Raw genomic sequence first — 60,948 nt, 5'->3', positions numbered from 1 at the left:
GCGGGTTGCCGGGCACAGCATGTTTCAGTTTCCCCAGCTGTTTTTTGAACCAGGGACGTTTTTAATATGTGGCTCTTATATTTGGTGGAAAGATGCTGACTCTTGCTGTGTTTCTTTTCACCCTCTATCCTCAGGTTTTTGTGATTGCTTGGTTAAAAGAGTTGCAAGATCGTGGCACTGCAAGTGTTGAAAAGCAACAAGCTGAAAATTAAAGCCACAGAGCGCAGGTAATTATCTGGGTTTGTTGTTTGCTCTTCCTCAGTCTGTAACAAATAAGTATGCTCTGTATCCGTGCAAATGCTTGGCAGTCAATTCAATTCCTTCTGGATGGGGGTCTTTCTTGCTCCCTCTCCCTCTCTGTATCTGCCTGTATGTCTCTCGCTCTCTCTCTCTCCCTCTCCTTGCTGGCAGGAGCGTCTGTGCTGCTGGCAGGAGTGACCAGAATAAAAACAGCAACACCAGACATAGACGAGGAAATAAAGCAAAGTGATCCACTGAACCAGAGTGTTTGCCCTCTCATAATTACGTTGAGCTTTTCCCTTTTTTCACCCTCCCCCTGCTTCTTTTTTTTTCATCACTCTTTGAGACTTCGGGGCTAGTGGTAATTAGCCAGAAGAGAATAAAACCAGCTGATCGGGAGAGGGGTGGTGCATTTTGGAGCGAGATGGCTAACAGAAACATTCTGTTGCTCTTCTGTGGACTCTTCCTCTTAGCACTGATTCAACCCTCTCTTCAAGGAGGTAAGTGCATAACCGCAGGTGAATGGAGTCATAATTATTGCTGCATCAATCAAAGGTTTAGAACAGGTGCAAAGAAGTTTTGTTCCTAAACTTAAAATCCTCAGTCATCAAAATGTCTGCTGATGCTTATTAGCCACAAGGCAGCAAGAAGTACATATAAAGGCTTTATATAATAACTAAAATTGATATTGTTTGCATCGGATGTTAAACTTTTGCAAAATAAAAATGTTAATTTAAAAAGAGCTCTGCATTATATTGCTTAGTATGCTTGGTTTGCTAATTTATTGATGACTGCTGCTCATTTGATTTTTATTAATTCCCACAATACAATCTATATAGAAAAGAGTTCTTATTTTATGTTTCATGTTCGCAAAAAGTGTGCACGTACATGCTGTCTATGACTTCACACTTCTGTCCCATGCATTTAAATATTAAGTTTTAAATGCCACATATTTATCTTAATGATTGCACTCCCCTATTGCATCATTATTATTATTGTGCAATCTAAAAGTAAACCATAACAAGACGCCCCTCAAGTCTCCGAACTCGCTTCACATGCATGTGTTTTAGTGCATTTCAAACACTTGAACTGGCTCCTGTGTGCACACCTATCCATATGCGTGCTTATGTTTATATGGCTGCAGATCCAATCCAAAAAATGTAAGAGGAGGCTCCAGCTGGCTCTTCTTTCTACTCAGGAAAAAACACATACTTCTGAGTCACTCCTGATGAACTCCTGCGTTGGACAGAGTGAATGTGAGAGTGACTCTAAAAGCTTTCTGCAGCTCTTGTAGCATGTGTGTACAGAACCGAGGAGCTAGTTTCAAGTGCAGTTTGTCGTTGAGACTTATCAGTTTCAGACTGAAAGGGAGAGAGTTTGCCTCCCACTATCATTCAGCTAGTGAGTTTGCTTTCTCTCCTCTGCCTGCATTGCTTTGATTGCTTCTTAGTCTGGGATTTGGCTGAGATTCTGAGTTATTCAGTCCCCAACTGGAAAACATGTCAAGCATCTGGGACTGGGTATGCTGTAGTCCATTTGTTGTTGTATTTATTTGCTTAAAAGTTACAGCTGTTTATATTCCTTATCTCCCAGTGTCCAAGTGTACTTTTAGGTGCATTATGGCTATGCTGCTAGAGTCCTAAAATAAATATTTTGTCCATGTAAAGTCTCACTTTTTCTAGCTGTCTTCATCTGATTGTAGAATTTCTTTATCCGTTCTGCCTCATGGCACATCCATCATGTCTTTTCGGTGCCAGGCGCATTTCTATGGAGATTTTGAGATACTTTCATGAAAAATATATAGCAGGTAAAGGAGCCAGCAAATATCAATATTGGCTTAGCAGCGCAACTTTGATCTCAAGATGAGTGTTGAATCTATCCATTTCAAACATTTCTGTGGTGCTCAAACTAGTTCCATCTGTGTCTGTGCACTCTAACCTGAAAAAACCTTCTGGGCACAGTCCAAGGGTAAATTATCTGTGAGTAACACGAACCTCATTAACACCCAATCCACCCATTTAACGGTTCTGCCCAGAAAATGCCTCTTGTGCCTGACAAATTCACGCTTTGAATTATGGTGGACTGACAACCCTCTCTGAATAACTTCAGTCAACAAATGTAAATGAGAAATGGTACTGGAGGAAACATACAGTTACTATAGTTTGTTTGTTTGGATCTCCCTCATGTGATGAAAGAGGCGGACCAACTTGAAGCTTTTTAAACAATGCGTCCTATAGAACACTAGCTATGGTTTTAAGTATCTCAAGTACCTCAGTCCATATGTTGCATTCACACAGACCATAAAACAATTTAACTGGCCTGTGCCACGTTTTGAGCTTGGCTTCAAGGACAAACAAGGACAGAGTTAATGGCACAACTCTGATTGGCAGGACTTGGCTCTGAGCTCTGATAAAAAGGGGGGGGGGAAAGTAGTTTTCTTCCTTCAAAGTGTCCAAAGAATTCAGGAGTTTGGGTTTTTTTTTTTCTTTAGTGCTGCTGGAAGCCAGTTCCACTCATTTGGCATTAGTCATGATCAGCCTCGAGGAATATAATACATTAATCGGTGCCAGTCGCCTGGCTCTAGGTGAACTTAAATGCATTGCAGAGTGGACTGCCATGCAAAAGCCAAAACACCAGTGTTGACATGCAGCAGTACCTGAGAGTTACTGGTGGGTACCTAAACTCGATGCACTACTTTATTGGTAGCATGTGCTGTGAACACTTCTTTGGCTTTAATCCCTCCTCTGGTGGGGCGGGTTGCCAACCACAGTATACTGGATTAATGTGACATATAGGTGCTCCCAGCGCTCAACAGCTCTACTCTGCAATTACTGAAGCAGTCTATTTGAAGTACCGTCTGAACAAGATGCAGATTTTTTGGTGGCGGGGGGGAGATTTTTCCAACAAGGTTCTTCTTCTGCTTCTCTCTAGCTGGAGCCACACAAGCATTTTAATTTGTTGACGTTGAGCGGTTTGGTGTAATTTCCAGCAAGGTGACTTCATTCAGTACACATTTGGATAGAAGCTGTTTAGTTACAAGCACTGATTGGTTTGTTATTGTGAAAGAACTTTTATTCCATGTATACATGTCCCACTCTGGCGCATTTCCTGAGAAAGTGTTAGGGAATTGTACAATTCCATCCATGTTTTACATCAAAGAGGTTTTGCAAAGTCACTCTCTGCATCAAAGCACAAAGCAAGGAGCGATTACTAACATGTTGGCTTTCCTATCGCTCTTTCTTTTTTTTCTTTTATCATAACTACTGTTAAGAAGGTTACACAAATCGGAGCAGAGGTTAGGGATGGATGAGTTGTTTTAATACGCATTATGTAATTAGAAGAATAATGCACTGCTAATATCCAGGGAACAACCTCTTAGTTCTTGCACTTCTTTTTTTTCACTACCAGTCTTGACTTTATAAACCCAGCACACAGTTTAATGGAAACCAATTCTTTCTCTGACTCACTGCTTTGCAAACCCAATGTGTTACGATTTAAATGCCTACAGATTTTGGATAGTAGTCACTTCTCACCACTGCTACAAAAACATATCAATAATTTGTTTAGCTCTTACTCTTTGTGTGTAAATGTCAGTCTGAGCATCTTCCAGTCAGATGTTTGGTCTGCAATCGAGGAGTGCCAAGTGTTCAACAAAGAGGCACATTATCTCCGATGATTCATTCCAGCCACTATGCAAGCAGCCCTCACCAGGCTGCGAGCTGGTAGGTGCAATCTTACCGGGCCAGCAATCTGAAGTGGCTCCAGTCAGGAATTTTTTCATCTTCGGCCGCCACAGCTGATGTCCAACTTCTTCTTTTAGGTTTACAACAACCTTCTTTTAGGTTTACAACAAACACCACAACAGCACTATTTTTTATTTAAAAAGACACAAAAGAGGATGAGCTGATGAGGAAAAAATGGAAATAAACTATAATTTTAATCAAATGCATCACATGAGGTTAATCAAAATCATCAAAGTCCTCTGCGGTGAAACAATGTATCCTGTGTTGTGATTGATTTTTTTTTTTTTTTTTGGGGGGGGGGGGTAAATGTCAGCATGTCTATAAAAGCAGAAGTTTTTTCAGTTTGCTGGTCTGAAGCATTCAGGTGTGTGTGTTAACACAATGCCATCTTCCAGCATTGTGATCAGTTCCAGCAAGTTAACACCAAGGACAGCCTGTGCAATCCTCAGAGAGACTGCAACAAACCCAAGAGCAACATCTCAGACTGTACATGCCTCAGTTAGTACATTCAATGTTAAAGTTTCAGACCTGAACAGCTTAGGTTTACAGGTCTGCAAACCATAATGCATGGCGCCACGTTTGGTAAAACCCAAACACAGCTATCAGCACAAAAATCACAGTCCTGGTGGAAAGATGATGATTTTAGCTTGTGTTGCAACTACTGAGCCTGGGCACCTTGCAGTCACTGAGTCGACCATGAACTCCTCTGTACAACAAAATATTCTAGAGTCAAATGTCAGGCCGTCTGTCCGACAGCTAAAACCCATTATTTCACTAGCTGGACCCACGTCCTGATTTTAAGTTTGACAGCATTTTAGTATGTAAAGGAGAATGCTTGGACATGAATTGAGCTGCAATTTGGGGAAAGTCTCGAAGGGGACTGGCTGCTGCTCCTGGGCCTGGCAGATCCCCATGTACTAAATAGAAGTGAAGAAGTTAAAGAATTGAAAAGGTAAGGGAGGGTGGGGCACGTAAACGAGAATGAACAGCTTGTAGAACTGGGAGAACCTATATAGATGAGAACTGGAAGGAGCATGTTTGGAGGCGTGGTCCCGCTCCTGAAATTCCGATACCTAATCTCCAATTGACCATGCAACAGGACAGTGATCCCAAGCACAAAAGAATGGAAACAAAAGTGTTGCAATGAGCCAAAGTCTATGCCTAAACATGACTGAAATGCTGCGGTGGGTCCTGTGAAAACCCTCCTTTTCATTACTTTATAGGGGATTTCTTTGCAAAGCACAACACATTTTGAGAAACAAAACTTTTTCATATCTTAAACTACATTTTATAATAATAATAATAATGGATTGGATTCCTATAGCGCTTTTCAAGGCACCCAAAGCGCTTTACAATGCCACTATTCATTCACTCTCACATTCACACACTGGTGGAGGCAGCTACAGTTGTAGCTACAGCTGCCCAGTTAGTTGGTACACTTCACAGTGGTGTTATGTTCAGGTGTCCCATCAGTTAACTTGGTTTTTACCAAGTCAAAAGAAATGCAGGGGACACATTTTGGAACATTGCAAACAGTGGATAATGATTTTAGTCATTTATGGTCCTTTTAACATTTCATTTGTAACTCTGTATCAACCAGTGGAACCAACAATCACATAAATCAGATTTTGGAGGGGAGTCACAACATGAACAACTTGTTCCATTAGCTTGTAGTGATTTCACATGGTTGATGGTTATCTCCAACCACGGCCCAGTTTCCTCCGTAATGCTCACGCTTGCAATCCTCACACAGGAGAGCCCACAGCAGCTGCTCCAAACCCATGTTTGGTTTCAAAGGCATGACTTTCCTAATCTTGTAATGATACCCTGTCAGCTTCCAGTAGAAAGCTACACTAGAGCCACCAGAAGGTGAACCCTGACAGGACTGAAATCTGGTCTTGTGAGTTGTTAAAATTCTGCTCACCACATGCTTATGTTTCGCTTCAATCACTGAAACAAGATGGGAAACCGTAGAAAGGGAAGTTGAAATCATTTGGGGGTGAGACTAACATAGATTTTAACTTTGAAAATTTTCATTTTCTGAACTGCTTCTCACATTTTTCCAACATGCTTTGGAAAATAGTGCAAAAATAGTGGAATGACTGACTGATTGGCCAGCTGTCATGTGTCTGATAACAGGAGATGTAAGAGTGCCAGGAACCGCAGTGTTTGCTTCACTGCAGTGCTCCTTGGGTTGCGCTACGAGAGCTTTCCATAAAGAGAGAACCAAACCTCCTCTTCTGGGACAGCGGTTTTGGATACATGATGTGAATACAGCAAACAGCTGCTAGTTTGCCAAAACATTTTGAAATTTTATCTAAAGCGATAGAAATACAGGCGCAGAATCGTGTAAATGTGATGTAAACACTGTCCAGATCTGCCAATACTTCACAAACTATGCACTGTGAACACAATGGTAATGGCTCTGTAAGCCTTTTACAAAGGGAATGCCTTCATTAACTGTTTACGAGGTCACGTGTGTGTGTGTGTGTGTGTGTGTGTGTGTGTGTGTGTGTGTGTGTGTGTGTGTGTGTGTGTGTGTGTGTGTACTCACACACGTAAGCGTGCTTTTCATGCACAAGTCAGGCAAATTGCTCAATCAACTCCAAAGACCAATTATTAAACAGCCACAGCACAGGGTCAGGGAAATGTCACATTACTCACCCAGCTTGTTGTAAATGAAGTAAGACTAAGATCTTTCAAAGAGCAATTGTAAAAACTGCCATTAACTTGGGTGGTACTATGGAAAAAACTGTCATTGGCTTTGGTTTGATTTAGTAACAAAACAAGATCTGACTTACAATTTCCTACCTTCACTACGAGCCAGTCATTATTTTTGGGCCCAGTAACCCATATCCTCATAAAAATCAAGTGTGTAAGCCAGTGTACATTTTCCACTTAGGCTATAATATGTGATAAATTCATGAATTACAATGGAAGGCTTTGCTGCCAGTTTTGATGCTCAGGCAATACATCAAATAAATTATCTTGCCAGCTGAACAGCTGATAAACATGTCACTTTTTAATTTCCAGGCTGACACTCAAAACATGACATTAGGCAAAGCTAAACATATCTGGATGTGGGCCTTTCCACTTGTTAGCTTGTGTCTAGTGAACTACGTCATTTTAATGAAACTCAAAACAAGGGAATTAGGCAAACCCAAAACACTACGTCCACATATGTGGACGCGTGTGAAAATGATTTCTATCTAAGCCTTCAGGCTTTTCACAGATTGTCCTCTTTGTTCTCCGTAAATCCAAATGCAAATTCCCTGGAAACGAAATAATCAACTCTCGTCAGAGTTTGAATGTCAAGTGTTGACAAGATTTTCACGCTTGAAGCAACCCTCATTGCTGATACACAAATTTAGAAAGTATTATTTTCCTTGCATAATGTAAAAATATAAATAATGTGAGGTTGAGCTTTTCCACACAGCTGCAACTTGGCTGTGATTTATATAAGACTGGAAGCAAACATTTAAAATAAGTGGTGCGCCTTGAGCTACCGATAAGAAACTGTCTTATAAAACAGTGGCTATTTTAAAAAGTAATAAAAATCTGACTAATGACACTTCTGACACCTTTGTAAGAAACGTGTCCCTCTCTTAGGGAGTCTAGGAAATGTTGCCAATCACTAAAATAACAGAACACATGACAGGGTGAGGAACACTACATGTTGTAATGGGATACATAAATGCACCAACACAGTCTAGAACTGTGTGTTAAGCTACTCACAGGGGTCCCTGTAGCTGAAGTGAATAATGTTGAGCATTTTGCTGCAGTACAATGATCTGCTGGGGAATCTTAGGTCCTTGCATTGACCTGGCCTCCAAACTTCCAAATCCCTTTCCAATTGAGCATCTGTGAGAAACATCAGAAAAAGCTGGACCCAGAAAGGCCCCACACCACAATCTATATCCCAGTGTCAGGGAGCGCAGGATAGCCCTATGGATCCCCTGTCTCCCCTGTCTATGATGCTGACTGGGAGTTGTTTTGGCAGCAAGAGGGACCACTCCACAATTTGATTATCCAAAAACTTTTTTTATTAGCTGTTTTTCCCTTAGCTAGGAGTGATGAGTTAGCTGTAGCCTATTCATGCTGTCATAGGTCCAGAGGCTAGGTAACCTCAGATCAGGTCCTTTATTTGACACAGGCCTAACACAAAGACACACGCTCACTCTGACATCAACACCTACAGTACGGCCAATGTAGAATCAGCAATTAACCTAGTGAGCATTTTGTTAGACTGGCAGAGCTGCAGAGAACTCCACTCATTCATACAAGCACTTTTTTTTTTACATCTATTTGTTTTTCTAAGCTCTGGTGGATGCATCGGCGAGCAACATGAGGTTCAGTATCTTCCACAGGGATACGTTGACATGCAAACTGGAGGTCACTGCAGCCATTGTTTTTTTTCTGTGGTGAATTTTTAGATCTTTGAAGCTTTTTCCCAGTTCTCTTGTCGCTCTTTTCCCTGTTCTGGCCCCAGTGTTAGCCGAACAGCAATCAGCAGAAGCATACTCCTCCAGCGATGCACAGAGAAGCTCTTGGAGGATTGCACAGGAGTGTATGTGGGTTTGGTGAAAAATCCTCTTTTCCCCATTAGGAAAGTGACAATCCCCACTAGGGTATAAATACCTGGGACTATCCACCATTTGGTTTTAGAACTGAAGAAGCCTCTTAGCTGAGAGGTATGGAAGCCCATTTCCGCCACTAAAAAAAAAAGTATCCATAACTAGGGATGGGTATTGATAAGATTTTCACGATTCCGATTCCATTTTTGATTCTGTTTAACGATTCGATTCTTTATTGATTCTTTTTAAAAAAGGAGAACACTAAGGTCGATTAGCTTAGAACTTTGTTTTATATCTTCTCTTTGAACAAGATAGAAATTTAGGAGTAACATGGCCTTACAAACCCAGTAGTGAGATCTTAAGAGATCCAGCCTACGGCTCTTCAATGGGGTGTCACAGGGTCCCCAGGAAAAAAATTGTAAATGTAAAATAATAAAATAAATATTCTTCTGTAGCAATAACAAAGTATAACATAAATTGTTCTGTGGCAATTACACAAGAATATCCAGTAATGTCCCTGCCTACAATTAAACACATTCACTTACCGAAAATCGGGGGCATCTGCTGTGGCAAATGGGTGCAAGGCTTTTACCACAAACTTAGTCACTGCTCGGTGACATTTGTCTATCCTGGCCTGCAAGGAGACGCTAACGGTAGACTGCAGCGAGAGCTGCCAGCATCTGAGCCAGCCAGACTCTGTCTCTCTCATCATGGTCACCTAAATGCATAGTAATGGCAGGTTTTGTAATAAGGCAGATCGCGCTAACATAATATGCACTGTTAGTTGATTATTTACCTGCCGCATTAACGGGAGAGGACGTGCAAACGTTACCGCTGCTGCTGGGTTGAGATTCACGAGTCCGGAGCGGAATTAAAAACACGACATACATTTAAGGTCATCGCGTGTTTTGTGAGCAAATGCTTTTGCATATTCGTAGTGTTTCCTCCCTTAAATGAAAATATCTACTTTGCAAGTATTGCAAGTTGCCCTGTTGTCATCTGTTCTCGTAAAGTATAACCAAACTTTTGAGCGTTTGAGCCGCCATGTTTCCTGCCAGGTAAATGACGCTCCGCAACGTGGTGACATTATTCGGGGCGACTGGAATCGATAAGGGAATTGTTTGCAAAAATGGCAAACAATTCCAAGGAATTGAAACAGTGGGAACCAGTTCTCAACAAGAACCGGGTTTCGATACCCATCCCGATCCATAACTCGAAATTTCAACTTATCAACTTGAAATTTTGAGAAAATTAACTTGAAATTTCGAGTAAGCTCTGCCCATCAGTAAGCTACGTGGAATGCGCACTCGAAGCCGGATCGAGAGTACGTTTGCTGATAGTAACACCATGTGATTCAGCTAATAACACAAGGAATTCGTCATTTGTGAAGCCACACTTTGTGCATTCATGACTGGCTGTAATACTTGTACCTTAGCTGTAGCATTTGTAGCTGAGGGCTTCAGCTTCCGGGTAACAAAGAAATTACGTGATTCATGTAGATTACTGAATTTCGATTTAATAACTCGAAATTTCGAATTATTAAATCAAAATTTTGAGAAAAGTAAGTCAACATTTCAAGGTACTTTTCCAAAATTTTGAGTTAGTAAGACAAACTTTCGAGTTAATAAGTCGAAATTTCGAGTTAAGTCTATTTCTCAAAATTTCGAGTTATGGATCCTTTTTTTTCTTTGTGGTGGAAACAGGCTTCCATAAAAATTAATTAACATCCAGTCACTTTCTTTCTAAACTCCATAGACTACTATGACTTGAATGACTAAGAACCTACACAGACAGACTAAACTATGCTTGAGGTCTATCTCACACAGTAGTCCCGCTTGCGCTTTTGTTAATCAGAGGCAGCCAATCAGAAGAATGTTTGCTTAAAGTGCTAAAAAAAAAAAAACCCAGCTTATTTCAGACAGTGGATAAGCTGTGTGCACCAAAACCTCAGGATAGGAATTATTGTGTAAATGATGAAAAAAATCCTCTCGTACAGTCCAAGAATCAAATGATGGAGGTGAAAATAAGGATAATAGGCTGTGTTTTATGTTATGACTGATCAGTCTGTGTAGATTTGGATGTGAGGTTTGGATGTTTGCAATTATCCTGAGGGTTACAGACAGTACAAAAGTGACTTCTTTTCCTTCTCTGTCTTTATTTTTTGCAAAGTTAACTACTGAAGTGTAGCTCAGAGTCGCCTAGTTTACTGGCTACACCACATCAAAAACTTTCTTGACATCTCTTGACAGGTTTCATTGCTTGTCTTCAGTCCCCCTGCCTCCAAAATGTGGCGTAAGGGTGATTCATATCTGGCAGGCCCTTAGACACCATGTTAGGTGAAAGTGGCGAATTATTATGTCTTTGCCTTTGTGGTGGGTGGAGTGATTGCTCTAAATGTTGCTCCTTTATGTTTCACTCAAAAGTGATGCAGCAATAGCTATTCCTGCTGGCAGGCTTAATTATTTAATGTGGTGAACCACACTGAGGCAAGCTCCATCTTCCATTATGAAGAGAAAACTAGAATTTTGTGCTTTAATCTTAACATCGTCTTCTGTGATTAGCATGCAAAATACCACAGGAAGTCTCAGGATCTCGTCCCCAGATAATGAACTTTGTACTTTGTTGATGACTAGCTTACTGACAAACCATTGACTAAGAGTCCCACAGCTGGACCACATTCAAGTCCAAAGTGAAACTGGTGACAAGTCAAAATTGCTGCCAGGGTTCCTGTGAGTGCATGTACATCATCACCCTCTTAATATGCACAGAGCACCCTACAGAAAAAAATACAGTCTGTGCACCCTATTTAGGTTGTAACAGTCACTAACATTTAACTGATACCAAGAAAGCTTATTTCTCCCTACACAGCAGCCAGTAATTTATTAATATTTTCTTTTCCCCTTCTTATTTATCCGAAGTTGTCACAACTTCTTCTGTTCCAGTGGAGATAACCTGTACCAAGAAGGTTTCTACACATAAAATTATATTTGTTATGATTACCTTTTAGCTTTTACTCTTAAAAAAAAAGGGGGAGAGGGGCTTTTGCGGGGCCACCAGTCTTCTTTTCTCAACACCATGCACGTCACAAACACCCAGAAAACTTGACTGTGCAGTCTAAATCCTGCTTGCTCTCCGAGTCAGTCTTGTCCTCCACACACATTCCAACACATTCCCATGACCTGGCTGAGTTCATGAGGAACATAAGCACATGATGATGGTGATGATTAAGAAAATCATGAAGAAATCTTCAAATTTATTGACGTAGGTCAGGGCACTTGGCAGAGGTCAGTTTGTGCCTTATTTGGATGCACGGTCTTGGTGAACCCGGTGCACTCTGTGGATGTGGTACAGTAGCACGACTGGATTCTAAGCAGGAGGAAAACTGGAGCAGACCCGCAGTCCGTCCTGCCTCACTTACAATGCCAGCACAGGAAATCCTCCTTTTGATTGCTAAATGAAGGCGCAAGATTGAGAACAATAACTGTGCGTCCACTGTGTAGTGCCTTGCACTTGAGCTCTATGCCATGGAGCCACGGGCATGGGCAAACTAATGGAGACTGACAAACATGTGCACTGCATTTCAAATTACTACAAAGCACTTTTTTGTTTCAGTCTGTAAGGCCAAACCTCAAGAAATGTGATCAGTCCAGCACTCTGATCCTTCCAGCGAGGATAAGTTAAGAGAGACCCTATCATTTGTCCTACACTGCAGACAACCACAGGGGTTATAAGACCTTTCTTGACGCATTACTTTTTGCCCAACACAACATTTTATCTCTTCATCATAAAAAATCGTGTTTATCCCTTAACTATCAGCACAGTTGCAAAGTATCCGAATGAGTGTGACACTATTGTCCATAGCTTCACTGCAAACCACTTACAGCTGCATCAGTACATTTAAATTAAAGATTTTCATACATAATTTAATAATCCAGCTGTGTGTTAAAAAATATCTTCTTCTTCCAGTCCAGGTGGTTCCTGCATCATCCTCTAGGACTGTGCACTTCACTAGTTCCCCCCACTGATTAGCACTGCTTTATTAGCCTCAGCTGCAAAACTGATAATAGTTGCACAAATCAAAAATATGTCACAGGTTGTTAGCGCTTTCTTCAATCTGGCGTACTCGATAAAATGCATGGGCTGGGTTTTTTGGTTTTGGTTTTGGTTTTGTTTTTTTGTGCCATGTGTGATGAACTTCGATTCATCCAGCTTGGACAGCAATACCTTGTAATGTTCCTCTTCTAATGGCCTCACCCAGTGGACGGAACCGAAAGCCCAGTTTTCAAAGTGTATTCTCTAATAAACACATGAACGCCTTTGACATGTGTTTTAAATTAAATTGCCTTCCAACACATATAAGAGCCATTAAACATAGTGGTCTTACAGCCACATTCTCTCATTTACATTGTGTTTTTGTGATATAAACCAGGTTTTCCCCTCAAAAAATATTACTTGTAATTTTGGCTTTAGCTCACCGGTCCCGTTGGATTTAGCTGTTAGTCCTCCCAGAACAACTGCAGTCATTTTTTTTAAGTCTCCATTTCTTTTTATTTCTCTTGTTGTTCCTTGCACACATGAGGCCACCATGTCTGGGATCCAGAACGACCATCTCAGGAGTTACTCACAGTTGCAGCCAAAAATCAGCCGAAAAATAAGGCTAGGGGATGCAGGTGGGGGTTGTGGGTATCCAGAGTGGTGCAGTAGGATTCAGAAAGAAAGTTTCCAACTGCAGTACCTCATCAGTATGAAAACGATTTGAATTTTCTCCTCATCAAAGTTATAGTTTCCCTTTCACTGTGGATTCGGCTGCAGCGGCTGTGTGCACGTTTCATTTAATTTCTGCAACCTGGGGCGGATGTGTATACCAAGGACGGATTCCATTTTTGCTTTATAATAATAATAATAATAATAATAATACATTTTATTTAAATAGCGCCTTTCAAAGCACCCAAGGACACTGTACAACAGATAAAAACTGGAAATATACACAATGATAAAAATAGAAGATAAAAGTTAAAACATACAGAAATTTAAGAATAGGCAATTTTAAACAGATGAGTTTTGAGGGTGGACTTAAAATGGGTCACAGATGATGGAAGTGTTTAAGAGTGTTTGTCCAATAAATGAGCTATTTGTTTAGAAATGCTATTAGAAGCAATGTGCTTTTTAAAAAAAAAATGGCTGCATGCCCATATTTCTAGTTAGTGTCACATGTGTTTGTGATAGAAGATAACTTCTTGCTTTTTCTGATCTGTGCTCCAGGTGTGTATCTACCACCTGGTGCTGGGTTAGGACCAGGAGGCGGTGGAACAGGAACTGGATTCTTTCCAGGTAAAAGAGCATCCACCCAGTGTCTGCACAATTTAAAAACAAAAAAACATCCAGAACGCAGCCACTATAAACAAAGTCTGCTTCTCTTTAGAAAAGGTATGAGAGGTACATTGAACTACCGTGGAGCAGAAGTTTAACTAAAAGAAATAGTAGTATAAGAATCACTGCAATGTGAACATGCAATTGACTCAAAATAAAGACACTTGCAGTATTATGTGCAAAAGAATACGAGAAACATAGCACTCTGCTTGGCAGTGCTTTGTCATCAAACTTCAAAGCTGAGTTGATAGTTAAGTCTTGGCACTGATGATTCAAATGACTGAAAGTGGCTCACACAGATTTAACGTTCTTACTTATAACTGAAACCTAAGGGGTCTGTTTCTGTCAAAAGCATAAACTGGAAAGTCTGAAACTGAGTAAATATTTAACCCAAAAAGTCTTTCAAGGGTGAAAATGTGCATGTTTGTGACATGTAATCATCCTTTTCTCTTGTTGTATGTACTCAAAAATATACACTCATATGAAAAAGAAAGTTTTCACATGACTTCATGCAGTCCTGTCAAAGCACACTCTTACTGCCTCCAGAAGAATTAATAAGGTAAGGAGGAGCCAGGTGCTGCTAATCAAATGCGTATAATTAATCATGAGGAAGTGTGACCATTTCCAAAGGTTGCCTGAAGAAAGCGTCTTTTCTCTAAAATAAACATGACAGCATGGCTTAGGCTTGCAAAGCTGCATTTGAACAAACCACAAGATTTCAGGAACAATTTCCTTCGAGCCAAAGTAGAAATGCTTGGCCCTAACGCACAGCAGTGTCTGCTGAAAACCAAACACAGCATATCAAACACATCATACCACCGTGGTGCAGGGGGGATGATTTCGGTTTATTTTGTAGCCACAGGACTTGGGCACCTTGAAGTCACAGAGTCGACCCTGAACTCCTCTGTCTCAAAGTATTCTAGAGTCAGATGTGGGGCCATCTGTCAAACAGTTAAAGCTTAGCTCAAACTGGGTCATGCAACAGGACAGTGATCCCAAAAAATTTACAACAGAATGGTTGAAGCAGAAAAAAATTAAGGTGCTGCAATGACCCAGTCAAAATCCAGACCTCAACCTGACTGAAATGCTGTGGTGGAACCTTAATAGAGCCACGCATAAACAAATGCCTGCAAACCTCAGTGAACTGAAGCAACCTTGTACAGGAGAGTGAGCCAAAATTCCTCTGCAACGATGTGAGGGGCTGATAAAGTCACACTGAAAATGATTACTTCAAGTTATTGCTGTTAAAGTTGGGTCTATAAGCTATCGAATCATGGGGCATACTCGATTTTTCACCAGACTGCACGGAGTCCTGTGCAAAACTTGACTGCATACAATCAATGTATAAGCACATGCATTCAGTGATTTATAACATATACCTTAATGTATGCATGTGCAGCATTGTCATTTCTGGAAAAGGAACACAGATTTTGAGCCTCACAAGCGGACTTATGTGACCGTGCTTCATCATGATATAAAAACTTATATGCAAGTATGTAGTAACCCTCAGAAGATGCCACAAGACACTCCTGGTGTCCTGAGAGAACTTATGACACAAGTCAGCTGGCATGATGATAAACTGTGATTTACCTTACTACATGTAGGCAAACCATAAATCAATAGTTGTATGACTGTTATTTTACTAGGGGCTGCTGGAGGGTTCCCTGCGGGCTATAAACCAGCTAAAGCTGCAGGTGAGTAGAAGAGATTTTTTGATTTATGACTTTTCCCCCCCAAAAAATAAAAATAACTTCTCAAGAATTGCATCTGGTTTATCATGAACCGGAGCATTCATGTCTCTGTCTGTGATGTGGACAAATTAAACAAAATTATATCATAAAAGTCTTCTTCAAATATGTATATTGGAAGAATTGTTTTTTAGCCTCATGGAGCTGTGCATGGATCAAGGCGATTTTATGATGAATTCAACTTGGTTTAACTCATTGTCTTCCAGCTACTGATTAATATTTATACATTTTTAATAAGCTTCAGCATCATCTAGGCCGCTCTTTGAAGAGAGTCTTTCATTCGGCTCAGCCTAAATCAGCGATATTTTCCATGTAAGTTTCTATAAATCGAGAAAGTAGTGTCATTGCAGGCACAGGTATTCAGTCTGATGATTATCATTTCACACATCAGCAGCAGATACTCACACACACAATTTTAGCAGCAGCTTTACACACCCTGTGTAGTGCCCTGGCAGGGCTTCAGCTCCCATTTGCTGAACAAGTTTGACCTTGTGCACCTTTTTCATTTTTTTGCTATATTTTATGCTAATGCTATTTGAGGGCTATGCGCACGTTAAGTTTACAACATTAAGCATGCAACAGTGTAACATTAGTTCCATAAGAAACAGACTGCAGTCCTTGAGACAAATTTCCCTGTCAACGCTCGGATTTGGTTCGGCCGGATCAAGGGGAAACAACTGGTGAGACTTCCTTATCACGCCACCACAAGCTAAGATTAATTAAATCCAAGGGATATTGCTGAGGGAGTAAAACAATGTGTTTGAGGGCTGACCGCTTTTAATAAGCCTGTTTGCTGGAAGGCATTATGAGTTTTCTCTTATATGGTCTTTAACAATGATTACCGTGATAATTAACAGCCATCTCCAAATAGTAACGATGAAGACAAAATGACGACATGACACGAGATCGTTACAGAAACAAACACAGCAGTGCGACCGTGATCAGCCTATCATTAATGTTGTCATCACTTTTGTCATCATCTGCTGTTTCTGTCAGGAGGTTATGCAGGAGGAGGTGGAGGCCGAGGCCTATTCGTGCCAGGGGCAGGTGGCCAGGTCATTGCAGGATTGCCAGCAGGTATGAAGCAACTGCGCTTAATTGATTTAGCTGTCGACCAGCAATGCACCTCCCTTTAGGAGCCGCTGTCATTACACATAATCAGGCAAAGCATTTCGGCATCTTAAGTCATAGCTGTCCGTTTGTGTTAAAACAGTTTAACAAATTATGTCACAATCAGATAATCACACAGTCCTCGCATATTATGTTTGCTTTGACTTCAACAGGACAAGGTGGAAAAGCCCCTAAACCAGGTAAGCTGGAACATTTTTTTAGTGTTATTGTGGTTTTTATTCTATCGTTTTACTGATATTAAAACAGACTCTGATTTTTACATGGAGTTAACACTAATCTACACTTTCACAAAATATTTTGAACCCACTATTTTTGCTCTGTTTCCACATGATGCAGTATTGCAATAACAAGGAGATTTTACACCATGTTGGACGGTCTTGAAAGGAAGGAACTCTAGTCACTCTATGGTCTGCATTACCTTTACCCACCCAGTCCTTAAAGAGACAGTCTATTGATCGGGTGTCAGCAGGTTGTCCTTATCAGCCCTGGGGTTTTTTGTGGTGGTGGGGTTGGCATCTCTCTGGGGAATCCTGACTGGGTGGGATCATACATACAGATTTCTCTACCTCTGCTGCATGAAAAGGATTAAGGAGTGATGATTGGCAGAGTGCAAACAGCTATCAACGCCTGCCAAGCAGTGGTGCCAGAGCACTGATTAATGTTATTGTAAAGCTGGACCCTCACAATATCTGGAAACCTCCGTGTTGAAATTTACCACAGCCCTTCTCTCCGATACTGTACAATAAATATTTTCCTTTGCTGTATTTTAGTCTGCACCGCATTGGTGCTCTAGTAAATTTAGCCATCATTTAATTTCCCCCAAGCACCGCTGATACAATCGCAGCCTACCTCTCTGTGTTTAGAAAGATAAGGGACCAAGCAATGGTTCTATAGTCCTGATAACACATGGAGCGGGGTCCCTCTGGAGTGCCACACCCTCACCCTCCAACCAGAGAAGCTGGAAAGCACTTTTGTGAAAATGACCTAATATCCAGCATTTGGTGGAAGTTGACTTTGGCCGGGCGCAGCAGAGCATTACTGGAGAAATATTGCGCTTTTGTGTGCATTTAAGACCCCTCTCTTCCTCACCGTGTACACGGCAGGAATTAAATTGGTGAGAAAAAGGGAAGTGAGAAATGTTTTAAAAAGCTCCTTTCGTGTTTGTTTTAGATCAGTGCTCCGCTCTGAATCCATACTAATCTTTGTTGTATGGAAAATACTCACAGTGCATTACTGGGGTTTAGCTAAGACGCTTTTTTTAAATGGAAAAGAAGACTTAAAGTCTCAGGGGAGCAGTAATATGTTCCGCTTCATGGCTGTTCACAAAGCTTTGAATGTTGGTTTCCATCAGAGCTGCTTTCCTTTCCATCAGAGGAATATTGCCTGAAGCCTTACAAGCATGAAGCCTCCATTAATACACAAATGTATATCTACAGTTCACCTGTAAGTAAGACTCACACAGCGGCAGGTAGAATCCATCCCATTGGTCAGTGTCTGCAGGCTTGTGCTGCAGAGAGAACATGCAACTATCACGTGAAAATTCACTGACATGTTTTTAGTTTTTCATTAATCTTCAATATTAAGAGCAGGATTGTCTTTCTAAGGACACACAAATGCAAACACTGGTCAGCTAATCTCAGATGCATGCTCACATAACAAGAGCTGCCATTCATTCTTCTGATGAAGTCAAGCAGTGATATTGCATTCCTCAGATATGCACCTTGCCTTTGCAGTAATGGAGAACAGCAGCTGGCTATGTGAGTAGCGTGACTGCAGTGAATTGCAGCGTAACTCATGCAAGACCTTGTAAATGTTACACTAATTGTGAAGTCTGTCAGCATCCAGCTCTGACAATACAATGAAAGGTGGAAGGAGGAACTTTCTCCTTATGAACAGCTGTTGGAGCCCTTTTCTTGTGCTGCCTCAAGCGAAGGTGGAATCAATACTCATAGCGTTATTGCTGAAACTTGGCTCTCGCCAACCAGCCTCTTGTCACTTTCAGGCAACGTGAACGCAGTTAATGAGAAACATAGAGGTTACTGTTTTTGCTGTTGGTGTAATTTCTTTGTACGATTACAATGGTCTGTTTTAGCTTGAGAAAAGATGTGTCTGTGTGGGAGAGCTGCAATGTGTTTACACTCAGCCTACCAGTGGACTCTCCAAGATTAATAAACACTGAAGATCATAGACAACATGTTGTCTGTCTTCATTTTCTAACGCTGTCAGAAGCTGACAAAAGCGAGCCTCGGCCTTTGAGCAATGAAAACGTATATGAGCCATTGGGATCTGTAAGCAATTTAACAGACTATAGATCTCATACAGCAGATGGATGAAATACTGCTCGTGTATAGCTTGTCTGTCGAAAGCATCAGTGGCAGTCGGGCTTTTATTAGTTTCTAGGCTCATAATGTTATAAAATAGGTATGTGTGAGCAAATAGCAACGACTAAAGGAAAAAACTAATGGCTGGCTGGCAGCAAGTCGCAAATCTGAAGAAATTAACATCTCAGGAGAAGACAAGTAGGCATCAGGTGTCACTTCTCTGTAAGAAAGTCCGACACTAGCTTTTAGGAAAGCTGTCGCTGAACAGTCTCTGTGCTATTCAGGACAGCTGAGTACACTGAGTTTCTGAGTAAGCTCTGCCAACTGCCATCCAACCACAAAGAAAGACGGAAATTGATATTGTGAGCCTGGTAATGTAAGCCCACTGCTCGGCTTAACCTTGTGATGCAACTGCAGTGTAGTACAACTCAGCATTACAACATGAAGTCTCCAAAAAGTCTTTGCGAAGGCGCAGCGGGATTTGTTGCAGAGCCGTTTATGAATAGATAAGCGTACTGGAAAAAACTGGCAGCTGAGTGTAAAGAGTCTCGCCTTTTCTGTGGCTCTTCCACTGAAACATGATGATGAAAAGTATTGGAAAATGTAGTCAAAAATCCTCCTCGGAAAATTTGAGATACATGTAACATTTTGGTCCACACAGAAACATGTCTCTGAGTTGTTTTGGCAGTCATATGGACCTGCGTGGCAGCAGGCCAGCAGAGAGTTGTGGCTGCTGATTGCAGAAAATACATGCAGGTGGTGGGCTTGAGTGTTCGCAGCACTTTAGACTGTTTGTGAAAATCTGAAATAAATGAAGATATTCACTTTAATACCATCACTGGGGGAAAAAAAGCCCCTGTAATTCGTAAGAAAACAGTTATTTCAACACACGCACTTCTTTTTTTTTTCACCTAAAAACTCAGAATTTCTTTTTTCAGTTAATCTTTCTAGGATTTAAAAAGCAGAAGTACACCTGCTTTTCTTTTCCTGCTCATCTTCTGGTTCATATCGCGGCCATTGTTTGAAGACGCACCAAGTGAACTTGTCTTCTTCAAAAGCAGGAAAGGCAGAGAAATTGAAGCGTGCAGTGGACACGGGGAGGACAGACGAGAGACAGGCTAAAGCAAGGAGAACGGAAAGGACCGATAACTCATGCGGACATGCCGTATATATGTCATACGCGTACACCACCTCTCACTGCCGCGCAGAGAATTATATGCGCATTCATTCGCATTGCACACATACCGAGAGAGCTCTGTGAGAGAAAGGAGACTGATAGATTGAGGTGAGGATTAAAGTGTTTAGCCAAAAGAAGATGAGCTCTGAGGATGTTTAGTCTCCTGGAGCACATGTGGCTTTCATTACCGCAGCTCAGACCTGTCCTCTGAGCTGTCAGAGACTGGAAGCATCTGCATGTGAATATGCATGACTATGATTGTATGTAAATATGTTTATCATCTTCATATGTGCGCAATTACGAGAGCGACCGCATGTGTGCGCGCCGACACAAACACACACAAATAGCGAATATGTATTCTGACATCGGTTTGGAGGCATTCGGCATCCCTTTCAGCACATAATAGACACACTTGTTTATGCAGGAAAAATGTGAATTATGGACTTTTCTCTATTCTTACTCAACTATCTTTCCTCTTAGTCCATTTAATCTGCCCTCCACCGGCTCTCTGCGTCAAGCGTTCAAGATCTTGGAAAATAAACTGTCTGCAACGGAAACTTTCTGATATCACCCCCACACTGGACTCAGCCCACCCAATATGCACACAGCCAACACGGCTTATTTGTTCGCATTGCAAATGCCTGTTGTCTCCCAGACAATTTTTCTTGGATTACGTCACCAATTGTTGATGTCCTCCCGAATTCATCTCAAGAATTACATTTATATTGGATTAAAGCTTGATAAGAAGCTCTTTATTAATTTTCATTGGTGCCTAATCAGTCAGGCGTTCCACACATCACTGTTTCTAACTGTGGTATTTCCCCACATGCAATTATAAAGTACTTTCTCTCTGCTTTAGTAATATCTCCTCAGGCCCTCACTGGCCAGTTTTGTATTTTGTTTGCACGGTTATTTTCCTGGGAACGTTACTACCGATGCATCTTGTCCGTCTCCGCTTTGTTGGTTGAGCAACTGTCCCATGACGATACTTCTCACAACCTCTTCTGACGCTCCCTTTGCCAGCAGGTCGGCAACATGCAACTGTACTTGTCCATCTGGCTGCACAGCCAAAGCGTTATTTATGTAGTGATAGAGAAATTTCTTTCTGTTGTTTTAGTAAGAGCTTATGAAGACAGGGTGAAGTCTGTGAGAGCCGAGGGCCTGTTTAGTAGATTTGTTTAAGAGTAAGCATTTACAGCGCTGTTGCTGTGAGTTGGGTTTGAAGAATTTAAAGGGCCATTAAGAGGAGATTATTTGTTTGGAAAGTTTACTGTATGCATTCCAGTCTTGGTGGGTATAAAGGATCATGCATCACACGGCATCATCAAAAGAGTGGTGGGTGATTGATACATACACAGCTCACGTCTATGCTCAGGTCTGATGCAGGGCCTTAAAAATGTTGTGACTCCACATGTGTCATTTTAAAAAAAGTCACTGCAAAAGTGTTCTGGTGCTGATGTCTTGTCCTCCCAGTGCAGGTTTGCTCATTCATTAAAGTGCTCCTAATTTCAAATAATGGGAGTCGCAGAAATTATCTCACCCCTGTGAAATGTCACTCTTGGATTTCTCAATCAGGCCCAGTGCCGGGCTTGAGTAACCTGGGATGATAAATGGGTTCTGAATGACTTCAGCTTTGGCCCTTGAGGCTTCGTAGGTATCCTAACGCATTAGTTCATGCAGCAATGCCTCTGCATATTTGTAACGTGCTATTTAGTAAACAGCTTTCCCACCGTCAGTGACAGTTTATCTTCCTTTGCTTGCTTTCCTTTGTAGAGTATCCCATACAGTTTGTCATAATGAAATGCCTCTCGTGGCTGAGCGGTGATAGCAGCCTTTTTCATAACGACAGAGGAACTTGGAAAATGCTTTTAAGGCTGACTCGAGGAATCCATCGTCAATGTTTTAATTTGCATGTTATGAGCCGAGCCGACCTGTTGAGCACTAGCCTCCCCTCTCGGCCCTCTGTTGTCAGAAAAGCATTCAGTGGAATGGCAGTTAGATGCATATGTGGACCATCTGGGAGAGGAAACGCACTTGGCCAACTTTACATACCATGGCCACAGGCTGCATTTGTTGACTGATTTTCTTACACCATGCATAATTTGCACAATTGAACCTCCCTGCACATGGAACCCACTGATCACAAATGAGCTTTTTTTTTCCCCCCCTAAAACTTCATCCTCTCCGAGCACATGTACTCCGTGCTTTGCTGCTCGATCTAATGCCTGTGGTTTGTTTCTGCCTTGTCTGCATGTCTTTACAGTACATTCTGGGAGTGTGTGTGTGTGTGCCAAGCTACAAAATGAGCAATGGTATGAGCTCTGAGTTAGAGATACTCTTCAGACACATTCAGGGGCTTAGTGTTGGCAGAGCAACTGTGACATTCCTTTAGAAGTGGATAAAAAGGAGAAGAGCAGAGCCTCTCCACTCACACACAAACAAGGAAGCAGGAGACATGTCAGGTCAACTTGAAAGCCTATAGCATAGCGTGTTCTGCTCTATATGACTCTAGTATAAACAATTACATCAGAGGCTCAGTGGATATTGTGTAATGCGTGGAGTCGAAAATTAACATGGTGTAAATTAAGACATGGGAATAATGGTCTTTTGGACAGATGTGCTTGAAATAATGCGTGTTTGCAGAGGTGAGAGGCTTGAAAAGACTCGTGCTGGTGGGTTCAGACTGCCGCAGACGTCAGTGGGCATGGCAGCCTGGTTTGGCACAGCGATGCTGCTTTAAATCCAAAGAAAGTGTAATGGTGACTTTTACAGTTGCCCTTAATTTGAAGCCGTTCGCAAGAGTTGCTCAGCGCCCAAGTGTGTGGGTTTGTGAGGCTCTCCAAAGATACCCAAAGTTTTTCTTGCACTGTAGGTGCCCACCGCCAAATATCCCCTTTTAATTTTTTAGTATGATGCAAAGCTCCCTTATAAAAGTGAATAATTGCCACTCGTACCAACTTACTGACACGTAACACTGATCTCAACCTGGATGGTGTGAGAGTGTGCTTGCACACGGTAACAGCAAGCACAGATGTCAGAGAACAAGACAATAACAAGACCTTTTCCCTGTTTGTCTGTAGGATTTTTGACAGTTTTGCACTTGGGGTCATTTGGCAGAGAGGCAGGATCAGGCTTTGGGACCTCTCATTGATCGTGTCAATGACTCCATGGAAAAGGAAAAGCAAAAACAATATAAGGCTTCCCGCCAAAGTCGGCAAGCTCACATCAGCCAGCGAGGGAAAGACTTTGTGTGTAGCGGTGTGACTGTGTGAATACTTAATTAGTCCAACATGTGACTCGTCCTGCCTCTCACAGCACCGCATGTCCGTGACTGACAGCACAACCAAATCTTGAGGTGACCAAGAGCAGGGGAGGTCAAAATTGAGGGAGGGGGGAAGAAGAGGAAGCAAAGGGGGAGCTTCAGTGTGTCCACATGTCTCACGCGATCTGGAATCACCATCGCACGTCACGTGACTCTTGCTTCCATTCAGCTTGTCCTGCGTCACCTTGTAAGAATGCAACTTATCCACCAACTTGGAAGCAAAACTGTGTGATAATTTGATACTGATAAAAATCTGCTGTCATGACAGTGAAGGACAAAATGATGGGCTTAACTTTCAAAGTGAAAATTTATATGGGACCACAGCTGAACAGCAGAATCTGCCTGTCAGTCACAGTAAAGCACTGAGTCCCCTGGGCTCTTGAAGAGGAAGTTTATCTTCATAAAGATTTTCCATCACATTACAGAAAATTACAGCATTTGTATTATGCTGTAGCACGTCTTTGTGCTTCTTGCAGCTACTCTACTCTTCACATGTTTGTTTGATTAGCCATTTTTTGCATACCAGCACTGGCTTCCAAGTCAGATAACAGTATTAAAGATGTGTATGAGTTACAGTACAATAACCTCCCCTTGTGAATTAACCACTTGTTCTTATGAAGCTTCCCTAATTAAATATGACCTGAAACCAAGAATACAATGAGAAACAAGTCCCAAAAATTTCCTGGACATTCCAGTGCTCCAGCTCCGAAGTCTGCTCTCCTCGCGTCTGCCGTCAGTTACAGTGGATCTCTGCCATGGAATTCTTTGCTCTCTTAAATTAAACCCTTCACCAGACCCAGCTGGTTCACAAAGCAGAGAGCGAGAGAGAATGAGAGGGGAGAAAGGGGGAGGAAAATGGAGGGGATGGAAAGGAGCGAGCAAATATTTCTCTCGCTTCTCATGTTTGGCTTTCTCCATTTGCTGCTATTAACACCTCATGTCTGGTCTGCACAAGCCCTTAGACACCAACTGGAGAGGAAAGAGTGAGAGGAAAGAGACAAGGATGGTTAAACCGACAGAGGAACGGTAACAGAAAAAGACTGTGCGCCGAAAATATTGTTTTGATTAATGTCTCTTGTATTCCTCTGGTCCCGAAACAGAGAATTACCTTACCTAACCCCAACGGAGAATGAGCAAGACGTTTCAGTGCAGAGATTGAAACCAGATATTTTTGTTCACACTGGCTCACATCCATCACTTGTTCTGGACTTGTGTTTGAGAACATGACTGGTGACTGAAAGTACTAGCCACACTGTCTGGCCAGTTTTAATCCAGCGTAAGTCTTCGGTTTAAATAGCTATCTGCAGGAGGCATGGCTGCCTGTCCTTCGTCACGTTTTCATTCCATTGAAAAACAAGATTCCCTCTTCTTTGCCGGAGAAGCTTTAAACTCATGTACCCACAGTGAAATCATTTTTAAACAAGCGACGGCAAATTAATCACCCACCATTGCTAGGCAATGCTCAATTATTCATAACCGCAGCACAGCAGATTTCACCTCAACAACCTGTTTGTGCACTTGCCACTTCACAGCTCAGAGCCAGGGGTCTTTTCTCAATGGAAACTGGCTGGCAAACAGTGTTTCTGTCACATTTCTTTTTTTCAAGGTATCTAAATGGAGGAAACTTTGATGCACTGCTGCGCCGCATCACTTACCTTCCAGTTTACTTGGCCCCCAGTCCTCCCTCCTGTGTTGTATTGGGTTTCTGTGCCGTTTAGAGCACAGGCCTTCTTTGGGTTCTTTTGTCTAAGGTCCAAATGCAATTGGGGTTTCAAGTAGTCTCTCGAGCTTTTTATTACGACTCGAGAGTCACTGAGAAAATTCAGAGCTGTATTAATGTACAGAAGTCCTTCAGCTTGACAGTAATCAGCCAAATATTTGGAGCGGCACCAAAGAAAAATGATGATTTGATATCAGGGTAACGGTGCAGGCTTTCCAAGTGTGCAGACCATGACAGCAAACAGCAATGGTGTGGACTCCCGCTAATGCGTGAGCTAAGTCGGGTCTATTTGTGTGAGCTGACGTGCTGTAATAGTAGTAGTCCAACAAAAGCCTGCTTGTTTGGACTCACAAGATGGTGTAAATATAGCTAAACAGAGGGCTTTTGTACAAAACTCAACCCTCCATCTCCCAAAGACACAATCAGTGGATGAATGCCAAACTGCCAAAAGTCCAGATTTTGTTAGCGTGTCCTCTCTCTTTGAGCTCAAACATACACAACCTCCAGGGTAGCTTTTTTAAAACTGTAAAGCATTGTATTTTCCTACGCTCCAGTGATGTCAGAATTACAGAAAACGAAGCGTTTCTTCTTTTCTTTCTTCTCTAAACTTTGCCTCTGCCCAAGGCCTGCACTCATACCCTCTCGCTCACACACACACACACACACACACACACACACACACACACACACACACACACACACACACACACACACACACACACACACACACACACACACACACACAGAAGTATTCTGTGTGTCTGGATTGTGTCTCATGATCTCAATCAGACAGTTGAGCTCAACCTGGCAGATGCTGGACAACCTTTAAAACCGCTGCCAGGTTGGGCTGTGCATGTGCGAGCACAGGTGGGCCAGATGATGGATGAATAAGCTAAAAACCTCCAGGGTCCTACCTGTCTTCACTCTTTTCAAGTCTTTGGTCCCCACTAACATGCGAAAGCCTCCTCTTGCTGTAATCTCACACCTACAAACATGCCTCAGATTGGCCAGTGAGACAGTCCAGTGCTCTTAGTGTAAAGGAACACATCAAACCAGACCTTTAACGCTTCCATTTTTATGCCAGTTCTTTAACATTTCTGGTGTGCATTGCTTACTGATAAGCTCGAGACAAATAATTCCTCGTGTCAGCCGAAGACACATTGGGAAAAGGAAAGCCCAGGATCAGAGAGATTTATATAAGAATTGATTACTTCAAGGTGTGGCTGGGGATGGTTGAGCAATCGAGGGGAATCAAGCTGAAAGCGTTGAAGGAGATGAATTATCACAAGGACGCTCAGCTTAGCCTTTGGACTCATATTGCATGCTAAGTCTAGTTGCCAAACCCTTTGCAAGGCCGATGCCCACATTTGTTTTGACTCAGTCATGAAACTTTACTCTCCATCTTCCCCTCTGTCTCTCGCTGCACATTTCCCACCCTTTGTCAGTATCATTACCTGCACCCCGCGGCTTGCTGGACCGACACCAGACCTCCCGCCCTCCACTCCGAATCTCGCCTTCTCTCCCCCCTCACTCAGCTCATTTCCTATGCTTACTCGTTCTCACCCCGAGATTATTTTTTGGCATACAAGCGTTGATGAAAATAAATTCCTTGGTCGACTAGCCCATTGGCAGCATCCAAATTTCTTCTGGTTTCGAAAACAGTCATTACTCCGACCTGTTTGTCTCTGATAAAAGAATTTGGTTAACTCACAGCTTCTTTTAATTCAACTCTGTGGAATACAGCTCTGACATTAATGTTCCTAACATGTTTTAAAACATCCATTCCCATATGTTAACGCCAAGTAATAGGCATTTATCACTTTGGCAGTTGTCTGGAGATACTTAAGTTCAACATAATGCATCTAGATGTGAATAAAATTACACCATCTTGAGGGGGTTTTTTTCTTCTTCTTCTTTCTGTTTAAATTATAGCATGTTTTGTATCTTAAGAAATCTAACATATAAAGTTAAGCAGGGATTTTATAATCTATTAAATTACCTTTTTTCCCAATGATTTAAAGCCACTAAATTCAAGCAATCTAAACCTTTGTCTGACTGTACTTTCCAGTGTTGAATTTTCTAAATATGCTTTCTTAAGAGTCAGAGCTAAGGCAAAGCAGAATCTGTTTTCTGGAGCTTTTTTAATACTAATCTAGTCTCTTATGATCAATAGGCAGGTGGCGAGCATTTTTTCTTTTGCTCTTTCCCCACGTTCTTCTCACATTGTTTGTTCCTGTCTGCTCGCAGGGATGTGGCTTTATTCATGTGTCAAGTGAAGCCAAAAAGATTAGTTTGGGTATTTAGGGGCTCAAAAAGTGCAGACTGCTCCATCCAGTGTTTAGAATTAAACATAACCAGATAGGGAACCAATTTTTTTTATGGTATTTCTCTCATGCGTTTTAGCCAGTTGGGGTCAGCTTTATCCCATGTACCCAAAGTAAAGTCCTTGGCTCTAAAAACATACACACAAGTGTTTTCAATCAGATTTAATTGGGCACACATGACATTATATCTTATGCCATGACATTTATTTTTTTTACTGTATGGTGCGCTGTACTCACAGGTCTTGGAAAATGTTTGAGTGATGGCTTATTTTTCTTTAGGAGTAACTACTGCTGGGTAAACCACATCTAACTCATTATAGCCACATTGAAAGAAAACTGTGTGCTTTTCTTTAATTTGTTATCATCTACACACTTCAGTCCGTTTGTGAACTGTCACTTTTTTATCATCCAGGATATGGAAATCTAGGAGGTGGCGGCCTGGGGCCTGGAGGCTATGGAGGAGGTGAGCTGAAACTAGAACAGCTATGTGTATGTTAAACACAGGGGCAAAAACTCACTAACCTTTAACCTCTTGTGTCGCTTAGGTGGCTATGGGGGCTACTATCCGGGAGCTGGATCAAAGGCTGCTAAAAGCGGTAAAATGCAGGGCAGAAAATGTCATCGGCGGCTAATAAAAGAGTGACGGCATCAGCGAACAATTTTTCCTTGATTTCTCATTAAGTGCAGTGGAAACTGGAGGTTCATCAGATATGATTATGGGATATTGGCTGTTGGAACGAGACACCGTTTATGTTTCAATTACTTGTTTTGATTACTGAAGCGATATTATGCTTCTTTTGAAATTCAGTCCTGATATCTGAGGTCTAAAAATGCCTCAGGACTTTAAGGTCTGAAGTAACTTCCAGGATTACAGTGAGACATTCCTGCAGAGGTGGAATGAGCTTGTCTGCCATGTGAAAGCTTGTTGTTAAACAGAAACATTGCCTCCCTCTTATGTTAAATCTGTTTTGGTTTGGATAATTGTAAACTGACATTACCGATGTCACTGTAATCTGTTAGGTTCTGTCCACTAAACAAAAAAACAACACGCATTCACAGATCAAATCAAATCAAATCAAATCACTTTTTATTGTCACATCACATGTGCAGGCACACTGGCACAGCACATGCGAGTGAAATTCTTGTGTGCGAGCCCCACAAGCAACAGAGATGTGCAAACACAACAACACAAACGAGCAAAATACAAGAATGGCCAACCTGAAACTAATAAATATATGTACAATATATAATAGTGTATGCATTTCTGGATGTGTATACTAAATATTTTCCTACGTGTGTGTGTGTGTGTGTGTGTGTGTGTGTGTGTGTGTGTGTGTGTGTGTGTGTGTGTGTGTGTGTGTGTGTGTATACACATTTTTACAAATTAAATAGTAAAAAAATAAAATAAAATAATAATAATAATAATAAAATATATAAAATATACAGAGTTGAATATGTGCAAAACAAGTGGCATTTATATACAGTGTGGAGTGCATGAGGCTCCTGCATGGATCTGAAGTGCATCTGAAGTTCTGGTTGTCCTGCTCACAGGTGCAGGAGGCAAACTCATGTTTTGGCCCGTTGACAGACTACTGTACAGACCAGACTGACACTGACTGAAGCGTTTTGAACTCTGAAAGATCTGCATGCTCAAATGTTAGGAGAAAGCCAAAGTGAATGTTTCACATTAATGGTAACTCGGCATGGAAACACAGTTTGGCAAACATGCGTACATTTTTAGCATGTACTTGCAAACCTTAGACAGTGTGAACCTCAGCAGAGCCTGGCCTGACCTGAAAGTCTGTGCTGTATTCAGACACATGATTTGCCTTAAATTAGTACAGCTGATTAAAAATGAAGTCAAGAGGGCTCAATCATGGCCAAGACTTGACTATGGCACAGAGCCTACCGTTAAGTATTGATTGGCAATGGCAAGAATCAGTCTGTATTGTTTTCATGACACTGAAAATAACAGGTCCTTCCTCTGAAAGAGCACAGATAAAACAAAACATTCCCTTGCCAGAGTTTGCCTCACCAGTTCCCCCAGAACGCATACTTACAGGCAGTGCGCAATGTCTGTCCAATAAAGTGTGTGGACTTTAAGATAAAAAAAAAATTAACCAAATAAACCATTGTGTTTTATCCAGCTGCCAAGCTCCCTTGAAAGTGAAGCTGACAGCTCATTTCCTGCAGGAGGGGTTAGCCAGCGAAATGAGGCATTTGATGAAGTGAGGAAAATGCCATGCATGCTGGCTGCCGTTTCTGATTAAAGCAAAAGTCAAAAGCCATGTTGCTTTTGGTCACGGGGGTGATGATAAACTGCAAGGCCCAGATTAGCTGCTCTCATTACCGCTGACCAGCAAGCGGACCTGCCACAAGCCACAAAGCGACTCATTGCTCATCTTTAGTGGCACAGGGCCCTCTAGTGGTGTTGGGATGTACAACTGTACAGTGGTACAAAGCATCTTATTGGTGTCAAAGACTAACACTGAACTGAACGTGACTTCAAATGTATGTTTATGTCTGCATATGAACAGGGGTTGGAGGAGGAGGAGGTCCTGGAGTCACTGGAACTGGACCTGGACTGCCTGGTGGAGGCAAGGCACACACCTAATATCATTTTCCACCTTTTCTAATTTTTTTTCATTTTATTTTAGCTCTGATTTCTCGAGTAAAATTGAAAGCCAGTCTTACTTTTGTTAGGTACTCACTAGAATAGATTGTATATAATACATTTTCTAATATATAATAGTAAGAAAGAAAGGAGTCATCTGTGTGAAGGGGCAGAAATCCCAGTTTGGCCAGGATGTGTGTGTTCTGGACACTGTGTCTTTTTCACACTCCTTTCTTTAAGCAAAATAATATTATGGCTTCTTTTCTTTATTTTTTTTCAGCACCTGTTATTCCTCAGACCGGCCTTCCTGGAGGTGGTGGCGCAGGAAAAAAAGCTGCCAAAGTGCCAGGTTTTGTAGACTCAACAATAAACTCAGAGTGAAGACAGACAGGATGCAGCCCACCAGGCAGTGCAGCCACATCAAAAATATTTACCAACAAAACATATAAATCTGCAAAAAAAACCCAGAAAAGCTTATATAGACAGTAGTGTGCAAAAGTCTTGCGTTACCACTCGTTTCTTTATATTTTGCTAATAAAATGTGAAACATGCGCAGTAATTTATTAAAACATGTCCAAACATACATGAAAATACAGGATATAGCGTAAAAACACAGAGATCTTGAAAGTCAGTTGTGGTATGTCCAGCTTTATACTTTGGCACAGCCTGAACTCTTAGTCAAAATTTCTTGTAATTTCTTGTAATTTAAAAGTAACCTTCAGAAATAGTTCTGAAGGACATTCAGAGCTCTCCTCTGGATGTTGGCTCGCTTTTGTTCCATTCTCTGTCAAGATGATTAATGTTAAATAATGTTGAGGTTTGGGCTCTGAGAAGCCAATCCATGACTGATAATACTTCATTATTTGTTTTTCTATTCACATATGCTTCTCCTGCCTTAGCAGTAATTTGGGGATCACTGTCATGAAGCCAAATGAAGCCATTCCCAGTCAGACATTTTCCAGATGGTATTGCACAGTGGATCAAAATCAGACTCTTCTGCTTTGATAATTTCATAAGGTTTAACAAGATTCCCAACCCCACTGGCTGAAAAGCAGTTCCAAACCTGTGTTCTCCTGACCTGAACCAAAAATGTCTTATTTTGAATTATTACTCCATATAAGACCAGCCCAGTTCTTGTGTAGTTTAGCATACGTCAGTCTTTTCTCAGTAAACATCATATCTCAAAAGACGTCACCAGACATGACTTCCAGTTGCTGTTCATCTGCTGTAGATAAAGTTTTAGGTCTGCTGGTTCTTTTTTTGTCTTCTTTGTCTTTGTCTTCCACTTGTCCAGTTTCCTCACTGTTTAAGGACACACTGCACACCATGCTGACACATGCCAAGTTTTCAGTTAGTAGCTCTTTGAGAATCACTTAGTTGCTGTAAAAATACAAGTTGTGTTGTCTTTAGAAATTTGATTTTACAAATTCAGCTAAAGAAATGGGAATGTATTGAGTGTTTCTGTGACGGGTGATAGTAACAAAGTCCCTAAAGATACATTTTAAAATTGATTGTTTGCTACACACTGCACTGATTCATTCATTGAATTAAGGACTTCTTTCTGCTTGGGCAGTTCATAGGTGATTAGGTGCTTTAAAAAACAAAAAACATTCCTCTGAAAACAGTCAGGTGCAAGACGTGAACTGAAAATGAAAGATGAAGAAGTATTCCCTGCTTTAAAAACATAACAAGAAAGTGCCTTAGAAGCAAAATATCGTATAAAGACCTGATGGGAGGCTCAAGACTTTTGCACAGTGTTGTACATAAAAGCAAAGGATTATACTGAGTCTTGTCAAATGTCGCCTTAGAAAACAGCAAATCAACATTCTTTCAAAAGAGAATTCCCCTGATAATATATTAAATGTAAAGGCATTTTTACATTGCTGAAATAAATTTCGATGAAGGTGAGCTATCAGTGTATACAGTATAATTCATTTAGTTATAGAGGTGAATTCAATTTGTATCAACCAGGCAAAGGCTCAATGTGTAAGCATTTTCCGCTTCCCATTTGGCTTATTTTTCTTTTTGTGGTTTTCGGACATCTAAATGTTCACCGTCAACACTGCTGTTGATCCCTCACATATATTTAAACATGGGTGTCTTCTCATTGGCTGTGGCAGGTGTGGGTGTACCTGGCCTTTATCAAGGTGGACTGGTGCCTGGACAAGGTTTGACTCTTTCATATATTAATCTGGGGAACTTTTACTCCTTTGTTAGTTTCACCATGCAGACTGTCAGTCATTTAAAGACAACTGCAGGAATGTCTGGTTTCTTCTGTCATCTTCAGGGTTTGGTGGACGTGGAGTTCTGCCTGGAGTGCCCACTGGGTCTCAACTCAATCCCAAATCAAGTAAGTTCAAGTTTTTACTGATGGGTGTCAGCTGATTTATTTTCAGTTTTATTTCATTGCCAGTGAATCCCAAAAATGGTAAATACCAGCTCTAAAAAGGCTTACACTACTGACAATCCTTCACAGACAATATTTGTAGAGTTCCCAGTGTAAGACATACTAAACAAATGTACATGAATAAGTAAAAGTGCTGGTGTGGGTCCAGAGAGTAATGCCGTAGCACTGTGATGCATGGTTCCAGTGTGCTTTGCTTCGTCACTGCAAAAATCTTCATGTGTCTCACTGGAATATCTCATTTTTCTTATGTAGTTGCAGGAGGAGTAGGAGGAGGACAGCAAGGTAACTTTATCAATGATTGTTTGTTATTGTACAAGTAAATATTTCTGGGGGGGGGGGGGGTTATCCACTCTGTCTGCTATTATCTAACCCAGATTTAAATGTTTTTCTTCTTCACAGGTGTCCGTGGGTATGGGGGACCAATGCAGCCAGGAGTGTTCCATGGATACCCCCTCAAATCACCCAAAGTGCAAGGTGTGACATGAAATTATTCAGTGTTTGCATTAATTCTTCTACAGGCATGTGGCATAATATATAATTTTGTGGTTTAATCCCTGCTAATGTTAAATAACTTTAACATCAGCAGGATTATTATTATCATTTTGCAGACTACAGTCTTACTTATCTTATACTTAACTGTACTCTAAGATTTTTCTGTGGCAGGTTTAGCACTGTGTTATTCTAATGAGAGAAGAGTGTATTTGGGGTCTCAGACACATTGCTTTTGTTTTGTTCGTCTTTCTGAAACCGAACCTTTGTGTTCAGGAGCTCAAAAAAGTTGTTTCTGTTCATCTGGACGTAGCGTTTTCAGTTTGAGAAAGGCACTGGATGAGTGAAGAAACATTTCTCCCACTGAAAACACTACGATCAGGAGAAACAGAATCAACCTTTTGTGTTGATTGTGTTCACCTGAACGTAGCGTTTGCATATGATGATGTGTGCACATATAAAATAATTCCAGCCTCTGTTTTTCACTCTCTCTCTCTTTAGGTGCCTATGGAGCAAAAACTGCAGGTGGAAAACTTACATATGGTAAAAATAAGTTTATTCTTTGAAGTTAACATCTTTGAAGTTTGGTTTCAGTGGAAATTCACCATTTAGTGATCGGCGTTGTATCCATGCATCAGGTTATGGCGGCTTTAATGTTGCACCTGGACTGCCAGGAGTGCAAGGTGGCCCTGGGTCGAAGCCAGGATATCCTGTTGGAACTGGTATAAGTTTTCACAATTTGTTTCCCTACGAGATGTGGAGTAGAGATATAGAATTCACTTTTTTCCTTTTTTTGCAGGAGTGGGACTTGGGGTCATTTCACCTGGTCAGGGTAAAGTTGTTCAGTGTAGTAGTTTACCATACTGATTGAAGTAAATGCTTCCTGTAAAATCAGTATGTCTGCATGTAACTGGACTTTCTGCATTCTGCTCCATGTTTAGGTGGTACTGGAGGCTTTGGAGCTGGTGGTGGTGGCTTTGGTGGCACTGGTGGGCTGTATCCAGGCCAGGTGTCAGGAGGTACGATATCTAGCACTTGGCAAGAAAGAAAATTGCACACCAGCACACATGCTGAAAAAAGTCACACAGCTGTCAAATGAACTGTAAGATGATGGGAAAAGTAAAGATTTATTTGCAGGCCAATGAATGGAAAAAATAATATTCGTGGGTTAGCTCCATATGATCATCTTTAACACTTTCATGCATGAATTATGACAACCTCAATCAGGGTTTTCTCTTAAATATTTGTATTCATCTTTAGGCATGAAAAAAAGATTTTTGAACTTAATTTTTTTAAAACATGTACTTTTCAAAGAGTTTGTTACATGTCGACTTAGGTGGACAACAGACATTTTGACTTATGAATTTGACACACGAATAAATAATACACACTGTGTAAAAACTATAAAAATAAATTTTTTTTATAAAAAGATGAAAAAAAAAAAAATATATATATATACACACACACAAATACAAGAAAACAGCCTTTGAATAGCTGTCCACTATAGTGACCACTATGCATGAAAGGGTTAACTAACTAGCACAAATATTTCACACCATACCTTACACCTTGTTTTATTTTGTGCTTTTTAAAATAAATAAATAAATAAATAAATAAATGTTCTTCATTTACTCAACTTTTATCATATGACTCACTATCGTTATGTTGACGACAGGGTATGGAGCTGCTAAGGCTGCCAAATATGGTGAGAATGTTTGTTTTTCCTTATCTGGGAAAAAAAATACTTTTAATCATTTTTCATACTTTTTTCATGCATTTTTTCAGTAGAGTGAGAAAAATATAACTTAACTAATATAAAATTATGTTACATTACATGGAAATTTTATTTACATGGACAAATTACACATATGCTTTTGTCAGGAGTACCAGGAGGTGTACCTGGGGGAGTGCCAGGAGGTGTACCTGGGGGAGTACCAGGAGGTGTACCTGGGGGAGTACCAGGAGGTGCACCGATTGGAAGAATTCCAGCGGTTGGTGGATATTCACCAGCAGCAAAAGCTGCTAAATATGGTACGCTTTATTATTTGTGGAACTGTTACAAAGAAAACTAACTAACTAATGACATTTTCAGTGGAATAACAGAAAAATTCTTCAAAAAAATTTCTGTCTCACCGACTTCTAAGACCATGATTTTCAATCTACAGGCAACATTTATCACCAAATTGAAGGAAAAAATGATGGCAAAATATTTGTGGGGTGGGACCTGGCTCAAGTAGAAACATGGAGACAAATAGGGACAAATGGAGGGGGGGTGGGAGAAAATAGATCAATGGAAAAATAGAAATAAGGGGACAAGCACAAATAGGAGAATACTATCCTTTTAGCAAAGCTGAAAGCTGCTAAATGTCGTATGCTTTATTAATTGAATTTTACTATTTATTTTGTGAACTTTTTAAACATTATATCAAACTGTAACCTGTAAATGTACTTTTTTTAAAAAGTGCATAATTTTTTTTTCTATTCAAATTAGGCACAGGAGGGCAACTAGGCACAGGAGGGCAACTAGGAACAGGACAACTAGGAACAGGGCAACTTGGAACAGGAGGGCAACTAGGCACAGGAGGAGGATATTATCCTGCAAGCAAAGCTGCCAAATACGGTATTATTAATAATTGTTTTAATTTTTATTGTGAATTTTCTGACATCATGCCAAATTTGTAACTTCTAAAGGCACTTATATTTTGTCTTTTTTTTTTCTTTTCTTTTTTTCAATTTAACCGCATGTGGGACAGGGGGACAACTTGGAACGGGACAACTTGGAACGGGACAACTTGGAACGGGACAACTTGGAACGGGACAACTTGGAACAGGGCAACTAGGAACTGGAGGAGGATATTATCCTGCAAGCAAAGCTGCTAAATACGGTATTATTAATAATTGTGTTAATTTTTATTGTTAATTTTTTAACATCATGCCAAAAAATTTAACTTCTAAAGGTATTAAAAATGTGTCTTTTTTCAATTTAACTGCATGTGGGACAGGAGGGCAACTTGGAACAGGAGGGCAACTTGGAACAGGCCAACTAGGAACAGGCCAACTAGGAACAGGACAACTAGGAACAGGACAACTAGGAACAGGAGGGCAACTTGGAACAGGGGGAGGATATTATCCTGCAAGCAAAGCTGCCAAATACGGTATTCTTAATAATTGTGTTAATTTTTATTGTGAACACTTTTAACATCATGCCAAAGCTGTAACTTCTAAAGGTATTTTATAATGTGTTTTTTTTTTTTTATTTAACTGCATGTGGGACAGGGGGACAACTTGGAACAGGGGGACAACTTGGAACAGGGGGACAACTTGGAACAGGAGGGCAACTTGGAACAGGAGGGCAACTTGGAACAGGAGGAGCATATTATGCTGCAAGCAAAGCTGCCAAATACGGTATGCTCTTAACTGTATTATTGTCTGCATGCTTTTAGCCCATCGGGTCGAAGGATTCCCATCGAGTTCTAGCAACAATGATTTTGCCGTTTCATGCACAGTTTTCTAGTGTCACACGAATCACTGGTCCTCCTAGAGTATTGGTCAACGAAACAAGTTTGAATTGACTGTTTCTGAGCCTCCTTACTTCTCACTGGATTTTAATTCTCTTTGGTTTGTGCAGTATAGCCAACCAATGATAACAAAACTGACATCTTGGTTTAACATTATCTCAAGCAGTATTTTAAAAAAAGCTACTTATGTCTTCAAAAGTAAATATTTTGTCTCTATTTAACCCCTTGGGCAACAACTCCATCAAATATTGCCAATTTAACTTCAATCTGAACAAAAAGGCAAATAAGAAAGCAAATAACAGCTATAAAATAACGAGTGACTGACAGAGATGTTACTGAACCACCTTTAAAAGTTCTCAAATACAACTCAGAAAATTCATGATTTACGATATTAAGTGAGAAAAAAATGTTAGTGACCAAGAGGCTGCGGTTGGAGGGAGTTTACCATTTAAGCCACTTTAAAAGTATTTTCCAGCTTCTGATGGCTGTTTGGAAGCCTCAGACTCCACCACAGTCTGTTCCAAGTGATACATTTGGATTTGGGATTTTTTTAACCTCTTTGAAACTGAGACTTTTTTTTCATTTTGGGAAAAGTTTCTTTAATTAATAATTAATTTTATATTTTTTAATTTAACAATGTTTATTTATCTTTAACAATACAGTTTTATTCCACAACAAAAACATGTATTAGTAAGACTCTTTTCCGCTGGGAAGTGACATGGCGGTCCTGCCATTTCCTTCGGATCTTCTCCTCTCTCCGTTCACGTTTGACCTCATCTAGCATCTGCTCCTCTTCCTAGAAAAAAGACAGAAAGAAAAACACCTCCCTCGCCCAGCCTTGATTATTAATATGATCTAACAATTTGTCGTGGAAGTTTCCATTTAATAAAGCCTGCAGAGAAACAGTGAGCGGTGCCTGAAACCTTTAATCAAAAAAGAACAGAAATCCAGGCTTGGGGAGAGAAGCCATCCTCGCTGACGGTTGGCAGAGTCTCTCCCTGAAGCCAGCAGGGCCCTGAGTTTAAATACCATCATATCATTTAAATAAATGAAAAAAAGAAAAACAATTCCAGACTAAATAATTATATTTTTCCTTAAAGGTCAAGGTGGTGGAGGGTTTATTCCAGGTGTTCGTGGAGGTGGTGGAGGAGGATTTTTACCAGGATATGGATGTAAGCATGCCACGTGGACATAATATTTTTAGATATTTCAAGGATTCAATTATATTTTTCAATCTTATTCACGTTGTCCTGATAATCTTACCTTTTGTCCTTACTTTGGTGCAGCTTTGGCAGCCAAACCTCCTAAATATGGTGAGACTTTGATATTCACAGTTTGGTACCTCATAATATTTGCCAAACGTATTCCACCTGTACAAGTCTATCAACATATTAATACATAAATCCAGTGATACAGTTTTTGTTAAAGGTTGTGCCTTTAATGCAATATTGGATTTAATTTGGTTTGTTAAAGCTGTGCTGACACATTTTATAGGAGTGCCAGGAGCAGGCCTAGGAGGAGGGGTTGTCCCAGGAGGAGGAGGGGTTTTCCCAGGGGGAACAGGACAGGTAGTCCCTGGTGGTGGATTGGGTGGTAAGTCGCTAAAGGTTTGGGGTTTTTTAAAAGAACTTCTTCTCTGTCGTTTGTGATAATTCAGCAGCAAACTTTGTTTGGTTTCTTACAGGTTTTGGAGGTGGTGCTGGAGTCAAACCACCAAAGTATGGTAAGGCTTTTGTTTTGATTACACTCTAGAATAATATGATGAAAATAACACCAATGCAATATGGAGAGAAATACTAAACTGTATTAGCAGCAGTACGTGGATCACACTCCCCTGCTGCAAAAACTTCTAAATTAGGAGGCAGAAATAAGTATAAAACTGCATAAATCCTGCACGTTGAGAAATATTTCCTCGGGCATGAATGTATTCTCACTCATTAATCTAACTTCACTTTAGATTTTAATACTTGAACTAATTGTACCACCTGCACTAATGTAGGAGTTCCTGGAGGAGCCGGAACAGGGCTAGGACCTGGAGGAGTTCCTATTGGAGGATCAGGAGTTGCAGGTGGACCGTACTCCCCCGCCGCAAAAGCTGCTAAATACGGTACAGTGAAACGACCACACAAGCATATGAGTGCTGCAAAATATTGGACACATTTCCTTGATGATTCTGAGAGAAAGAGTACAGTTTTCTGTCACTTCAAGCATTTTTCACTTAATCGTTTCTATAAATTTTTATATTGTCTTAGTTGCAAATTAATGATGCAGCTGGTTCTGGTTCTTTTGATTAGGAGTTGGAACTGGAGGTCTACCTGGAGGTACTGCATGAAAACACCAAACAGCCATTGAGTGTGATTATAGAATTCAACTAACATCAAACAATGTCATGATATGAGTATTAATGACATTGTGTTTTTACACAGGATTTCCAGTTGGAGCAAAAGCACCAAAATACGGTAAGGAGAACCTCAAAACTAATAGAAAAAGCTACATTGTTTTATAATAAAGATGCAAAGATGCAGAAGTTGGTTAAAAGATAAAATACCAAATCACAGCCAATTACAGTCAACTGGAGTAAAGCTTCATCCACCAATGACATCAGGTATCAGGGTCCATGTCATGATGGGAAACAAGTTAGGGTTCTGGCAAATTATAGACAGAATTTGGATGAATTTAAAATGTTGTATCATTGCAGTAGTTCCAGGAGTGACTCCATACACACCTGTCAGTTTTCCAAATGGCTCTGTTGTACCTGGTCAATTAGTTCCTGGAAAACCAGGTAAAGCTTAGAGAACAGCTTCTTGTTTGTTTGTTTGTTTGTTTGTTTGCACCTTTTCATAGTTGTAAATTTTAAATGATCCATTATTGCTTCCACAGCAAAGGATGTCAGTGGAACTCCTCAGCCAGGTACGGTGAAATGTCACGGCTGATTACATACTGTATGAAAGGAGGATTGTCTGCCACAGTTAGAGTATTTCTATTATACAGCAAATGTAAAAAGTTAACAGCAAACTGAAGAGATTTGTGGATTTTCATTTTTAAGTCTCAGAAGCTTATTGAGAGCTTCAGCACACTGCTTGCACGACTTTACCAATAAAACACGCACACGGCTCGACCTGCCACGCCATTTTTTTCCTTGTTTTTAACAGTTGCTCTCTACTTTGTGGTAAACGTATTTGCCCCTTCACTCCTTTTCTGCCCACACAATTTCCCAGTTTTAATAATATTGCTACAAGCCGTTGACCACCTCCAGCTTTACAGCCTCCAAGCTGTGGCAGTGCTTTGGTCCACTTCACAGCTTCTGCCTTTTCTTGTGGCTCTCAATCTGTGCCCGTGGAATTCACACTGGATTAAACTGGTACTTGTCATCTTTTTGGCAGAGCCCACTGATATTGCCACAACTGGCAAGACCCCAGAGGTCCCAGATCCCAGTAAGACTCGGTTTGCTTGAAGTCTTTGACCATAAATTAAATTATAAGGCATTTATTTGATGTTTGCAGTTGTAGTTGAGTTTTGATCTAATATATATATTTATCTATTCAGTATTTGAGAATGTGATTTAGATTTTTTGAGATGATTTGGACCCTTTTTGCTTCTGTCTTGATAATTATGTCTATTTATTTAAATCAAATTATTACATCAAGAAATTATGCCTTATGAGAGTGTTTATAATTTATACAAAGCTAAATTAAATTTTCCAGGATTTAGAGAGTTCACTTTCTCAAATACTATTTGGAAATACTATAGAAATGTCTCATGAGCATGCATTAGCTGTAGTAAGTAGCACTCCACTTCTTTTTGGGACTGTAAAGAATGGGAACCAATTACCTTTTTTACAGTATTATATATATACTCTGCTAAAGGGAAGCAGCATTATGTACTCTGTCAAATACGTGAGAGAGCTGTCTCACATATAGTGCCTGGACACTGTGCTTCACAAAGTCCTGAAAGAAAAGTCGTTTTAAAGCAGACCTATTATGCTTGCTTCAAGCTCCAGAGTTTTATTCTTGGACTATATAGAGTAGTTTTGAATCATAGCTCAAAATTATTCTTTGTTACCTTATTTAAGCATTAGTGCACCTCAGTTTTAGCTATTCTTCCTTTAAGCCAACCTTCTTCTGATTGGCTGCCCCTCACTAAAAGAAGACTTCAGCAGCAGGTGGGTGGAGCTTCTATGCAGACAGCCAGAGCTGCGTGTCTGATATCAGAATCAGAATCAGAAACTTTATTGTCATTGTCATGAGAACAACGAAATTAAGAATGGTCCCCGATCATTGCATCATCCCTAGCAATATCAAAATATAAATAAAACAATAAAATTCAATAAATAAAATAGATAGAATACTTAAAATACTAATAAGATATAACAGTAAAACATTCACATACATTCCCACACACATGCTTCAGACCGTGCATAGATTAACACAAGAGTGGCGTGATGGACATTTTTTTGTAGTATTCAGATGTGTTATTGCAGTTGGATAACAGCTGTGTTTGAGTCTATTAGTCCTTGCTCTGATTGCCCTGTACCGTCTGCCTGAGGGCAACAGTTCGAACAGGGAGTGGCCAGGATGTGAGGTGTCTTTTATGATGTTTTGGGCCTTTTTAAAACAGTGGGCGTTGTGTAGAACTTCCAGTGTGGGGAGAGGGCAGCCAGTGATCTTTTGGGCGGTGTTAATGATCCCTTGGAGTGCTTTCCTCTGAGCCCCTGTGCAGCTAGTGTACCAGATGCATATGCAGTAAGTTAGAACACTCTCAATGGTGGCTCTGTAGAAGGACACCAGCAGTCTCTGTGTGATGTTATTCCTCCTGAGAATTCTCAGGAAGTACAGTCTCTGTTGGGCCTTTTTCAGCAGCTCGGAGGTGTTCACACTCCAGGAAAGGTTCTCCTCTATATTGACTCCCAGGAAGCGGAAGCTTGCCACCCTTTCTACACAGTCCCCATTTATGAATAGTGGTTGGATCTCTGCCTTTTTCCTTCTGAAGTCTATTATGAGTTCTTTGGTTTTTGAAGTGTTGAGGAGGAGGTTATTGGCCTTACACCATGACGTCAGCTGCTCCACCTCGTCTCTGTACGTAGACTCGTCTCCCTTGGAAATGAGCCCCACCACTGTGGTGTCATCTGCAAATTTCACAAAGATGTTGCTGTGGTGGCGAGGAGTGCAGTCGTGTGTGTAGAGAGAGTAGAGCAGTGGACTGAGCACACAGCCCTGGGGTGAGCCAGTGCTGAGACTCAGGGCTGAGGATGTGTGATGGCCAACTCTGACTCTCTGTCTACGGCCCGAGAGGAAGCTATTGATCCACATGCAGGTGCTGTATGGAAGCCCCAGGTCTTGTAGCTTGGCCACCAGTTTGTGTGGAAGGATGGTGTTAAAAGCTGAGCAGTAATCCACGAAGAGCATCCGCACATAGCTACCATGCTCTTCCAGGTGAGTTAATGCAGCATGGAGTGCTGTGGCTACAGCGTCTTCCGTGGATCGGTTTGCTCTGTAGGCAAACTGGTGTGGATCCAGGCTGCGGGGCAGGGCTGCTGTGATGTGTCTGCGGACCAGCTTCTCAAAGCATTTCATTACCACTGGGGTGAGTGCCACCGGTCTGTAGTCATTCAGGCCGGTGATGTGGGGCTTCTTAGGCAAGGGGACTATGGTGGAGGACTTCAGGCAGAGTGGGACAGTCGCCTGTGCGAGGGATTTGTTGAAAATCCTGGTGAAAATCCCAGCCAGCTGTCCTGCACAATCCCTCAATATTCGACCTGGCACACCATCAGGACCCGCCGCCTTCCTCGGGTTAACAGCCTGCAGCATGCGCCTCACCTCGTGCTCTTCCAGGGTGAGGGTGGTGCTGCTATGGGTGGCGTGTTGCCTCTTTGACATCATACAGATCCAAGAGTAGGAAAACTGTCTGAAACTGAGTATTTAGAGCACAATGAAGGCTTTTGGTTTAGGCTTATTTAGTTTTATAGGGATTAAGACTTCTACTATTCACATCACCAAAATAAATAAGTGAACACATAAAAATAAAAAGAACGGCAGCATAATAGGTCCACTTTAACCTGTCTTGCCTCTTCAACTTCCTGTTAGTGTTGCATAATTTGGGGCTGCTTTTTTTTTTTCTTTCTCTAGCATTTACTCAACTTGTGCACTCCTTTACTTTTTACCTCACAGCTTCCTGTGCTTGATGCATTGCTTTCATTATAGCGTCATTACTGCAATTTGTGTACTATTAACTGCATTAGTCCTGCATTAGGGAACGGGTAGATTAATGGGTAGCGATCTTTTCTGTTTTAATTCCTCATATTCTCCACAGAGGTTTGTTTAGGAACATGACTACTTGTGCACATAGTTTGACAGTTTTTTGTGATATTTACACAGTTTAAGTTTGTAAAATCACTGCACTTAAAGTCCTTTATTATTAAATAAACACTGAATAAATTGAAAAGCAGCTACTTTACACTTTTTATTAGATTAGTTGTTTCGTAGTTGCATGAAATCCTAGAAGATTACGTCTTGTATTTATTTCCTTGCATTCCCAAATCCAATTAATGGAAACCATTGATTTTGTTGATATTAGTTGGGCTCATCTGAAAGGACAAAAAGTAAAAGGCACTTTTCTAACTTTTTTTCTTTCTTTCCTCTCGTGGTGGATGGGTGAACACAGGTGGTAAGTTGGAAACAAACATGCAGGTTTTTGCTTCATTTGATTCTCACGTGTGTCTCTTTGTTTTAATAAATGTTATTTCTGACTCCTCTGACAGTTTCTGGTGGAATTGTTCAGCCTAGTGGTAAGTAGTTCACATTAATCCTGTAAATCCTTGTTAACAGTGAAAGTATGCTTACTGTGCTTATCTAAACATTATTATACTTTTTCTTTTTTTTACTTTACAGCTGGCACAGGTGTTGGTAAATATGTCAAAATCCTCTCATACTGAAATATATCAAAAATACTCAGAGGTTCATGATTTGGGCTTCATTCAAACATTAAACGTGACAAAACTTTTACTTGTGTGTTTCCCGTGTGACAGTTGGAACAGGAGTTGACGCTCCCACTGGTGGTAAGAACAGTTTTTCTTTTTCCTTTCTGTACGTATTCAACATGTGCCATTAAGCAACTTATTTCAATGGATCTTTTAACAAAAGCTTGTAGCATCTGTTAATCTGTAAAGTCTATGACAGAGGTGTCAAACATAAGGCCAGGGGGCCAGAATTGGCCGAATCCGGCCAACTGGACAGCTTTAGAGGAGGGCATCAATTTTGTTCTTTTAACTGTATTTTCAGTTAAAACATTGTGGTTTATACGTAAGGGACAGTTTGGACAATGAGCTACCAGAACTTTTTTGTAATCTCCTTACAGTGTCACACTGTCAGATTTATTTCATTTACTACTACAGCATTTGTTTATATTATAACAATATTTATTTCTTATCTCTGGGATTAAATATGCACTTAAACTTCTTTACACTAACAGCATGAGCTTTATGTAGCCCTTAAAGTGAAATGAGTTTGGTATACCTGCCCTATTACATTTATTATTACTGAAATTGCATTACTTGTCATTTTGACATATTTTAATGAATGTAACCGTTGCCTATGTTTCTAGTTGACACTTCACGCCAAGTTCAACCTGGTAAGTTTACGTTTTTAATCAAAATTGAGCAAAATGTACTGATTAATTTGTAATTTACAATAAGAAAGAAAAAAAAGAAAAATAAGAGTTAAGTTTCACCCTATCACGCCTCACTCACTGGCCACAAAAAGGTGTTTTAACATTCCTCAGAGATTTTCGTCCATATTTACGTGATGGCATCACACATTTGCTACAGATTTGTTGACTGTACATGGATGATGGAAATCTCTCGTTACATCACATCCCAAAAATGGTCTATTCGATTGTGTACAGACAACTCAAGAGAAAAATGACAGGAGGCCAAGCTGAAGATGTTAACTTTGGAGACAAAGTTAGAGAAGCGAGGCTGAGATGGCTTCGACAGTGAATATGCTGGACAAAGAATGTATTAAAAAAAATGGAGCTGCCCAGATAGAGGAAAAGAGGAGAGCAAAAATGATTGATATAGTGAATGAAGACATGCAGAGGGTTGGTGTGAGTGTGGAGGATGCTAGGAACAGGGTGAGATGGAGGCAGATGATCCACTGGCCACACCTAAAGGGACTGCACAGATGTCCCTAATGAAGTGGCCAGTGAGTGTAATTCTACCCATTCTTGTGACTGTAATAGTTAAAGGAACTAAACACGATATGCTAAATTAAATTAAATGTATTAAAAATGTCAGAATAGTTGAGGATTTTAAATTAACTGATCAAACTGTTGTTTTCTAACTGGTTTTAATAGGTTTTCCTTTTTTTACCTTTCTTTTTTTCATCACCCATGTTGGGCAGTTTATTATTCTATCTGTTATTTTAACTGGAGTTCAACAACAAGTCAAATATTTATTATTTTATTGATTCAGGAGCGCTGTGTTGTTTTAATCACTCAGTCTCCTGGATGTTTTCTAACTTAAAGTTCATGAAAGTATGCTGGATCCATCTGGCCACATGGTGGAGACCAATACAAACATACCCGCTGTGGGGCTTTTTCTCTTTGACTGTAAAAGTAAAAGGCGCGGCTGTTTTCAGGTCCTGGTGTTGGAACAGTTGGAAAAGCACCCAAACCATTTATACCAGGTAAAGAGGAACTAGATATTTTAACTATCACTCATTTGTATGATAAAGCATAAGATGTTGTCTCTGATTCTCTTGCATGTGATCTGTTTATGTTTTCCTCACTCCTTCGCCACAAAATACTAGATGTGCATTTAAGGAGTTCAACTGAATATTGTCTGAATTTAGTACATAATATTTTAGCCATCTGTAGCTCACACCAAGCCTAGATGTTTATATCTGGATTTATACAGTTTGTAAATGAATTTGTATTTAAACGTTTCTAATTATTAGAGTTGTGCATTATACATATGATCAGTATGGCACAGTTAAAAGACTAAATTGTGACATATCACAGATTAATTTCAGCACTACTGTCATGTTTGCTGCTGCTGCTCATTACTTACACAAACACACAGACAGCATCTTACCCTGTCATTTTAGTCTCAATCCAAATATTGATTAATTTGTTTTTATAATCACATCCACTGTCAAGCTACACATGATGCATCCTTCTTAACGTGCACTCTCTGTGCAGACAGTTAACGATTCTTCAGCCTGGATCAATGAAACCAACAAAAAGCTGCATCAGGCCAATTATACCTGCAACAGACTGAATAGTCATCAGTTTTGTGCATCTGCTCGTTTGCACTTTTAGGGCATTTTACCTATTGTGCACTTTTTTTGCAAGCTTTGATGTAATTTTTTGAATAGAATTGTAAAACTGAGAAATTTTGTTGGTAACAGGAGACTCTCCTGATAGATAATTAAAAATAAAAACAAACATTTTTTTTACTAAGATTAAAACACACAATATGACAAAAAATTAAACGTTAAAATATTATAAACTCTCAAGATAAAGTATTTGTTACCTTTACATTTTTTGGATTAATGTAAAGGATCATCAATAACACTGTGATACCCGAATACAATCTGTTATTATTTTTGTTGACTGTTGATTTTGTTTCTCACTTTTGTCTGATGCCTATCGAGTAAATCTCCGTTTTTCCCAGTATTAACATGGCAGGGATTTGAAATTGCACGTTATAACATGAAGTCTTCTGTTTGACGTTTACTCGTTTGTGCACTCAGGGTAAATGTTATGCCCAAACTGTTGATTTAACTAATTACATAGAAAATTTAATAAATGTAAATTTTCTGTGTAATTTTGTTACATAAGTACGTACACATTCAGTTTCTACAGAGTACATTTTATTTAATGATTAATCACTTGAATAAATAAACCTTTGATTTTTGGGGTCTTCTATTTTTACTCCCTAGGTACTGGCTATCCTTATGGAGCACCTTATGGAGGCAAGTTTCCTGTTTAAGTTTATTATGTTTTGGCTCTCATAGATTTTGTTTAAAGAGCAGTGAGGTATATTTCTACTCTTTTTGTGCTTTAGTACCTTTAGGCACTGGACCCGGAACTGGACCCGGAACTGGGCCTGGAACTGGAACACTGCCTGGAGCAAAGCCTCTGAAACCTCCAGGTACTCGAATCCATTTTTTCCTTCAAGCAACCAAACTGTTTTAGTAACTAAAACTACTTTTTAAATATACTATAAGACTAAAACTGGTGCAAAAAACTTGCCTATAATCTTTTCTTTATCTATGAGAGACACTCTAATGTCTTATAATTATGGTGTAATCATTTTTATGCAAAACACAAAGTGGAAAGACACTGGATGAACAAAACCATTGTATGGTACGTCATACAGAACAAAATAAACAAAAAACATTTAAAAATGTAAATTCTGAATGAATGCATGTACAATATGTTTTATTTTAACACAAAGTGAGTAGTCAAAGAGTACTGAGATGTATGAAAGTTTCGACTGTCAGAATTGAAGAACTAATAATGGAATAATTAGATAAATACACAGCGTGATAACTGCTGTCATGTTCGTGTTTTTGCAGAAGCTTGTGCACATGCAGTCTCAGCATTGTTGTGTTTTGTGTTTGTAGCTGTGGGTGGTGTTGGAGAGAGACCAGGAATCCCACTGGCTGCAGGAGGTTATCAAGGTCAGTGAGCCCTAAGAAAATTTACTTGCAGGAAACTAAATTATTATAACGTATTAGTAATTTTTAATTGGGAAATAAGAGTGCATCCTGCTTTTTAGCAGGACTTGTTGAAATCAGGGAACATCGTATTATCATTAGACCCTTTTTGTAATTCCTTCACTGAGCGTAACTCCTTCTCAAAATGTAGGAGATGAGTTATCTATTAGATGTCACCATGATTCAGGTGGATACACTCTGCTTGGACAAGGTATATATAAAAGGAGGCGAGCCTGTCAGCATTGATGCCTAATGTTTCCCTGACTTTAAAAAACAACAACAAAATCATCCAGTCCAGTGCACAAAGTGACAGTTGGTGAAGAGATGTCATCTCATGCCACTTCCTGTGCAGGAAATTGGCCAAAATGCTGATAAGTTGCTGTGCAGGGTGCAGCGTATCAGGAATGAGAAACCACTTTAAGGAAGGAAAACAACTGGGGCAATATTCAAAGAGTTTCTCATTCTTTATGTGGCTCTCAGTCCTAAGCAGGATGGCTATAGTAATAGATTAAAGGGTCATTGCATGTAAGCCAGTTTTCTCTGTGTGACAGGTGGAGTTGCGTATCCTGGAGCTGCAGCTAAAGCGCCGAAACCAGGTAATGTAACAGGCCCAGTACTGCTGCCGCACATCAAAGCACAATGTAAACATGGGAAATGTGCTGTGAATGTGTTTTCCTATAGCTTGTGGCCACTGTGTACTTTATGTTGAAAACACAGTTTCCCAGAAACAGTGTTTGGGAAAACGTCCACCTCACTTCCTCTTCAAATTAAGCCTCAAAAATTCAGTACTGGATCTTTTTAAAGTAGTTTTTGTTTTGTTAGCGAGTTGCTATCAAACCAAAATCACTAGATTTACTCAGATTACTTGTATCAAAAAGACACTTTGTAGACATTTACAGTACCATATTCTCTCTCTTTAGCAGAGTTTGTTTACCAGTGAGAAATGTGGCCTGAAATAAAGTGATTCAGCCATTTTTTTTTTTTTAAATCCAGCTTCTGCAAAGGCAAGCTCCACCAAGGGCAGTAATCCCTGCAGTATTTCTGTTCCGTTAGGAGTCTGTAAATGGAGCAAGTCAACAACACATCATTTTGCCCTGGAGACCATATTACTGTGCAGAACATCACTGTGGGATTGTTTGAAGATAACACAACCCCCCTGGGGAGTCCTGCCCTGAAATAGCAAAATTCTGCCAGGGGAAATTTGGATGAGGACGTTAATGTGACGTTAGCTGAGCCACTGGCCACATGCCAGTTTAGGGCCTGAAGCAACAATGCTGGAGTAATACACACAGGAAAAAAAACTACAATCCATAGAAATATGAAACTTAGAAAGTTGTATTTGCTGTATATCAGAAGAAAAGAAACATTTGAATTGTTTCTTTATTGTCTTTTAATTTGAGCAGGCTACGGCAATATTGGAGGTGGTGGCGGATACCAACAAGGTGAGGACCACAGTGACATTTTTACCACTCAGTCCCTCTCCTTTTTATTCTTAAGCAGCTTAAGATGATGCATATTTCTGTTCAGAAGTCTACAGCCATATTTACACTTGCGCAGCTTTTAGACCTGCCTCTTCTTCTCTTCCTCTGCCCACCCGTGATGGATCATTGCAATCACACAGCAGCAGCCGACAGTGCCGCCTGCTCTCACTTCCCCACAGATACTGCCCGGCTACAGCTAGTCATAAAAACTGTGTCCTAATCCATCTCCCAGTGAACACAGACACATCCGTCTGTGTTACTGCAGATGGTTTAATAGCTTTCATTTTTGCAGCACAGTTTTTCCATCAGGGAGGTTTGCCAAACTGAGAGATCCGTAATTATGAAAATCAGGTCAAGTTGTCATATTCAGCGTAATGCTGGGTTGTTTAATCATAACTTACTTGTAAAACATTTAGTGCAAATGGATTTACTGCCAACACAAATAGATTCTATACATGAATCCAATTCTTATCGTGTGACATATTTTCTATCTGTAGGCCTGTGAGGTCTCCATTAAAAAGGCTTTTTCAAATTTACAGGTGTAGTTCCTGGTTACAGAGGAGGATACCCCCAGCAGTACTACCAAGGTAAAACAACTACTTCCTTTATGCACATTTTGATTAAAGTATATTGATGAATTCACAGCACACATTATGTTACATACTACCTGCTACCTGTTGTTGGTGATAAACACTTCTGTGTAGTGACCTTTTAAGGGCGCAGGTTGTGCCATAAATCAGTGTTGACAAATGACAAAATAGAGCCATTTATCTTTAGAAGGTGGGATCAAAGGCAGAGAACAGTGGTAGGATGTTTTAAGAGTGTGTGGCTGTATCGGAGGTGGACTTTCACCCAAGAATAAGAACTCCAAAAAAAGAGGCTCTAATACTACTTTTCAGTAAAGCAGACTGAAGTATACTCATGAGCTACTTTATTAGATGTACCTTGCTAGTACCAAGTAGGACCAATTTTACCTTCAGAACGGCCTTAATTGCTTGTTGCAAAGATTCATCATTCATTCATCAGCTGTATTGTCGCAGCAGACAATCTTTCCAGCCTTCTGTTGTTCAAGAAAAAAGAAAAAAAGATGCAAATCTTGGTTGTAACAAGCGGTTATTTGAGTAACTGTTGCTTTCCTGTCGAATCATGTGGTGATTCTCCTCTGACATCAGCAAGGCATTTTCAGCCAGACAACAGCAACCTGCTGGATATTTTCTCTTTTTCAGCCCATTCTCAATAAACCTGAGGCTACGTTCACACTGCAGGTCTTAATGCTCAATTCCGATTTTTTGATCAAATCCGATTTTTTTGTCTGCTCGTTCACACTACAAATAAAATGCGACAGCAAACGCGCTCTAGTGTGAACGCTCAAAGCGGCCCGCATGCGCAAAAGAAGACGTCAAACACAACGCGCTCTGTTTAGACCCAGAGCAAACAATATTGTTTGACTGATGGCCCTTAACATAAAGACTTCGGACTTCACGTTTCCCAATTTTTGCTTTAAGTTATTTTGTTATTTACATAATAATGTAAATAACCTAATAATGATCCTTATTGCTGTTTAAGAGAGGAGCGGTGCTTCAAAGGATAGTTGCAGATTTCTGTCAGAATCTGCAGATTATGCAGTACAAATAAAATGTTAACGTTTCTCCAACGTTGTCTTCCCAACAGTTTCACTGGACGGCCAGGAAGCGTTCGCGATGTCTTATCGGGCGCTTCTCCGGCGCTGATAATTGGCGTCTGTCTTGTGTCAGTGACGTAAAAGACGGATTTAATGCGACATGACCGTTCAAACAGCAGACACTTTCTAAAACATCAGATATGTATCGGATTCAGTACCACATACGAAAGTGACCCAGATCGGATTTGAAAATATCGGATTTGTGCCGTTCACACTGTCATACCATGATCGTATATGGGTCGCATAGGGTCCAAAAAATCTGATTTGATGCGCTTTCACCTGCAGTGTGAACGTAGCCTTAGACATGGTTGTTGGGGACAATCCCAGTAGCTCAGCAGTTTCTGAAATACTCTGACCAGCCAGTCTCACAACAAAGTCACTTAAATCAAATCGTCTTCTTTCATCATTCTGATAAGCAGTTTGAAATTCAGCATGCCGTCTTGACCCTTGGCTGATTAGATATTTGCATCAACAAGCAATTGAACTGGTGTACCTAATGAAAAACTGTAATTCACAGTACATTCATAGCACTGATAACTGCATTGCTAAAATAAACCTGCCTCCACCGAGCGGAGGATTTGGCGCACAGATGATTGTTTAACTGTTTGTCCTTGTTTCTGGATCAGGGGCCGGATTAATGCTGCCTCCACTTTAGAGCTTAAAGAAAAGGAGAGGGGAGCAACAGAAGGTTTTCTTTTCTTGCAACAATATTCACATCACAAAATGATTCGGAAACCACATTAGGAAAAATATTACCTGATTACCTCATCGGTATTTATTCTTCCCTCTCCTTTCCTTAATGTTGGCCACTTTCGCAGCTTCAGCTTTTGCACAGTTTCCATGTCATGCTTATTATGACCTCTTACTCGTTAATCTACAGTAGAGATATCTACTGTATCCTCTTATCCAACTAAAAAAAAAACATATTAAACTTTAAATATCTGGAATGTTTTAGTTTAATTTGAATTTGATTAATTATTCATAAATATTTTTGACTATCCTAAACACTGAAGGTTTTTTTTTTTTAGACCAAAAGGATTTGTGAACTTTTCCATTTTAAGTTAAAAATAATTAAACAGGTCAACCCACATTTTACTGACATTTCTTCAGTTTAAGCAGACAAACCTTATGCACCTCTATCCACAAGATTAAATGTCGGTATTATAAATACAAAACACAGACAGGAGAAGACTACTGTCTGCATAAAATCTGGTCACTTGTCTGCACTGAAAATGTGTCTGGAACAAACAGCTCAGCTCTACGTTTAAGTGCCTCCTGTGCGATCCTCTATAATGTCAACAGTTTAATTCTAACCACATCCTGGCTGAGAGAAATGAATCCACCTGTGTGACAGACCCAAAGTGGTTTCATCCTATCATTGCTCTGCTGACACCTACTCTTGTATTTGTCTTTCCTGTTGTGTAGGATATGTGCCAGCCCCGCTGACTCCTCAACAAGGTACCAAAACTCCACGTCCTCTCATTACATTACTTCACACATGCAAAAAGAAAACTTTATTTTTTTGCACATTATAAAGGCATTGTTTCAGTGAGCGACTGTTCCCTGAAGCTCTGCTCATTTTCCAGTTTATCTCTCATTAAATCTACTTTTTGGCAGAGCACGCCAACATGCCAGATTATCGAGATGAGTTTGGAAAATGGCTGTGTGCTGGTCAGTGCAGATGGTGCAGCTCAGCCCGTATGATGAACACACCATAATCTGTATCTTCCTGAACTAAATTACTCCTGCGAGTGGGATAATTTCATAGAAAGCGCATGCTATTTTAGAGGCTATAATATCATTCGTTGGATCACTCAAAGTACCTGACATACAGCTTTCAAGGGCTTTCAAGTCTCTGAATGAAATCTGAATCAGGTTTATTGACAAAACTTTAGCCAAACCAGGATTTTTTTTTTTATAGAATGCCCTGAATAAGCATGTGTTAGTGTAACATGTTACTTATAACGTGACTGGAGGATCATTAAGAAGATTAAGATATAAGAACTGTAGACGGGAAGAAAATGTTCTTGTGCCTTGAAGTGTAGGTCCTAATGTGCTGCAACCCCCTGCCAGAGGCAAGTGACTTAAAAAGCTCCTGTGGGAGAAGTGCAGATTCCAGCCAGTTGCCTTCTTAGTAGAGCAGTGGAGTGTGGAGGGGAGACAACCCTACACATGAGAGTAACTAGGAGAAGTGGATGACAAGATGCAGGTGAAGATAATCAAAGACAATTACACAGGAGAAGTACAACTAAAGTCAAGAAGCTAGAGATGGGTATCTATCAAAATAAAACAGGAAGGAAGAATTGTAACTAAATGGGGGAACACAGACATGTGAATGATCTTAACATATGGGATCAACACAGTAAGAAGAAGATAAGATAGGAAACAACTCAAACTTTAATTAAGAATAATTTCATGTTTCTATGGTGAACATAATTAAATCATGTAGCATCTGCATGAAAATCCGCAACTTAATTTGTATCATGTCATCTCAACAAGATCAATCTAGTAAGAGTGGTTCGTTGCCTGGACTCACGAAATTCACAAAATCACATTAGATGTCAAACTGCAGGAAAATCGCTGGAGTTTTAAGAGGCAGATAACTACACCCACACCAGGTGTATGCTATCGCTATTTATTGTGGTTTAACATGTCAAGGAAAAAAACGTACAGAAAATTCTGCATCAAGCCTTGCAATCATAGTTTTCCTAGTTTTGTTAAGCCTGGCTTGACAGCTTGGTGGCACGATGGTTAGTGCTGTTGCCTCACAGCAAGAAGGGCCTGGGTTCAAATCCACAATCTGGCTGATTTGCAGTGTGTAATTAGAGTTAGGTTAATGGGTAATTCTAAATTATCCATGAATGTAAGTGCAAATGGTTGTTTGTCTCTATGAAATCATCAACCCTCATATTGGTTCATTAAGCAAGACTAGCAGTTATTAACAAAGTAGTTGTTCAAACAACAAGATTTCATTTTGTTTTCCTAAAGTTTTTAACTTGTGTAGAATGAATTAAAATAAATTTCACTTTATATACTTCAATAAATCACTTAAAGTCAATGTAAGTATACTACATTGATCCAACGTAATCTGATTACATTAAACCACCAAATGTCAAATGTGTTGGTTTGACATGGTCATAAATGGGTTATTGTACTTGGTTAAATCACATGGAAAAAGGTGCCATGATTAAATTGTATTCATCCAACAACAGAATTTTTTGAGTGCAGGCAGACTCATCCCCACCTTTGATTAGCCCGATCGAGGTAGCGTCATCTGCTAATTTCATAAGGTTGACTGACTGGAGGTGGAGCTGTTGGTATGCAGGAATAAAATGAGGGGAGAAAGTATGTAGCCTGTAGGGGAACTGGTGCTGGTGGTCTGAGACATGCATGCATTTTCATGTCATGCCATTACATGACCAGTGAGGGTTTTCACATCCTTCCTTGGGCTGGTGGATAGTGGAGCAGTCCCACAATGATGGGACAAAATGATCTTTGCTAAAGTACTTGTAAAATCAGTGTGCCTTTTAGCAGCCATCCTAAAAAGTATTTCACAGTCACCAGGACTCAAAAACTTTATATGTAGAAGTTTATTATAAATATCATTCATCTCATCTTGGTGGTGTTGATTAGATTAAGATAAAGTTCTTGTCCAGTATATCAGCAGCTGTCTGTCATATATCACCTACCTTATTAATATAACTTGCTGAGCCGGTCTGCAGTGCAAACTTCACTAGTAAATCCATCTACAGTTTAATTTCCAGCACCCGTGTTTGCAGGCAAGTGTCTCCTGCCTTAAACGGCATCCTTACAGGGAAACGTGAACTTATCAAATGTGAACTTTGATAAGACATGCCGAGAAAAAGACAAGTTCTTAAACATTTATGCACTAGAAGAACATTTTGTTGAAAGCAAATGAATCATATTGGGGTTTTTTTTGTTTTTTGAAAGTACCAAATTTTACACAGAGAAAGTTTTTCTTGTAGAAATAGAAACAAAAACCCACAAAAAAGCCAAGAGAACAGTTGGATATTCAAATATATGCGTGGAAAATAGAGGGACAGATCTGCCCAGTGTCCAGTCGGATAATCTTCTGGCAAACATTAAGGCCAGTACCCTCAGATTGGAAACATAATAACCAATATTGTTTTGTTGTTTTGCAGCCAAAGCAGCAAAGTACGGTGCTCTGCAGGGCTTCCTTGGTGGCGCAGGTGGAGGAGGAGGCGGAGGATTCTATAGAGGTAAAAGACCTGTGCACATTGTTGAAGAAGCATCCTGAAAAACAGAAGTTGCTGCAAAGGCTAAAATGTTGCCGGTGTTTGCTGTAGGTGGCGTTGCAGGATGCCAGGGCAAATACTGTGGGAGGAGGAAGTAGAGGATCTCTCGAGATCCAGTGACCTCAAGAAACCATGGTGCTACTGCATGATCGAGAATGTACATTTTATATGCAAAGCCCCATTAGACAACCTGTAAAGATGTTTGTTTTTACTTACTTGACTTCAGTGTCTGTTTTTACACAAACCCACCGACCCAGAATTTTGTACATGTGACGTATGTTATTGACAGTGCCTTTTAATCATTAACGTGTTCAAGTTAACCAAGTTAATTCTGTACCGCACCGGCCCACCATGTGTCGCTGCGTCCGTGCACACACGCCTGCACGTGTGTGTATTGTTTGTTTGAAACTCTGTCTGTACCATCGGCTGTCAATGTCACCCACAAGTGATTTCCCTTTCTGCTTTAATCCTAAACGAAATCAAGGTGATCCGTCTCACTGGGCAGCACAGGGCTCGTCTGCTCCTCTCTGACCTGTCACAGGGGTGGGGTTGGTCATAGCTAGGCCGAAATCTGATGATATCCATCCAATGTCAGTGCGGTTCCTGGCTCCCCATTTTCTCTGCTGCCATTTTTAGGCCTGCTGGGTATAAAGCGGTGGTAACTGGGGCTCCAGCCAACCCATCTGCTCTCACCAACTTTGCTGATTCTTGTTGCTGTGCAGTTCAGTGTTCTCAGCTTTTTTGTGTTAAATGTTGCCAAACACTTTCTGCTGAAGACAGTCAAAAAGCAGTGGGTTTAAATATCAATCAGACACTGCTTTGGTATGTATGTGTGTTTCATTATGTGTCGTGTTTAAGTCTGCTTCAAATGTTTAGTCTCATTTACATTTATGTAACTGGTCATTATTCAAGATTTGCGGCACCATGATTTGACTCATAGCTTTTTTGTTATCAGGAATGTGTGAGCATTAAAAAAAACAATCCTTTGCTTTTGCATTTATTCACTGTTATTAACTGTAATACAGATTAATACTTTGTTTTAATGGGAATGCCGCTGTGTTTATGTGAGGCACAAAATCCCTGTTCTTTATTTACTTGAGCTGCTTTAAAAAAAACAAAACCAAAGGCTTTACTGACCAAAGGTTCATGAGCGCTGTTGCCAAGTGACCCCTATCTCTTCCCGTAACTGTGTACTGTATTTTGTACTAATTTGATGGCTTCAGTTCCTTCACTCGGTGCTGTGTAAGAACTGTCTTTGAGCCTCGCTGGGTCAGACCTTGTCTTATGTGGCGTGGGATACTCTTCATCTTTATTTAAAACTGTTTTTATAAGGAGGAACAGTGTGGTTTTGCACTTTTTATGTTTCCACGGCACACATGTGACTTGTTCCCGGACATCCCGGCATTTTATTTGCTTTAACAAATAACAAAATAAAATGTGTTTAAAGAACACGCGTCTTCTTATTCATTACTTCTTCCTGTCCGTCCTGAGGGCTGATCAAAATCACCCGGTGGGGAGTGTCGAATCAGTCCAACGCTGGAACAATAACCTGGGTTCAAGTCCTGCCTGTTTTAGAGCTTTTTTTTCATATGAGTTCTGTTATTGTTCCACTAGGAAAAATGAATCACTTATCAGATTTATTGTATGTGAAGGATTTCTTCTCTATAATGAAAACAAACCTCAGGTTAGGTGCGAACACTTTGCCAGAGTATGGCGACTATGAGCTGTGTTCTTATTGTGCCAGCTGGAAGTAATGAACTCATACTGCTGTTCCCTGAAGATCTCCTGGGAGAGCCACTGACCCGTGATCCACATCCTGTAAAAGTAGCTTACACTGTTGTTCCAGGAGCAGAGGCTTTACTGCAGACATAAAACAATGTCACTGTGAAACTCTAGTTGAATTCTGTTTTTCTACAGCTGGCAATTACACATTTCTGTAAATCTATTTGCTTGATTTTCCTAGTGTTAGTTAGCTTGCTTAATTTCTAACAGGAAATAATGTGTTTGTGTTACTTTAGGCAACATGTAATCGGTGTAGGCAAACCCTTTGTACATACGTGTACTAAATCAGTTACCTGGCGACCTGCCGCTGGGACAAACAGATCAAACCTCTGGCCCTGGCTTAGCTATCCCACTCCCATCTCCCCATACCAACACTCCTGACGCTGAACCAGCGACACTGATTCTTGAAGAAAAAAAATAAGTTTTTTTTAATATCAAAAAATGTGTCTAATTGCAGGAAGCCCCTTGGGAAATAAATATATTTAATAATAATAATAATGATAGCCCACATAAACTGAGAATTTTTGTTAAAGCGTGCATTGCTCTGTGTATATTTTGCACACTGCCGGCTGCAGGTAGCTTTAAGAAGCGTTAAGTTCATCATGTCTAAGCAATGAGGAGTTTTAAGCAAAAATATTTCAACTTGGTGTCCACTAATGCTATACTCACACATGAGAAAACAGTGTTTGGAGACTGCAGTATAAGCAAGATTACTGTGATTTGTGTGCTTTGAAGACGGAGACCGGGTATGCAACCACCCGCAGTGAGCTGCCGTCCTCGTTACCATTTTATTGCTGTCTTTAGTGCGATAAGACTGAATCAGTCTGCTATGAATCTGCTGGCAATTACATGTTAATACTACAAACCTAATTATACAAACCTGTTGCCGTCTACATTTACATAAGTCATCCAGTGGAAGTGAGTCCCTTACTGCAAAGAGACGTGTTACAGAGGTGTTGAGGTCATCCAGACTCACTCAGAGTTACAAAAAAAAGGGGGGGGGGGGGGGGGGGATCCATCGTCACCACCACGTGGAGCAGGTGCAGAGCCGAAAAAATGTAAACATAGAAAAGAATTAACACACACTGCAGAGCTCCAGCTTCCTTATTTATTGCATCTAGTAGTGTGTGACGTTTCGACTACGTCTGCTTTTCTTCAGATAATGACACGTAGGACGGCACCATCTTAAATCGTCTGTGATAGATCACATGACCATGACCAATGGCAATAATATCCAATCAGAACCATGTCTTATAGGTCTCACTCAGATTTATTCCAATAGGTTGATAGTCTGTCTGCATTTGAATTTGAGTTTGCCATTTTATGTCCACTCTAGTGTCACATGGTAGACCTGCACCTCAACTCGCCTCCGTATTTGTTGTGTGAAATTGGCACTAATTTCTGTGCGTTTCAGAATTGCTGTGAGACGGTGGCTGATTGGGTTCTTTTAACTGAAGCTAGTTATATTTGATTGTTCTTACACTCTGGTCCTTTGATATTTCACACTACAAACGCTGCTGTTTCACTTGTGGCCCTTTGTGCAGGTATGTTAAAAATTCCAGACTGAAGAAGGTTTGAATTAAAAATATTTTTTATGTTTGCATTCTGCTGTGGTTCTGTGCTTTGTACAATTGAAATTCAGAGATGATTCGGTGATATAATCATGCTGTACACACAGAATCCGTGTGTTACACTGAACCATAAAGGAAAATGGACGTGTTGACTGCGTTGCATTTAAGCAATGACTAAAATCAGTAATTACCATTTTGTAATTTCTGAATTGTGCGCTCAGGCTTCCGTTTCGTGCCTGCTTTACACTTCTTCGCAGAGCTAACTGATTTTATGGCTCCTAAATTAAGCCCCAGTTAATCTCATGAACAGCAAATTTCACGATTTAGACATCTAATAAAACCTCAGTTTTTATACTCCTGACTACACTGCAGCTGCTTTTAGATTTGCCTTCATGGGTTTAAAACCAGCCAACCACTTCATTTTATTTCCCTTCGTTACAGCTTCTTTTTATGTTGCACCCTTTGCTTACACTTTGTTTGCACTTCTATGAGACACTTAGCAGCTACTTCCAGCACCTCCACCTATCCCATATCTCAACCCCTTTCGCCACTATCACGCATCAACGTGTTAATATTTTACCTGCCTTTCTACAAGAGCGCACTCTGTCTACTTGTAGTTACCTTGTAGTTACTATGGTGGCGTTTCTGCGCCGTCTCCCCCCACCTACCCCTCTCCCCTCCGTCCCTCCTCCACCAGACTTTATTAAGCAGGGCGTGTTTGTGGTTGGCCAGCCCCCTGTTTCCTCCGCACTGCTCGGCAGCTTCATTGGTCAGCGCCTCTCTTGAATGAAGCGCCGCAGAAACGTGCAGGCAGCGGGCAGAAGGAAGCTGTGTGGGCCGCCGCAGGGAGCGACCGACGCGCAGCGACACGACCCCCGGGCGTACGGTGGCTGGGAAGTGCAAAGCGCAACAAATTAAAAAACGGCAACAAATTAAAAATCAACAACAAATTAAAAAACGGCAACAAATAAAAAATTCACAACAAATTAAAAAACCGCAACAAATTAAAAAACCGCAACAAATTAAAAATCCACAACAAATTAAAAATCCACAACAAATTAAAAATCCACAACAAATTAAAAAAACCGCAACAAATTAAAAATCCACAACAAATTAAAAAACCGCAACAAATTAAAAAACCGCAACAAATTAAAAATCCACAACAAATTAAAAATTCACAACAAATTAAAAAACCACAACAAATTAAAAATCCACAACAAATTAAAAATCCACAACAAATTAAAAATCCACAACAAATTAAAAAACCGCAACAAATTAAAAAACCGCAACAAATTAAAAATCCACAACAAATTAAAAAACCGCAACAAATTAAAAAACCGCAACAAATTAAAAATCCACAACAAATTAAAAATTCACAACAAATTAAAAAACCGCAACAAATTAAAAATCCACAACAAATTAAAAATCCACAACAAATTAAAAAACCGCAACAAATTAAAAATCCACAACAAATTAAAAAACCGCAACAAATTAAAAATTCGCAACAAATTAAAAATTCGCAACAAATTAAAAATCCACAACAAATTAAAAAACCGCAACAAATTAAAAATTCACAACAAATTAAAAAACCGCAACAAATTAAAAATCCACAACAAATTAAAAAACCGCAACAAATTAAAAAACCGCAACAAATTAAAAATCCACAACAAATTAAAAAACCACAACAAATTAAAAAACCGCAACAAATTAAAAATCCTTGACGGAAAGGGATTGTCTGAAATACCGGAAGTGGAGAGTGATGTCACGAGAGGGGGCGTGGCCAGAATTTTTGGTTGAGGCGCCATGTTTCTGGGCCGAACAAAGCGCTAGCGAAAGAGGAGCGAAAGTACACGGATAACACCAGTTATGGTTCGTACTTGCTGTGCGGTCGGTTGTAAAGTTAGATCGCACGACCGGCAAGGGAATAAGGTTGAAAATGGTTTATCTTTTCATTCTTTCCCCACCTGGAAGCAACATGAGGCAGCTCATGTATCGGATGTTACCAAAAGAAGGCGTCTAGTCTGGATAGCAGCTGTGAGACCAGCTGATATCCAGTTCGATTCCATCTCCAAATATCTGTTGGTGTGCTCCAGACATTTTCATTCCGGTAAGTTATAGATATGTTCATATCACTCTTTATCGGTCTTTTAAGTCTGACATCACTAGCCGTGTCTTGGCTCAAACTCCCAAGAGCACCTGCAGGTCCATAAATCACACGATCACTGTGGCATCACTGAGTGTTGAAAAACTATCTAAAGTCTTTCATCTGTAATAAAATGATCAGCGTTCTGCTCTACCATGTGTAACAATTGAGTTTATCATCCAGGCATCCATGAAGACGAAATTAGCAGGAAGTTAGCTCGCTAGATTCCATCTAAATACAATATAGCATGTCCTAACTGAGGGATTTTGGAAACAAAGTCAAACGTACAGCTCTGCTATCACTTCCAACATAAATGAAGACAGAAAACTAAACAGCAGTGACGTTTGTAGGGTACTGAAGTTTGGCTAGCTGGTGTAAAACGATGTGCTACGTGACCGTTAGCGGCACAGCTATGTTAGCATAATATAAACACTAACTTTTTCCACTTAATAAAAGTTATCGTGAGGATTCTCGGTGGTCAGGAACAACGGCGCTTCGTGTCCATCCCGTGTAGATGTTAGTGAAACTGTTGGGAAGACAACATGAACATTTTACTTATACTGTATAATCTGCAGATTCTGACAGAAATCTGCATAT

General features: G+C 40.3%; 1 protein-coding gene across 1 annotated transcript; it reads left to right on the top strand.

Moving 5' to 3' along the window:
• The first annotated feature begins 494 nt into the window (after positions 1 to 494).
• On the top strand, positions 495 to 55,678 carry elna (elastin a). Its single transcript, XM_085370120.1, has 46 exons — positions 495 to 740; positions 13,820 to 13,888; positions 15,574 to 15,621; positions 16,672 to 16,752; positions 16,959 to 16,985; positions 28,083 to 28,133; positions 28,216 to 28,266; positions 30,208 to 30,267; positions 30,565 to 30,633; positions 32,405 to 32,452; positions 32,572 to 32,634; positions 32,944 to 32,973; positions 33,091 to 33,165; positions 33,682 to 33,723; positions 33,819 to 33,902; positions 33,980 to 34,012; positions 34,122 to 34,199; positions 34,856 to 34,885; positions 35,062 to 35,211; positions 35,672 to 35,800; positions 35,934 to 36,065; positions 36,183 to 36,335; positions 36,457 to 36,585; positions 37,799 to 37,870; positions 37,985 to 38,011; positions 38,193 to 38,291; positions 38,383 to 38,421; positions 38,698 to 38,805; positions 38,993 to 39,019; positions 39,125 to 39,157; positions 39,397 to 39,480; positions 39,579 to 39,610; positions 43,455 to 43,482; positions 43,586 to 43,600; positions 43,723 to 43,752; positions 44,298 to 44,324; positions 45,332 to 45,379; positions 46,637 to 46,669; positions 46,762 to 46,848; positions 47,324 to 47,380; positions 47,968 to 48,012; positions 48,820 to 48,858; positions 49,437 to 49,484; positions 52,004 to 52,036; positions 54,742 to 54,819; positions 54,907 to 55,678. The coding sequence occupies exons 1-46, from the start codon at positions 665 to 667 to the stop codon at positions 54,951 to 54,953; spliced, it is 2,844 nt and encodes a 947-aa protein (XP_085226246.1). The 5' UTR covers positions 495 to 664; the 3' UTR covers positions 54,954 to 55,678.
• The last annotated feature ends 5,270 nt before the right edge of the window (positions 55,679 to 60,948 follow it).

Source organism: Diplotaxodon limnothrissa, linkage group LG14 (genome assembly GCF_057381915.1).
Source record: "Diplotaxodon limnothrissa isolate DT_005_m linkage group LG14, D_limnothrissa_male_GT1.1, whole genome shotgun sequence".
NCBI lineage: Eukaryota > Metazoa > Chordata > Actinopteri > Cichliformes > Cichlidae > Diplotaxodon > Diplotaxodon limnothrissa.
This window is presented reverse-complemented; position numbering and strand designations above follow the sequence as displayed.

Coding starts and splice junctions, on each gene's coding strand:
- elna (XM_085370120.1), top strand. CDS start 665: ATGGCTAACAGAAACATTCTGTTGCTCTTCTGTGGACTCTTCCTCTTA. Junction 16,753..16,958: donor CATTGCAGGATTGCCAGCAG/GTATGAAGCAAC, acceptor TGACTTCAACAG/GACAAGGTGGAAAAGCCCCT. Junction 44,325..45,331: donor TTCACGCCAAGTTCAACCTG/GTAAGTTTACGT, acceptor GGCTGTTTTCAG/GTCCTGGTGTTGGAACAGTT.